The sequence below is a fragment of the Thalia democratica genome, chromosome 4, assembly GCF_965202585.1.
Source record: "Thalia democratica chromosome 4, ktThaDemo2.hap1.1, whole genome shotgun sequence".
Classification (NCBI taxonomy): domain Eukaryota; kingdom Metazoa; phylum Chordata; class Thaliacea; order Salpida; family Salpidae; genus Thalia; species Thalia democratica.
Genome location: NC_139168.1, coordinates 25,924,104 through 25,989,308, shown reverse-complemented (window position 1 = coordinate 25,989,308; position 65,205 = coordinate 25,924,104). Strand labels below are relative to the sequence as shown.

Sequence of the window (65,205 nt, the reverse complement as noted above, 5' to 3'; positions counted from 1 at the left end):
AAATATTTTTCGTATATACGTAGTACAACAAAAACAAAACAATTTCAAATATATTTTTTTATTACTAATTTTTTTTATCAAATTAGCTATTAGCATATTGTACTTTCAGCAGATAAAAAACTAAAAATTATGGTTTGGATGTAAACAAAGAAAATGAGTATTATCAATAATCTCTAATTTTAATCGTTTATATTTCTGCTATGCTTTATAAGAGCGTGATTTTTTAGAAGTTTACCTAATGTTTACTAAGGACTAAAATGTTTCGAAACAAGTACGAGTTAGCTTTCAATTAGTGATGTACCGAACCCGGATCCGGACTTTTTTTCAGATTGAATCCGGCCGGAACCGGATCCAGATCTTTTTTTCATATCAACATCCGGCCGGATCCAGATATCAGACAAAAATGGTAATATCCGGCCGGATCCGGACCCGGACCTTAAAACTAGCTTGAGTTTTTATAAAAAAATAAACTAGCCTGATTTTTCAAAAACTCCCAAAAATTTTAAAACTAGCAGGGTTGCCACTGTTTAAGTCAAAAAAAAAGCTAGCTAGAGTGAGTATAAACTAGCCTGAGTCAGAATAAAGTTTTTAAAAACAGAAAAAAATACTTTAATCTAATAATAAGTAGAACAGCTAGCCATAAGGTTGATAATTTGGTAGTAAAGTTTTTTATTTTACAACATAGGTAAAGAGTTGCATTTCTGAAATGTTTATTTTATAGTTTAAATGTAAACAAGTGTAAATTAGTCACGTGTACAAAAAGAGCCAATCACGGTAGGTGTTTAATTTTAGCTGACGAAAATGACTCTTTTTAATTTACACAGGGTTTGTTATTGAAAAAATACTTTTCTGTATGCTCTTTTTTACTAACTAGATCCAAATCGGTACTGATGCAATCATTGAGCTTTATATACTTTCATAATCGATATCTAAATGTTACTACTTGTATTGCGATTGGGCAGAAAAAATACAATAAGATAGTAAATCAGATTTGCTATATTTGATAATGACATGTTCAATTAAAACAGTAGTACTGTTAACTAAACCTATGCTAACACACTAAAATAAGAAAAAAATTATTTAAATTCATCAGAACATTTTTTAGATACTAGAACTATACTTGGTTTTATTTAAGTTAGATCCATTATAATCAATATTACATTACTCCTAGGTATTTAGGCTACAACTGAACTTATTAAACACTCTTTGTTTAAATACAACTTAATTTTTTTTTGATAAATCTTCCCAACTAGTTAAAAAAAAATTAAGTAAATATAAAACATAATTAGTAATGTTATACTTTTTTTGTGTAGTTTTCAAAATTTTTCAGCATTTTGATCATAAAAGCATACCTGCGTCAACCTTTATTAAGTTTTTTATTTATTCAAACAGTGTCATACCCTGAGAAAATACTCTTGATAAAGTATGATATTATAATAATAAAAAAAGATTTTGTAATTAATTAAAAGCTAAATATTAAGAATAAAAAGTAAACTAAATTTCATTTTGGTGTTATTTTTTCACAAAAACATTCCAAAAGGTACGAGTTAGCCTATAATTTATAAAAACAGACATAATCTTCTTTTTGTTTATTAAATTAACAAAATATAGCTAAATAGCTAACTTTTCCAATTAAAACCAAGGGAGTCTTATTGTAATGTGACGGTGTTTCCCCTAATACTTGCTGAATAAGCAAAAAAAAATCATAATTAGTTTACTTTTAGTAATAAAAAGTTAATTTTTGATAAATTTTTAATAAGTTCGGGTAAGTAGGTTAGGGATAAGGGTATAAATTAATAAAAATTGAAATTTTTTTATTTTTTATTTTACTGATTCAACAAATATTAGAGGAACCACAGTCATATTACAATCGGATTCAAACCAAGAGGTTCTAACATGGCTTCTTCTAATAAAAGTCCTAATATAGCTACAAAATTTAAACAATCTTATCAGGGACAAAAACTCAAATGTAATTATACACCAATATCGCGGAAATTGACAAAATAAATAGAAAAATATAAATACTTATTAAAATTTTCGACAAATCTTATATAAAAGAAATCAACCAATCTAAAAAATATCTATTTTTATTCTTATTTCACTGTTTAAGTGCAAAAATTCTTCACTTAGATTTCTTTAATTTTTTATAATTCGTGTTATTATTTTATTATAGAATAGTACCTTTTTATGATGTTTTTTTTTCATTGTTTCATGTTGATTTAATTATTATTGTCAAATTTGAAATATATGGCAAAACATGGAATTACATGGAAATTTAAATATACATCCACATTTAAAGCTTTAGTAGTTAATTTTGATAATAAACAAGTTATTATTGATTAATATGGCAAGTTTTAGTAACATCTACAGTTTAAGTTCTAATCCCTGATATGATAGTTTAAACTAAAGGTTACAAAATCAAGTAATAAAAAATAATAATAAATAAAAACTTACTGACCAGTGGTAAGTGGTAAGGGTTAGGGGTAACAATGATAGTTAAAAAACTAGACGGTTAATAAAAAAACTAGTAATAAAAAGAAGAAAAACTTTTTTTTAATTTATCAACTTTTCGTGTCTTTTTTGTTAACTTTGAAAAGTTCAGTCAATCAAAAAAAAAAAAAAATGTAGAAATTCCTTCAATCCTGGTCACAAGTTCATTCACTAGCTGGGTTGCCACTTGTTTTTTCCAAATTTTTTCCAGATTATCCAAATTTCTTCCAGGTTTTTAATAATACACATTTTTGGGTCTATTTTATGTTTAAAGTTAACTTAAGCTAAAAAACTGTGTAAAATAATATAAAAACATTGAAAAGAGACTCTAAAGCTATTTAAATGTGTTTTTTAATAAAAAAAAATTTTGATGATGATAAAATTTTTGTCTATATGATAAATTTTTAGAGTCAAGTTGAAATATTACAACTAACATGCTAAAATTGTTAAAAATTCTAGGTTTTTTCAGGATTTTCAGAAATTTTTGTTCAAAATTTTAGGTTTTTCCAGGTTTTTTTAGCCTAAATTGTCGAATTCCAGGTTTTTCAAGGTTTTTCCAGGTTTCCAGGTAAAGTGGAAACCCTGTCACTACACAATTAAATAAATAATCAAAAATATTTAAATGGATGCTAAAAATCATGTTAAAAAAATAATAGATATTTTACAAACTTTTCTTGATCATTTAAACTAGACTTTCCTACTATTAACACTAAAAAATCTTTCTATAAAGTATATTCCATAAATTAATAACATAACCTTTATAGATATGGGTAGAAAAAAATCCTAGCTATTCCTGAGCTATCCTATTCCATACTAGTTTTTAATGAACTGAGCTAAAAAAAGAAATGAACTACCTACAAGGATATTTATTTTTTATATTGTTGTAGGAGAAAAACCAAAATGTTGTTTTGGTCAAATATGGTTCACGAGCAAAGGTGAAAAATTGAAGTGATAAACTAAATATGCGATAACAAAGTAAGAGCGGTTGAGCAAAAAGCTTAATTTAAATGTTTTAACTAAGCACTTAATTTTATTTTAGAATCTAATAAAAATAGTTTAAACATTACAAAATAAATAAAATTACTTAAATTCTTTCTTTTCGAATATATTTCATCAATCTTCTTTATGGAAGTTACTATTGAAACAATAAACTAAAATATATCACAAACAGTATATATTAAATAAATATACTAAGTAATCAGTTAAGTAAATTTTAGTGTAGTCAAAATAAGTAAAATTGAAAATTAAATTAACAAAAAATGGCTTTTAACTAAATAAAACTAAAGTATAATCAAAATTTTTCTTTTACACAAATTAGGTTTGTTTAAATGTACTAGAATGGCTTCTAGCCTTATTAATCCTAAAGTATTTGAATACTGTCTCATAATATTAAATCTTAAAGTATTAAAACTGTTTCCACAACAGATATTGTTTACTTAATGTTCAGCTATAGCTGATTTTTTCATCGCATTTTTGTTTTTTTTTTTAATGTAGATGTCACTAAAACTTACCATATTTGCCAATAACAACTTAATTAAAACTAAAATCAAGTAAACTAACTTTAAAAGTGAATGATTACTTAAATTAGCCATGTTTTTCCATGTTTGCCAAACTTATCAATTATAGTTAAATTAACGTGAAACATAGAAAAAAAAAATTCTAATTAAAACATGCTAAAATACTATTCTAAGATAAAACAATAATAACAATTGTAAAAAACTTAAATATTTTAACTAAATAATTTTGTATTTTAGCAGAAAAATAGAAATGTTTTTTTTTTAAATGGGTTGGATTCTAAAATATAAAATTTTACAAAAATTTTAATAAGGTTTCATATTTTTCTATTAATTTTGTTAATTTATGCGATTTTAGTAAATAATTACTTATGAATTTTTTGTCCCTGATAAGATAGCTTAAATTTACAAGTTATAAAAGGACTTTTATTAGAAGCCACATTAGGACCCCTTGGTTTGGGTCCGGTTGTAATATGACGGTGTTTCCCCTAACATTTGCTAAGTCAGCAAAATTTAAGACTTTTATACCCTATATATAAATGTTTATCAAAAAATTAACTTATAACAACTAATATTAAAATATTTATCATGGAAACATCGTCGTATTACAACAAGACTTCTTTGGTTTTAATTGGAAAAATTAACTATATTTAGTTTAAATAATAAATAAACAAAAACTTGAATTTTATTTTAATTAATTACAGGCTAACTCGTTTTTTTTTTCAGAAGTTTTTGTATAAAAACAAAACAAAAATGAAATTCTATATACCATTTCTTTTTGATATTTAGTTTATGATTAATTGCAAAGTTATTTTTTAGTTATTTTATTATAGTATCATACTTGAATAAGAGTATTTTTTATTTAATGACACTGTTTAGATAAATAAAAAACTGATGTTTACCAGGTACACTTTTATGATAAAAACACAGAAAAGTTGTGAAAATACACAAAAAAGTTATAACATTACTAATTATGTTTTATATTTATTTAATTGTTTTTTTTCAACTCGTTGGGAAGATCTATCAAAATAAAAGTTAAACTGAATTTGAACAAAGAGTTTTTATTAAATTTAGTTGTAGCTAAAAGACCTATAGAGTAATGTAAAGTTGTTTTAGGATAAAAACATCTTTATTAAAACCAAGTATAGTTCTTGTATATTAAAAAAAATGTTTTGATTAATTTAAATGATATATTTTTATCTTAGTGTTTTAGCATAAGCTTAGCTAACAGCACTACTGTTTAAACTGTACATTTAATTGTTAATTATAGGAAATCTGATTTACTATCTTATTATATTTTTCCTGCCCCGTCGCAAAACAAGTAATAAAATTTAGATGTAGATTGTAAACGTAAATAAATCTCAATGATTGCATCAGTATACTTTCTATTTTGACAGACTGAATTTTTTGCTATATTAATTTGAAAAATTTAAACGGTCTGAGAATGTTTTTTAAATTTTGTGTTGAAAATAAGTGAATTTACGATTTTAAGGTATCTTAAAACTTTACTTAAACCCTGACATATTTGCATTTTTTTAAAGATCTCAAACCTTTTTTTTTTCAAAACACAGATTAATATGTGGCCTTGTTATAATAAAAATTATAATATAGTATACCGTATTAATTATTAAATTCAATTGAAATACTTATTTTGTTTTTATGAATAGTATTTTTTTGTAAACTCAGGCTGACTCAGTTTATTTGTGTTGTAAAACCAGCAAAAGCCTTTTATAAATAAACCTTGGAAACAGTTTTAGAAATTAAAAGCTAACTTGTACTTGTTTGAATAATTCTAATCCTTAGAAATACTAGATAATTATTCAAAAAAAAAACACGCTATATTTAAGCATAGCAGAAGCCTAAACAATAAAAGTTTAAGACTATCTTTCCCATTTTCTTTATCTACATCCTAACTATAATGTTGTTGTTTCATCAGAATTTAAACCTTTGAATTTTTTTATTTGCTTAAAGTAAATTATACTGCATAGCTATTTTGATAAAAATTAAAATAATAAAAAGGTACATTTGAAACACTTTTCTTTTTCTGTACTAGGTATAAACGATAAGTATTTAGTTTGTTATCTAGTTACAATTTTTACTCACAGTATTTAATAATTTAACAAAATAGTTTTCAGTTAAAAAGTTACTTTAAAAGTAAACTTCTTCTTATAATACTAAAAAAAGTATTTAGTAGTTTTAGTTTTAATTAACTTCAAAATTAATTTATTTATTTAACTAACTTACCTAAGTCTTCTAATAAAAAACAAACTTATAAACTATGTTAAGCTGACAAACTTAAAAATTTTCTTCATCTGTCTAAAACTATTTCAGTATGTTAAGTTTAACATCAAACAAAATTAACTATAATTAGTTTAAAAAATTAGAATTTACTTTATTAAACAGAATCTTAGTAAAATTCCACATAATAAGCAATCACAAAATACGAAATGACACGCAGAAAAATATTAGAAAGAAGGTACCACCAGTATTAGTTATAGCTAAATAAACATAAAATTAACCGAGAAAAATACGTAACACGTATTATGATTTTGTTTCTTAAGATTTAAAAGTTTAATTATTTTTTCTTTTTCTTTAGTTTGTAATAAATTGTAAAAGCATGTGGTGTACGACTTAATAACCGAACGGTTTTTTGTACACCAAGTCATTAGTAAAAACTTTTTCAGCGCTTTTTTTATCATTCAATATACTACATATATATATACTTAAAGATTTAAAAAAAAATTCTGGTCGATAGTGCTCGACATATTGAATTGGAGCTAAATAGTTATACTATATAAAAAAAGGCATATACGACCGTTTCGTATATGATTTATAACCTCCTATAGTCATCAGTAAAGCTAAAGATTATTAACAGTGTTTAACAGAAATTTACAATTTGAAAAATTTATAATCATTATGACGTAGTAATAATGAAGGTTTTTATTACAGTTTAAAAAATTACGCTGATCTTGTTATTTTAAGAATTTATGCATTTTGGAAAGTTTGGAAAAGGTTGTATTAGAAAAACGTTTTAAACTACTCGTGTTACCGGCTTAATTTAACTTTGATTTAATACTTAAATAGTTTTAATTTATAAAAAAGTATTTTTGGTAACGAATGTATTTATTTTGTTGTTCGCTTTTTTTGCCTTTTTTTGTTTTATCTAGCATTACACTAAACAAAAAAGCTGAAAACTTTTTTAGAAAGCTTTAATGTTTTTAATAAGTTTTTACTTTTAGCGAAAATTAAAATAAAAGGTGAGATATATAAGAATAATAAATATTGATAAACAATTTTCTTTTGTTTTTTAAAAGCACTGATAACTTTCTAGGTTATCAAAAATCTACTTGTTAAATTTTTGAAACATATACAGTTTTAAACACCATAGTATGCAAGGATGTTATGCTCTGCTCCTCTTATTTCTACATGCACGGGTCTTACATATTTTTTATACTTATCTATGTGTTATAAAGTTATATATAGACTACTACAAGGGTGAATAAACTTAATTCAACAATTTTTCTACCCATTAGACTTTATTATTACTTTTATTGTTTTGAAACTTTCAAAAAAATCTTAATTTAAATTGGTACTAGTGAAAACTTTAAACAATTATAGCTTTTCAAGGACGATATTTCTAAAGCAGTTAAAACTAGTTTTTTTCATATATTTTTGTGTTAACTTAATAATTATTAAGTAGTTGAGCATTTAAAAAGATCTAAAACTATTCCGTTCCATCATAACACTTTGCGCTAAAGTGCCGAAATGTCACCCAGTGCTAAATGATGAGCCGTGTTAAGTTAACGCTGTGATTTTCTGACAGCTACCCATTATTTCGTCAAGACTGATAGTATTACTGCATGCTTTGTGTTATTATAGATTACTAGTTTATTAATTAATACAGTTGGGATTTAATAGTTATTACTTCATAATAAAATGCTTTACATGAATTCTAAGCGCAATATATTCATAATTTAGGAATAAGCTACTTGAAGTAAGACCAATATTTGAAAGTTTAGTACTGTAAGTTACTCGTAAGCAAAACACGTAGTTAGTGCTTGGAGACCACATTTCTAAGTACTAAATATACCAATAAAAATAACTAGTGAGATATAAATACATTCTGTCGTTATGAAGTGATATCAAAATAAATTATTAGATAAACCTTAATTTCTTCAACCTTATAATCAAGCCAAGTTTCTTTTTGTTAGTTTTTTTATAAAAGTACATTACTTATTTTAATCATGCTTAAAATTTTGTATAATTCAAGCAATTAACATTTTAAATGATATTTTCTACTAAGGAGTTCTCAGACTTTCTACTTTAGTTTAATTTTTAAACAAAAAAAATCGTTTTTAAACAAAAAATTGAGTTCAACTTTTACTTGTTAGGTTTTTTTTAGAAATTGACTTTTTTATAAAACACGCAAAAATATAGCATTTAGTAACTGGAGTTTAGTTGTTTTTAGTGCTTAAACTTAAAATTTTTTTAAAATAAGATTAAACGAGTTTAATAAACTTTTATTTTTGTTTATATTTTAACATTAAAATTAAAAATAAACACCATTACATACTAACCATAATTTTAAATTAATATTTTTTATTTACAATTGAAATCAAAATTTAAAAAGACGTTAAATAAAGGTGTTTTATGTTCTTTATATTTTCTAAATTACATGAGCTTTTATTAAATACATTAAAATGTATAGATACACTGTTAATTAATATACGAGTTTAATTTAAGTATTAATAAAAAAAACAATAGTATAAACAGTTTACAAATCGTCAATAACAATCTACGGTTGAGTTTTTCCTCCCCAAGCAGACTGTGGGCCGTTGATGGGAAACTTTCTGAACCTCGCGGAAGTCCGGTACTTTTTGATTGCTGGCAAACCGAAGAAGTTCTCCCAGTACTTTTTGCACTTGGGCAGACTGTCGAAGCACCCCGGAAAGAGGGTCTCGTAGTAGTCCATGACGCTCGCGATCCCGAAGTCGACGTAGGACAGTTTGGACGCCGCCCACTCCCTATTAGCTAACACTTGCTCGAGGGGGCGGAACTTGTTGGGGATTTCCCTTTCAAAGCCGTCTTTCAGATTTTCGAAGTCGGGGTTGTAGCAGAGGTGACCCCAGGCGATCCTCAGGTCGATGAGGAACCCCTCGGCTGCTTCGGCCCGCCTCAGGTCCTCATCACCATCCGGGTACAACTTCCCTTCTTGGTACTTGCGAGCTATGAACTTCATTATGGCCAAGCTGTTATTGAAATATTTCTAATTGTTAATGCCTTTTAAACTTACCAAAAAACTATCTGCTTCTAGTATAGTGACTCATAAATTTTGAGTTTTATAACTTAATTTATTCTAGTTTATTTTTGTTAAATACTTTAAAACAACAACTGTAACAATCTACAATTCATGCTTGTTAAAATAAATTGCTTTATTTACTCGAACGTGAAATTTCAATTCAAAGCAAACAAAAGCTTATTACGCTCCAGTGCTCAATTATCGTAACAACATTAGCATTTTTACAACTCTGCTTTTAATTTATACTTAGTTTCACTTTTAACACATTACAAAAATTTGTTTTTAATTTGCTACAAAGATCTACATGCTTAAATTAGTAACTGTGTTTGAGCCCATTTATTGTTTGTATCAGTGGTTTTAAACCTTTTTAAAAGCTTTGCAATCTAAATTATTGAAATGTTATTACTGTATATATTAGAATATTGAATGTAAAAGCTCTAATTAAATAAGACAACACTAGCTTTATGTCTTGAGAGTCTAAATATATAAATAATGTGTTATGAGTAGTTAATGTTCATGCTAACTATTTTAATATTAAATGACACAAAAACGTTGTGCCAAAGGCATGTAGCATTTTATAGGTTCAAGAAAGAATTTACTTTATAACTAAAAACAGCTATAATAATTTACATTCTCCAAGCATTCTCAAAACAGTTTTCCCAATTCCCAAAACTACATTGTTTATTCGAAGGAGTAAATTTCTTTCCAATGTGTATATATCGGCGATTGTCTTTTAAATATGCGTTAGTTACATAATGTTCTACTGGTTTAGCGTTTACGATCTATGAACTTCGAATGATCAACGCATAATCAATTTAAGTATATAAAGTATAAACTACATCGAAGAAAATACACATTGTCCAGTAAAGAACAGTCTAAACTTTGTCAAGCGACCAGAACACTTAGTATCCGTCTAAGAACTAACGCCGCGATAACCCTTATTGTAACGATTATTTCGTCAAGACTGTTAGTATTGTTGCATGCTTGTGTTATCATAGAATTCTTGTTTACTAATTTAAACAGTTTATTTCTTGAGGTTTAATAACTATTACTTTACAATAAACTACTTGAAAAAATTCAAAGTATGTTTAATTCAGAACTTAGGAATAAGTTACTTAAGTAAGACAAAAGTTTAGAACTGTAAGCTACTAGTAAGCTACACGTAGTAAAGCTTAGTACTTTGAGACCACATAATTAAGACCATAAACATAACCAGTATTATAAATACATCTCTGTGGTTATAACGTCAGTGAAAAAAATATTTTATCAAGTTTTCTGTACACAGTAAAGTAGTTCTTACGCACATAAGTGCGCTCTGGTTTGTATATTTATGAACAACACCTTCAATAATGTTTTAAAATCTTAAAATAAAGCAGATGTTTCTTGAGTATGAAAACTAACGAATTCATTAACATCCACTAGCTAGTGTGTCATGTTTTACAAGAAAGTTTTACTCGAATCACTTTTTAACAAACTACCTCTGCGAAATTTTCACATCGCCGTCGGTGTACACGGGCAAGTTCGGAAACTCCACCCCGAGATCGTACTTCTCCTTGAACCACCCCTCCCTGTCGGTGACGTAGTCCATGACGTAATCGACTCCCAGGTACTCCAGCATCAACCGGTGGGTGTCGCCGAGGCCGCGCAGGTCCCAGTATTTGAGCGTCACGGGCATTGTGGTAAAATAAAGCTGGTTGAAAATTTGTAAGATGAATTGTTATGCTGCCATAAAAAGCTGCATTGCAAGTCGAGCTGTTGACAGTTTGACTTTTAAAGTTTAGGTGTAAGTAAATAAAGAAATAACTACTACTTTACATTTAATTACAAACTTTAGTTATATGATATCACACTTTTTGGTTATTATGCTAAATATCAAAAATGCTAAAAAGGTTACTTGTTGAAAAGTTTAAACTGATGATATTAATCAATAATTTCGTTTCTACTGCAGTTTTATGTTTGTTTTCAAATTCAAAAAAGTAATATTAGTATTAAACTATGTCATAGCAAACACACTAGTAATTTTTTTTTTATATGATATAGAAACTACCTGTGATTTAAAGTACTAATATGCGTACTAATAACTTTTACATTTAAAAAACTCATTTATTTCAGTTTTTACTATTTTAAGTAATTATTTAAGTACTTCATTATTTGAAATAAAATTTGCTAAAACAAGTTTAAATAACTGCCACTTAGATATTTTAAAAGTCTCTCTTGTTTAAAAATAAAGCGGCTAAAACCTGAACTAGTTTTTTAAACTTTGTATGCTAAAAAACACAAACAACTATAAAATAATAAACGAGCATTTGTATAACAGCCACGTATTACGTTATGACTTACGAAATTAAAAGGTGTGATTTTTTTTGCTTATTTAGCCGAAAATAGTTAATCATTAACTATTTCCAATAACTATACAATGAAATTCAGCCGTTAATAAAGCAGTTTGATCAAGATTATGACAGAGCAAAATAAGTCAGTATTAAAATTGATAAAACCCAAAAACTCATTGGTTAATTTTTAAATCAGTCTGTATTATAAAACTGGTCAAACATTTCACCTTGACCTTTTTACAAGTAAATATCACGAATTTTAATACAAGTAAATCTTATAATACTTAAAAAAATTGTATTAAACAGATCTCTTAAATCTTATCATAAACTATGTGTCAATTCTTTAAAGTTTTGACAATAGATAACATAATTTTACGTAAAAATAAATTAAATGAGAACAAAACCGAAAGAATGACATTACTTAGCTTAAAACAAATAAGCTTTTAAAGTAAATAGTTGTCTAATAGGGGAGAATTGCAATTTAATTTCTACCAAAAAAGTACAAAAGATGTTTTTATCAAAACATATACAGATTTTAATAAAGACAAAAGTTTTAGGCAATGTACTAGCCTTGTATTTCATAAAAAAAAATCATAACTTTTGTTTGGTTTATGCCAAAACAAACGCTTTTATAAAACATTACAAAACTAAACTCAATTTTAATTTATTTTTAGTTCTACAGAGTTATGTCTTTTTTTCTATTTTATAGAAACAGAATATAGTTGTTTTGTTGTATTACCCGTAAAGCATTAATTTCTGTAAGTTAATATATATTAATGGTTATTTTAAAATTTAACCAACGTTGATTTATTTCTTTTAGAGTTAATAACTTATTAAAATTTATATCTAAATTTAACAACAAACATTTCATTAATTATATACGTATAAGGAAAAAAAACTAAAAATTTAATTCAACTGACTATAAAAATAAAACATTTTTTTTTTATGTGTTTTGGTGATCGTCAGTTATTACTAAACTCTGAAAAGAAAGTTTAATGAATAAAAATATTGTAAAACAAAAATATACTGGTTTAAAATAAAAGTCTATAAATCGTTGGTAAGGTGGGTAAAAAGGAATTAAACATCACTTTAATTAATACAATAATTATTGTATAAGTTGAGAATTTTTAATTGTTTTATTTAGAATTAAATCACGATATTAAAAAGTTCCTGTGACAAACCAAATCAAGTAATTTTAAATTTTCTTTTACCCATGACGCTAACGATTTCTAGCCTTTTATTTTATTTCAACTTAGTTTTGATTTACAATACCTAACATTAGTTTGTTTAAAAAAAAATTTAGGTTTAATTAAAAACTGAAAGTACCTAGAGTGAAACGTTTTTTGTTTTGATAATGCATTGAATACAATCTTTATAGTTGAACATTTATTGCAAATTACTATTTCTAGTGTAGTGATCATAACTTTAAAAAAACTGTTAAGCTTCCACTAAAATTATATTTCAAGTATAGTGGTGTTAATAAGCAAACGTTAAACAAACAGTGTTTTACTAAAAAGCATAAAACATAAAAACAAGTAAAGAAACAGAAATGTTTAATGCATAAGATAAAAAGCTATAATTTTTATAGTATCAATTCAAACGTTTTACGTTTTGACGCTAGTTTTTAACTAAAACAAGATTTTTTTCGAGTAGATTTAGTCACAAAATCACTTTTTTATATCTTAAAAGTTGTGCTGTAGTGATCTTGATATACTTTTTTATTAAAAAAATTCGATATTACTGAACTTTATTTTTATTAACTTTAAATATCTTATGTTTGACAGTAATTTAAAACGTTTATATTAGTTTACTCATTTTATATTAAAGTCAACATCATTGACATTTATTTTAGGGTGTTTAGTTTTACAGCTACTTTTGATTTTCCGGCTGAAATTTTTTTATGTTTTGGAAACATCGTAAAAATATCCTGTGCAAAATTTTAGATGACTTGAAAGAACTTTCACATTGGCAAAAACCAGTTTTCTGAAACCACCCAATGAAAAATGTATAGGATCGAAAAAATAGGAATTTGGAGCTTTACGCTAAAAATTTCTTACATGTGGCCAACTTTCACACAAACACACAGTGAACAATTTAAAACGATCTAGAGAAATTTTTATGGTGGCATTTCTTAATTTTATGTAATTTTTATCACTTTTTGTAAGTTTTCTTGAATTTCCAGTTTTTTTTTTAACAAAAATGCCGTCATAAAAACTTTCTTTTAAATGTTTTTAGTTGTTCAATATGTGTTTTTGGAATAGTTGGCCACATATGAAAATTTCACCGTAAAACTCTAAAGTCGTATTTATTGGATCCTATACATTTTTCATTGGGGTGGTTTTTAGAAAATCGGTTATTGCCAAATAGAAAGTTTCTTCAAATCATCTCAAATTTTGCACAGGGTATTTTTATGATGTTTCCAAAGCAAGAAATTTTTTCAAAAACTCAAAAGTAGCTGTAAAAATAAGCACTGTAATAATGTAATGTTTAAGCTTACTAAAAGACTCAAGCTTAAATTTGTTACTACACATATCGTTTTTATATAGTTGCTTTATGCTTTACTTTAAAAATACAATAAGCATATACAGATTTAACATTAGGACTAAATAAAAAGTCTAGAAATTCAAAACTTTTTTTTTTCTTTTTATTGAAATTTAAAACTGATCCAAGTTTTTGCTTTACAGCTTGAACTTTTGACATATTTCTATAACGATTTTTAAAACTTGTAAATATATCAATAAAAATTTGACTAAACTTCTATAATAATGATTAATTAGATAAAAAATTATATTGAAAAGTAAGAAATAATAATAACAAGGCAGCACGATACAGTTGTAAAATTTCAGAAACATGAAAAAAATGAAAGTAAATATCATTATTTAGCCTATATAAACTTTAAATATAGTTATTGTTTTTAATATTTCAGAAACATCGACATAAAAAAAAAGTATAAAACTAAAGTATATGATTTTAAGTTGAATAACAAAGAAAAATTTATAGCATCGTACTACTCAAATAATTTTAGACGTGGTAGAACAAATTTAATATTTTGATAAAACAATATATTAACTTCTTAAACATTAAAACAAAAATTTTAAACTCGCTTATAAAAACAGTAAAAATAAAGTTAAACATAAGAAAAAACTAATCAGTTCTAGCAAACATACATCAATAGAGTAATTTAAAACAAGTCATTTCCTAGTTAATGCTTTAGTCATTAACAGTAAACTGGTACGACACAATTTATTTGTTGGGAATAAATAAAACTTGTTATAAAAAACTGTCTTTGTCGTCTTTATTTGAATTTTCGTTTTTGTTTTGCACAAATTTTTTGTGCCTTTTTCCGCTGTAAAACATCCAAAACGTAACAAACACATTGGCTGCCGCTAGCCCGACCAAAAGGTAAACCTTGAAAACATCATAAACTGTTTATTGTTTGTATAATATCAAAACCAAAAAAAACAATATTTATAATTTTTAAGTGGACAATCAGTTATTCCCTGATAAAAAGTCTGCAAGAAACAAAACTGTTATTACATCAATACACAAAATTTATTTTTTTTAATCCTAAAAAATATTCCTACACGAACAATAGTTACAATGCTTCATTCTAACTTCACTAATGATCTTATATAAGTAATAAATTTTAATAAAACTTACTATAAAGTTACTTTGATAGAAAATTAAAACGTTTCAACTGACAGTTACAGCAAGGTTTTAAAACAGATAATAAAGACCAAAATATAAGCGTTTTAGATTCGATTAACCGATCAAAAACAAAACTGACCACGTTGAAAGGGTTCGTGATAAATATTTTCCCGGCGATTATCGGGGTGATCATGCTGCCTGCAGTGCTTCCAGTTGCAAATATAAATATGTACGTGCTCGATACGTTGGTTATCTGGCTCGTCCACGATATGCCTTTAAAAAAGTTTGGTTTTTTTATTCTTTTATTACAAACGAGGTAAAGTTACTTAATACTACTTTCGGGATATAAAGCATTAATAGTACACAGTTTTTTCTTTATTAAAAGCGATCTCGTTTCAAGTAAAAGTTTTTAGTATAGCACCTATATTTTAATATATTAACAAAAAAAAGTTGTTTGAATTTATATAAAAGCTCTAAAGGTATTGGACTTAATTTTGGTGGTCATTTCAGTTGACAAAGAATTTTATAATAGTACACATTTTCTATCTGTCTAATTTTCACAACATTTTTTTTCCAGTTTAAACTAAAATTATAAGCACTTAATATTTTCTTATGTATAGAATATAAAAGAACAATTTTTTTGGAAAAAGCACATTTTCTAGTATTAAGACATGTTTTTGTCCTGCATTAATTTTGAAAAATTCACTCATCTATCCAGCATAAACACTGAAAAAGAAACTAAAACAAAACTTGACCGCTAGGTGATGAACTAACCGCTCGAGTAGAACCATGCAACGCAGAAGCCGTGAAATACTGATTCGACCCAATATAATGTGGGCGTCGTCTGACCAAAGAATGTGAACACAACCTGTTTATATATAATTCTTGTTAATAAGTGTGCAAAGTTTGTGTATTGATGCTGGAATACTTCCTGATTTCAGCTGTTTACCAAAAAAAATGTTTAAATACATTTTGAACATATTTTGATCTTAGCAAATCTATTGTTGTAACAAGCACAACACACGTAAACAAAAATCAGTCTAAGTAATTACAACAGATTCACTACTTGGAAAAATGAATAATATTTTAACATACCTGAGCAATAAACAAATTCACTTACCAAACCGGTCGTGGTTCCCACCAGGCTGCAGAGTATCATGGTTCTCGGTTTCAGGTAACTGGACACCAAGATTCCTGATCCCCTCCCGCTCATGAAACCCACCCAGAACACCGTGTTCAGCATAGCCGCGTCTGAAACCTGATCTTTATTATTAAACACACAAAAAAAGTATTTGATTTCTAAAAATGTTGCGAGGAGATTTCCAAAACTTTTTTATTTCAATGGACGCGCTTATTTTATCAGATTAAAAAAAAATTGCTTAAATTAAAAAGTGCTTAAAATTTGATATTTTTTTTTGAAAGTTTAAAAACAAAATCGCTTCCATACGCTGAAGGCTTCAACCGACATCTTACCGTGAAGCCGAGCCCGCTGCAGAGAGCTATCGAGTATATGTAGCTCTGGTACAGCAGTTCCAAGCTGACTATGACGAAATAGAAAAGCAGCACTGGAACGAAAAACCAGATGACGTCACCGATCGGCTCTTCCGCTTTCTTCTTTGACGATGACGTCACGCCAGACTCTTTTTTGGCTTCCGACGAAACTTTGATGTTGTTTTCCACTTTGCAGAGGGCTAGTATAACCATGACGACTCCGGTGAGCAGGGTGAAGGCGCCGGACATGACGTAGGTCCAACCGACGGGGTTGAACTCCGTTGTGACGTCATCGTTTGAGTGCGATGACGTGTTTGTGGTGATTTTCACTTCCTGGTGGTGGCAGCTGTCGTCTGATTGCGTGTCGGCCTTTTGCAGAAACGGGCCGGCTGTGATGACAAACGATCAAACATGTTGCATGTAATTGCAAGGTTTTAAGTCTATAATTCAATTGATAAATTCTAATTATGGTAATGATAAATCAATTACCATGCTGAATATGTTAAGTTATAAATGTTTAAAAATTGAATATTGATGTTTTGCAACTAAAATAAAATGTTTTACAATAAACTAAGAGTAACGCAATTTTATTTACATAATAGTAAATACATGCAAGCTAAACTTAGTATGCTAAAGTTTAACAAAGGCAAAATTTTAATTTAATCAGAATTTAAAGCTAGTAATATCATAAAGCAAAGTAAAGCATTTAAATACAAACAATGTAATACATTTAAGTAAACAACAAAATAGAATAAAATTTTGGCAACAAGATTTCATTAACTAGTTTGTGTTTTGAAAAATAACATTTACTTTTGATAATATAATATATTAAGTTGGTTTTTAACTTAGAAATAGCTAACTTATTCTAACCCAAAATGTTTCGAAAACTTTTAACATTCAAAAAAACATTTGAGTACATTCTTATACAAATCAGAGTTTACAAGGTATAAATTTTGAGAGAACACTAGTTTCAATTTAAATTTCAAAGAAAAATGTTTATGTTTTTGATTTTTCTTATCATAAAAAATGTGCAATTAAGTATTCTTTTTACAATCGAAGGCTAGAACTTGTTCTAATACAACTTTATAGACTGTTTTATAAGTAAATAACAAGAAACTTTTATAGTACTTTAAGCTTAACTTAACTATTGTACTTACATAGAAATAGTTTAAATTTAAGATTAAAAAAATCATTAATATCAAAACAAAAACTATGTTTGTTAAAACAAACCTATTACGGGAGCAAGCACTGCACCTATGCCATAAGCGAAATGGAAAGACTGGAGGTAAGGTCTCGACTGCTTCTCCCCCCACAAATTCAAGTACATTGATTGCGAACCTAATGATTAATGCAATAGGGAATTTTTATTAAACAATAGTATTTGTTTAAGAAAAATGCCTAATTTTTATTGAATAACAATTGTTAAAGCTTGTTTGTTCACTTTTCGCTACTTGCATGCAATCTTATATATGAAACACGATAGAAAAAAAGGAATTATTTAGTTTTCTTTAAAATTAAACAAAGTTAAAAGTAGATCATGGAGCATATAAAACATAGGATAACACACAAAAAAACGTGGGCATCTTCATTAAAAATACTGAAAAAGATTAAAAAACATGAAAAAGTATATGAACGAATTGAAACCTGCATCGAGGTAGCCGAAGAGAAGTCCGGTGACGGTGGACGTAACGACCAGCCCCAACAAGGAGCCGATCCACGGAGTGATCAGCATCAGCACACCGCTCACAACGATACCGGCACCTTGATTGTTTTTTAATATTTACATTAACAAAACAGTTTGTGTGAGAAATATATTGATAAAAGTTAAAAATGTACCAATAGTGAAGAGCGGCTTGTATTCTCTGTAGTACCTTATCAGGAAGCCGCAGAAAATTGAGCCAATCAGGTTGCCCGCAGCCCTCCCGCTCAGCACGTACGAAACCGCGTCCACTGAGGAGTTGACGTTGGTGGCCAGGTACAAGAGGGTCGGACCGGACAGTGAACAGAACAGCCCCTGGATGTTTTTGTAACAATAAACTGTTTGTTGTGTTAAGAACACTAAAATATAAATTTAATAGTTTATATAATAGTTTATTGAACGATAAAAAAAGCGCTCAAAAAGTTTGGTCTAAGGACTTGGTGTACAAAGGAACCTTTTGGTTATCGAGTCGCTTATAAAGTTTCTTACGAAGTATTACACATATTTTTTTTATCATTCAAATATTTATATCTTTACTAATAAAACAACCAGTTAAACAAATTGAAAAATGAAAGAAAATAAATAAATATAAAAAACTGTTCTCTAAAAAATTAACTATTTTATAAGTGATTTCATTTGGCTGCTTTGCTTATCCATGAACCAAACAGTCAATTAAGTTATTTTGTAAAAATTAATTTACTACTTGATTTTATCATTTGTGAATAATTTAAAAATTGTGCATTGTTACATAGTTGTGTTAAAAGAAATCCCTAAAATAATTTTGTAAAACTTAAACTGTTTGGTGTTTGCTTAATTTTTCTGTTTGGTTTATGAAGAGTTAAAATATGTGCATTATTATAATTTTGTAAAATGCAAGTAGTTTTTTTTTTGTTTTCTGTAAATAATTCCATCTTTTAAGTTATTTATTTTTTCATTGCTGTTAAAACATTAATGTTTTGATTTTAGCATTTATCAAAGAATTTCTTTGTAATGTTCCGAAAAATGTCAAGAGCACTAAATCATTAACAAAAATTGTTAAACACATTTGGACAAAGAACTTGTTCAGTGGAAGTTATGCTAACGAATGCTATTAAAATTTTTAGTTGAAATAAACTAATACAATTGAAACTGGTTAAGTCTAGATTAATTTTTAGAAGTAATAAAGTTTATGCACCTAAAATAAGTTTTAATTTTTGTAACTTAAAACTTTTAAAATATTATTAAAAATTTAAAATAACGTTTAACTTATGAAGCTAGATACATAAGTCAAATAGAGGTTGGTAACTCACATAACCGATTCTGGTCAAGGAAACAGCAAAAACAACAGCCAAACTCCAAAACTTCTTACTATGCATAACCGCAAGAAAAAATCAATACTTTCAGCATAAGAAATAGTAATAACTTTCTAGTAATACATTCATTTGAACCTGTTAAAAAATACTTTTTTGTTAGTTTTTGATTTTTTTAGATGTTTATACAAAACTGTGGTTAATATACACTTAGTATGTTTTGTAATTAATGTATGACTCCCAGAAAACGTTTTAATTACTATTTAGGCTGTTAAGATAAAAACAATGTACATTTAAAATTCGTAAACAATTTTTGTATTTTTGCTGCTTTAAATGTTTTACCTATAAAATAAAGTAAAAATATTTAGAAATGTGTAATTGTAACTCACAATACTTTCATTTAAGTATTTTTCTACATATAAAAATTATTCTGACTAAAACTAGTATACATGTACTAACTAAAACTTTCTCTCTAAGTTATAAAAAAAGTTAAGTTAGACTGCCTATTTGATTAACATTTTTTATATGTAAACCTATAGCTGGTTTGAAGTTACGACGTTCAACTACTACAGTTTTTAATATAACCATATTTTGTCAAAGGTAACTAGTAATAAAACAGTTTTATACTCAGAGTTTATCAGTTAAGCAAGCAACGACCACAACAACAAACTCAAATGAATTTTATTAAATAATAACGTTTTTCTAATACATATATACATACATATATACATGAAGTCTTTTTACTAATTAACTACCTAAAACTTAAATATTACGTAAACTTATGATAACTACTAAACAGTAGTTCCTATTAAAAAATTTTAACATTAAAATATCGTAGTTGGTAGTCTTCAATAAAATATTAATTCTAAAAAAAAGAATTAAGTGGAAAATATACAAAACAATTTTTAAAAACAATTGTTACATTTTTACCAATCGTATAAAAAGTTGTTTTTAAAACAGAAAAATATCAATAACTAATCTTTGAAAATTTTTATCAATTGAAATTTTCTTAACTTTCTTATAAACCAAGTAACAATAATAATTAAATAATATTTTATTAAGTGAGTAATAAAACTAATAGTTCTATCACTCACTTATTACAATGTTTGTTACTTAGGTTATTTCCGTTCATAAAAAAAAAAAAATTATTATAAATTTTAAAGATATAACTATTGACAGCTTGATTTTTATTGCCTTAGAATTTTGAAAAAGCCTAAATTATTCATAAATTCGGTGAAAAATAGTAAGCTTTCGAAGTAGAATTTATAGATTGTATTTAAGATCGTAGAAGTAATGTTTGAAATAATAAAATTAAAGAAAAAAATAATAAAATCTGGTTTACCTCAAGTATTATTTTTTTGTCTAGCATTTTAAATTAGCATAATATTTTAAGGCTTGTTTTTAAGCGTGAAATGGGTTTATTTATACAAAAACTGAGATTTGTTGTGCTTTGAAATTTCTGTTTTTTTAGATCTAATTTTTTTTTAAATAACCAATACTCTAAAAAAGTATTGAAGTCTAACAGTTAAATAATAGAACAACATTATACTATTAAGCACAAACAATTAAAGCACAACATTTATTTACCTTGATTTGAAAACTAATTTAAAAGCTAAATGCTTACAAAGCACTGCAAATAAAAATCTGCAAACAAAATAAACTTAAATTATTTCGATTTACTTATTCTTCAACTCATTTATTTTATAAAGCTTCACTAATACCCTTAACATCAAATCTAATTAGAAAACTTTATGTTCACAAATAACTGCAAATAAGGGTCTGCAAGCTATCGCAACTTTTTTTAAATACTTAATTTGTTTTACAATTCACTTGTCTCTTAAAGCTTCACAAAAAAAAAAACTACTGCAAAAAACACCAACAAAACTAATTCTGCATTATTCAAAAAGGTTAAAACAACAGTTCATTATCCTCATGAGCTTACAACAATCGGCAAGTAGTGACGTAATAATGCTGGCATTCGAGATCTATCAATCGCATTTTTATCTCTCAACTGCTCGACAACGCGTGAAAGTAAGATTTGCTAATTCTTAAAGCAAATTTTCTTGCTTTCAGCTTTCTTACAACTTCCGCTTATGAGAAAAAAACTTTTTTACTTGCTCATAACATGCTTCCAAATGTGAACATTATTTACTTTTCGTTTTAAAATTTCAGAAAAAAAAAACTAATTTTTAATTATTTACAAAAACAGTATATCACTTTCATTTATTTTAAAAATCCTATAGTATTTATCCCAAATAATTTCATTGATTTTAATTCCAGCCAAAAACCCAATCTGAACACTTTTTAGACATTGAAATGTAAATCTAAATCGTGTATAACACAGCATGAGTTGGTTTTAGGCAATAAGGAACATAAAAGACTTGTTTTTAAACTATTAAGTTTTTTCATAAAAAACATCGAATAAATAAAGTACCACAGTAGAATATACTCATTATTTTGATTTGCTTGTAAAACATTGACTTTATTTAACATGAATCAGTAATTTTTGTAAGTATTGATAGTTTTCAAAAACAATCTTGAAGTCAAAGTTGATTATGTATGATTTTTTTTACTACCATGATATACTAACAACAAAAAAATATTTTGTGTTATTGTATAAAATATATTTAAAAAAAAAACTCTCTCTGAGTTGATTCTAGTGATTTAATGTAGTTTTTTTTCTCTTTTACAATAAAAAACTCGTTTAAATTGTCAAACAAGTTTTTTTAGTGGAAAATATATACAAATACTTCTTTAAAAACTCCTTGCTTTTAAACTTTTGTCTACAATTTTTTATACAGAGTTTGCAATACTTTTAATGAATTATAAATTATGAAGAATACATTTAATTAGTACTGTAATGTAACCAACAGAATTTGTAGATTAGTTAAGTAGTTTTAGTAATGTCAGTAATTAGTAAAGCAACTTTTGTATCTTAAACCGATTAAATGGCTTCATAAATTTATTTAGTTTGATAGCTAAATTTCGGTAATATAATTTTAGTACATTTTTAGCAAAGAATTAGCTTTTTTCTCAACGGTAAAACTTAATTATTTTAAATACATCAAAAAATTACAACTCCGAATAAAATAAAAACAAATAAATAAATATACCCTACTATATATCCTAAATAAGTAAATAAATAAATATACATCGATTCATATAAAATTGCACATACTACTTCTTTGTTTGCTGTAAATTTTCATGAAGATATTTGTGAACAAAACTATTTTAATTAGTAAAATTATAGTAACTAAAATAGAAATTAGAACACAATTAGCTAAAAAACAACAGGCTGAAATAATAAATAAAGTACATATAAAACTTTTTCGAATAATTAACCTTTCAGTAGATAGTTTCTAAACGTCGAATGTGCTATTTAATCAACAAAAGATTTTATTCGAAAACAAAATGAAAACTTATATCATGACGTAGTTTAAACGTTTTAATTTATGTATCATTGTAGAAGCATTGCAAAATAACTAAATAGGTTTAGAACGGAAATACTACATAGGGTAATAGTTGTAATTTTAAAATCATTTTGTTTAAAATAATAAAAGTAAACTTCACTATAATTAATAAATTTAAGTAAAAAATATTTAATTTGAAAGTTATTTAATACAATAGCTTCTAATTGTCAATGTTCATCAATGCATATAAACTTAACATAAAAGCTATTTAATTAAATGAAATAGAGAAAAATCAGAATTTACTAAACAATTTTACAAAACAAACCAACAAAAAATTATGTATAAATGCCAAAAACTTCTGTGTCAACTTTTATAAACTGATTGTCTAGTACAAAAGTGTACAAAACTGGTGTTAAGTAAAGTAAAAGTTTCACGTTTTCATAAACCTTAAAAGTACTTGCAGAAAACAACAAAAGCATTACAAATAACTTGAACTTCTTGAAGTTTCCTTCTTCATTCTTTGACAAGCCAAACTTTGTACTTAACTGAAATTCTTTTTTAATTTTATTTTGTACATTACTTTAAAGTTTCTTTGTTCCTACTGCAAGGGTAGCTTATGTAGTCTTTGAACAAAACATTTTAAGCTGTTTTAATGTTTTTAATTAAATAGTTTTCAATCTTTTAATATTAACTCTTTTTGCAAAACTTTAAACTGTTTCAATATTTTGCAAAATGAATTAACATGAAAAAAGTTTAATACACAACATTGTTTACTGTTTACCAGTGAAGAAAAAATAGCAAATTTAATCACAAGTTTAAACCCAAGTGAACTGTTTGCTCTTAATTTTGATAATTACATTTACTCTTATAAAATTAAATTCAAAAAACATTTAAAATGTTACTGTAGTTTTTAATTTTCAAACAACAAAATTTCATTTTAATATACAAGTGAAAAATATTTTAATTTGTTATTTTTCGAATTTTTACTTACAGAAAAGTGATGACAAAAGTTTAAAAAAATTCTTTCTTGTTAAATAGATGGTTTTTAAAACACATTTACGTTTAATACAGAGTTATTATTATTATTATTTTTACTTCAAAATTTACTTTAAGTATATATACAGATCTTTTAAAACTGTTTAACGACAAAAAAGCTTTATTTTGTATATTTTTTAAGCTATTTACTAAAACAGCAGATAATGAATATTTAGACAATCATAAAAAATACTGAAATTTCTATTTTAATATATTTTTTTTAAAGTTTAACTGTACATACTAACAAAATGTGCATAACGCATATTTTATTATCTGTAGTGTTTTAATTTATAAATTTTATTTGAAAATAATTTTTAATGTAGCTAAACTTTTTCTACTTATTTTGTAGTTGCATAACTTTATGAAGATTATTTTATCATAATCAAAAGCTATTACGAAATCCTTAATTAAAACATTGATTAACGAAAAAGAGTTTTTAATTTTCATGATGTTGAAACCAATGGGAGTTGGTGACCCAAAATCCAAAAGTTCATTTACTTTACTATTGGGTTTGGACATAATTACTAATTTAGTCTAGACTTAGTATTACTAGATATAAATAACCAGGCACAACAATTGAGTGGGTTTCTCTATTAAACGAACTTCAATGAGTACAAAACCAATTTTAAAAATCACAAGAACTGTTAAATATGTAATTTGTGTACTAAAATACTGTATAATAACTACTATAAAAAACTCAATAATATTTTAAGAAATACTTAATATTAAATGCAAAACCAAGTGTTGAAAAATACAAGAACTATAAAGTATGTCACTTATGTGAAAAATGCTTAATATTATAAACTGTAGAAAATGCGTTAAGTAAATCACTTGTTGATAATCAAAGGAGCTATAAAATGTACAGTAAGAGAATTAAAAAACTTTCTTTAAATAACAATCTTTAAATCTAACAAATACAATTATAAATATATATACTAAAGCTTTATTAAACAAATCTATACCAATATTCAAATGTCTTTCTTGTAAACAGTCATTGCAGCTCCTGGCGGTTCAACACACTCAGTCTGGACTATCAGCTTGTGACTAAAACAATAATCGAAAATTTCGTCAGTCAGTTTCATAAAAGAGAAATGCGCTCTCATTCTCTTTTATTCTTTTTACGTCATAAAAAAAAGTGCGCTCTCATTTTCTTTCTTACTTTTTGTTACATCTGACTTTTCCCGCGTAAGAATTTTAAGTGCTTTTAATTAATAACTGCAATAACTCTTAATTTTCTCTTAAAAACAAAACGGTTTTCAAGTGAAACTTGGAATATCGTTACAATGTTACGAAAAATTTTCGTTTTGTTTATAAATGTTCAAAGTATATTAAGTGTATTAATAAATAGTTTGTATGTATAATTATTTATATACTTATAGATTTTAGTGTCTTAATAAGAGTTCTCAACTTAATTAAACGAGAAAAATGATAATATTTTATTTCAAAGAATTCGGGTATAAAACAATGCTTCACTCTACTAAAGACCAAGAGAGGTTTAATCATTAGTGTTTAATTTTTTTGATATTATTTGAATAATGCGTTGTATTCTTTTTGTAAACTTATAAACAATGTAAACTTAAAATTTTTAACTTTTTGAAGTAAGAATATTTATGATAAAATGTTGAATTCTTCGTGCTTAGATTTATTAAGTCATATAAATAAGCAACTATCTGACAACAAATTATAAAATTGTGAAAAGTTTTAATAAAAAAATACTTGAATAGTAGGTGCAGGATAAAAAAAACTATAAATTTTTCAAAATTTTAACAAAACAAAAGACTGAAAGTTTTGGGTAAGATTTAAATTTTACATGTGAGCACGTCCCTTTACAAGTTTCAAAATCATTTTTAAAACGAAACCTTGTTTGAATTTTTCTGCAAAACTCAGGCTAGACATTTTTTGAATCTCATGCTAGTTTTAATGATTTTGTATTTTAGATATAAAGTCATTTTGTTTTAGACTATGATATACGTCAATTTGCAAGCTTTATTAATTGCTTTGCATAAAATTTTACTACTTAACACAAATTTATAGTCTTATAAATTTCATTTTAAATTACTTAGGAGCAGCAACTTTGATGAAAAAAAATTAAACATCTTACATAGAAGAAGGCATTAAGTTAAATCAAACTGTAGTTAAAATTCTAAAAAATCTATTCTGATAGTTTTAAACATTAATGTTACGAGTGTAAATAGTTTTAAGTTGATTTAGTAAATAGTACTATTATTTTTAATTCCTATTCTTAATACCATTCTTTCATTTTTGTAACAAAGGATGTACAACTAAAGATTAAGATATTAAGAGCTGACAGACACTATTAATGGTAATTTCTTTAATACCAAATGAATGTTTTGCCTTGGTAGTTTTAAATGTTTGAACCAATAAATACTATTTGCGGTATTAATGTGGGATGTTAGTTGAATCATTCAACTTGAATGTGTGTTTTTTTTTCGGTTAAAATGTTTAAAGTTTCAGTAAAAGTCAGGCTAACACAGACTTGTTTGTAGTTAAAAATAGTTGTTAGAAAAACTCCGGTTAGTATGGATTTAGTCTTCATGAGCTGTTATAAAAACATTTTAAAACTTTAATTAACTATTTTTATTAAATTATGTTGAAAAACTTTTAATTAGTCAGAGAACCTATTACTTTTTTGCTATTTCTAACGTAATATTATAGCATAGTATTTTAGTTTTTGGGTTGTTTTGTACATTTTCAATTAGTATGTTTAAAATATTCTATATTAACTTTAAACTACAAGTTAAGAGAACACTTTTAGCAAGTAGTTATTCAATAAAACATGTTTAATTGGACCAACTTTACGCCAACCGCAAATAGTTTTTTTAAATTAAATTTTTACAATTAAGTTAAGCACACATTTTCTATTAAACAATAATAAAAAAATCTAGTACCATACAGGTTAAAATAAACTTTGCTTGTTTAATTAGATTGGATTAGCTAATTTTTTTATAGGTTTTTCTTAAAAGCTAATCTAAACTTCCCATTTACCGAAATAGCATCTTATTAGGAAAAAAACTTAATTTGTTTTTTTAGTAGAAGGTTTGTGGTTTGTTTTCTTAGTACAAAAGCGCATAAGTAACCTAACAAGTAAACGCAGCTGGCTTCTGTAGACGTTATTTCAGTTTGCATTAGAAGTACTTTTTTCTTTTTATTTCTTTGTTGTCTTGACTTGTGCTACGGTTTTTGAAAGTGTGCATGGCAGTGAACTCGGAAAAACTGTTTAGTATTGCACAACTTTTTACTGTAGAAATTTTATATCAAGTGGTGTCTGCTTCATTGAAATTATTTTAGTACTATATAACACAGTATACAGTGTATACTATACACCTTAAAACGGTTCTTAGAGTAAAGAGTGATATAAATTTTAGATTATCGTATTTGCAAAATTCATAAGTATTTTTTTATATCATTATTTTACTACCTACGACCTACTCTATATATTTAAAATAAATTGTAAGTTGTATAAGTATATGATATCAAATATATTTTTTTTGTAAAATCTTAAACGTTTCATGCTTTTAATAGAAATTGATTAAAAAAATGTTTAAAGTTCTACTAGAACAGTCTCTTATTTTAATTGTATTCTATTATGAAAGAAAATCTAAACATAAGCATACTAGTTATAGCTGTGAGAGACAAAAATAACTGTAAATGATTATGATAAATATCTATTTTGAAATAGATTCTAAGTATTTACTATTTAAGTTAATATTTTAAAATAAAATTTAGTAATATATAATATTATAGATATTTAGATGCAGAGTTTTCAGAAAGTTATCAAGTTGGTACAAATTTTGAACACGAATGCTTTATAAGCATTATTTTTTTAACTTAAAATGGCATACCGAGTAAATTTTGTATTTTTTTGGATTGACAAATAGCATGCCTATTTAGGGTTATTTATTATGAGCAGTTAAATCCTTTAATTCTAGAAGTACTTTTTGTACTTATGTAGGTAAACTAAGTCAGATAATTTGCTAAACACTTTCATGATTTTGAATAAATTATTTTTAGTCTACAGTTTATAAGTAATTTAATTATATTAATATACTTCTTTTTTATGTAAAAATTATTTTTATAAATACTGTTTTAGTGTTTTTACCTTTTGACACAACCTTTAATTTTGTAGTATTAATTTTATAAAGCAGTCTTTTTTATCTTTTAAGTAATTTTTATTTCATTTTATATATTTTTATAAGTTACATTCTTTAATTTTATAATGCACTTAATTTTTTAAACAAAACTTTTAAAAACAACTATATTAGTTTTCAAAAATTGGTTAAACTAAGATTTTTCTATGCTTCCTTATAAATATTGATATTTTTTAATTTTTATTAGACTAATTATAACAGTTGATCGACACATTAGTTTAACGTATATTTGTTAAAGTTAGAATTTAACCTAGGTTTATGCTTTCGAAAGAATTTTTACAAACTTAAATTATGTTCTTTAAATTAAATAGGGTAACAAAAGCTAGCTTCAAAGTTTAATTAAATCTGCTTTTAAATTTTAAATTCGTTGAGCTTTTTTTCAATTATTTCAAATTTAATAGTATTAAAGGTATAATATTGTAACTTGTTTTAAATTAAACAATTTAAAGTTCTCGACTTGAATGTCTTTAAGGAGATTTTTATTCAATATTTATTTTAACAGCTTATAACTAATAAAAAAAAAATTTCACTTTTATACTTGCATATAGGAGATCCTCAGTTGTTGTAAATAGGTCTTATTCAAATCGAATATTCTTATATTGTATTAAAGGTATAGCTAAAATTAGGTTTTGAAACATTGTTTTCACTATCTATAAATAACTTTAAATATGAGCATTTGGTTTTCGGGTTCAATAGAGTATATAACAGCTTATTTTTCCCAGTTGCCTAAGAAATTTTTGCTTTTCGATTATCACTTAAATTATAATAAACAATGTACCAAATAGGAATACTAAAGTTATTTCTTTCGTACTTATTTAAAACTGAAACCTTCTAGTAAACAAACAAAAACGTGCAGTATATTTTGAAAACTTGACTATAGTTTTGAATGTTAAACAAATAGTCATGTTAGTATACATACCATCCTTGCATGTCAATTCAGGTATATAATGTTAGAGTAACACAATTGAATTTATTAAGGAAAATAGAAGTTTACTAACTAATTTAGCATTTCATCAGTTATATAGGTAAAGCTAATTAATGTTCACCACTTCTGCTTAAGTGTGCCTTTCGAAGATTTAGTTTTACCTTTACAAGAAAAAAAAAGTGTCCTGAAAATCATTGTGACACTGATTTTTCTGTAAAGTCAGCTAAGCTTGTCCTATGCACATTAAATTTTACTTTCAAGGCTATATAATTATTTTGTATGTTAAGAAAAGATCAAGGGTTTATTATTGTTTTCTAAATATACAAATAGTTTTGGTTGGCAAAAAAGTGACCTAATAAGAAAATAAACTAGAGCTATTAAAACTAACTACATAAAAATATTTTAGAATTACAAGTATATGTGTTTTGTTTACTGTTGGGTCATCAAAAGAAATGAAAAAAGTATGTTCCTATAAAAATTGAGAAAGTTTAAAGAAGTTAAAAGTCTAAAATAGGGATCTTTTTTTTATTAGGATCTGGCTGGATCCTGCAGGTCACCTGGTTCAAGTTGTGCATTAAAAAATATGAAATCATTGGTAAAATTTGTTGCAACAACACAACAAATTTATTTGTGATTCTGAAAGTTTATAAATAAAATCTAAGTCAAATCCATAAGGATTTTAATATTTCACTTTAGTTGAATAATTTAAATAACTGTGTATCTTAATGATAGTATAAGCTACAAGTTGCTTTGTTAAATTGTTTTTAACAAATTAAAAATTTTTCAGAGTTGACTTATTTATAATAGCATTACAGTACCTTTTCAGTAGTTTTTAATTACTGAAAATATTTTTAAACCTTAAATTAGATTTTCTAATAAACATGGACAAGAAAAGTTTTACTTATGAAAACCTAGAACTAAATAATTAACTAAAAGAAAGTTGTATTAGTAATAGTGGTGTGGTCACCCTGATTGTTTAAAAGCTAGAACTTTTTAATTGAAGAAAAATAAATCAGAAAGAAAAGAAAAAATTGGGTGATTTTTAGTATTATTAAAAAATAAATTTACAAGTGAATGGTATACATTTTAGTTTTGTGTAAATTTCTGAAGAAGATTGCTTAACTGGGTTGCCACAAGGTCAGGAAAAGTCAGGAAATCAGAAAAAAACTAGAAAAAAGATGACAAAAGTTAGGAAAAGTTAGAAAATTTAACAAAATTAAAAAAAGGTCAGATTTTGTCAGATTAAATTTACAAAATTCCTTATTTTCCAAAGCCTTCAAATGGTAAAAATTTGATAAAAAATCCTATTAAGTCAGAATAAAACTGCAAAATTCTCCCTGTAATTTACAAAATTATTTAAATTCCAATGCCTTCATCTGGTATAAATTAATAGAATATCCTTACTAAAACTAAAAAATTTTTCTCTTAACATATTGAATGACTACCCTATGCAAACAAGAATTTTTTATAAGGTTTTTAGTATTGATGATCTTTAGCAAGGACACTTCCATAGTGCAACTGTGATATATACACAAAAGTTTATCTAAAATATTTTTTTTAGAATCAAAGTGGTTTTTGTTTTAGTAAATAATTGAGGCACCAAAATTGGAGGTAGAAAAAAAAGAATGCAAAAAGAAACTAAACCCACAAATTATGGCTGTATTATGAGAAAAGATTCTCTTTGACAATTGTAGGGGCAGCAGATGAAGGAAACCATATCTTTATTAGATGAAAAGGTTGAAGTGCTAATAAAGAAATAGAGAAAATAAATTTTACTACATAAAACAAAAAAAAAACAGTGTTTGATTAAGTTCTTTATTATTTTAAGGTTTTAACTGTCATAGTTTGTTATTGTTTTAAGGTCTTAGTTGTAAAAGTTCCTTATATGTTGTTTGTTTATTTAGATACGTTTATGTTAGGAAATGCAAAAAAAAAGTGTCTTTTTTCAGACAAGCTGTGTTTATAAGGTAATAAGACAAGTATTTTGCTGATAGAGCTGTTTATTGCAAATTTATCAATCATACACAGATGGTTCTAGTGATGTAACAGAAGTTTGATGATTGAATTCAGAAAAAAAAAACTGTTGTTTTAACCTGCATTAAAATTAAATTGAAAGCTTTATATAGTTTCATATGTTACATTATGTATTTTAGAATAAGTTTAAATTAAGAGTTTGATTCAGAACGGTCAGTAAAATTAGTAAAAAGTCAGGAAAAATTCAGGAAATTTTTTTCAGCTTGACCTGTGGCAACTCTGGCTTAAATAATACAAAAAATAAAATTTAGATGAAATAGTATATTGTGCCATTTTGGTTTTTTTCTTTCATAAAGAATTTATTGAACTTACAAATTTTTATGATTATATCAGGGTGGCCATTTTACCAAGGAACTTAAAAAAACCTGGAACTTGAAGAGCTAATATCTTGAGTCTTAAACATATTTATATATAAAATATTTCAATTTATGTAATAATAAAAACAAATTTTATTTACAAAACAAAACTGTTTGTCTAAAACATAATAAAGTACAAATACAGTATCTTTTCAATAATTTTATCCTGTTATTTAAAAAATACTTCAAATTTAATTTACCAACAAAAAACAGGTTTACCAAAAAACCTGTAATCCTGGAAAAACCTAGGATTTGAAAACTTTAGCAAATAAAACCTGGAATTTTGAAAATTTTAAATAAAATCTGGAAAAACCTGAAATTTTAAACAACTTTTTCTTATAAATAATAATATTTAGAATTGTGACAAAAATTCTATTATACAGATAAAAATAATTGTTGTCATTAATTTTTTTTCATTAGTAAACGCAATTAAAGTAGCTTTACAGTGTATTTTTATTGTTGTTATACTATTTAAGACATATTTTTTTACCTTACACTTGATTTTACACTAAAAAAGACCCAATAACTAGTACTTTTAAAAACATGGAAAACATTTCTCAAAAACATTTGGAAACCGCAAAAAAAGGCCAAAAAACTTGAAATTTTTAAAAACCTGGAAGAATTAAGATAAAAACAGTGGCTACCCTGGTAATATATCTCAATAGTTACTTTTATTAAGAGTCAAAAAGTATCTGATAGCTAGGAAAACTAAAATAAACTTGTAAAAATCAAGTCATACCCTCTCCATTGCCTAAATTGATTATGTAAAATAAATGCTCTTTTTCAGATTATCAAGCTTTGAAAATGTTTTTTCTCATTTCAATAAGATCTGGCCCAGAATTTAGAAAAAATGTTTGGTAGATTACTAGTCTCAAAAAACAATAAGATCAAATATATTTAAAAATTAGCTTTATGCTTAATTACCTTTTAAGATGATTTTTTAAATTTAGTTATACTAGTTACTTGGTGTGATACTTCTTAATTATTTACAGACTGATTATTAAAACTATTCTTAACTATATTAGTTTAAACAATGGATCCTGTTTTGCTGTATTTGTAAAATAGAAAATAAATAAATAAAATATTATTTTTAAAGTTTTATCTTTCATTAACTTTTATTTTTGGTTTATAAATTTGAAAAAAATTATTTGAATTACTCCTAAAAAATAAAAAACTGTTGTTTTCTTTTTAAGTTTACTGATCTCTGATATGTTTTTTGAAGCTATCTGTATTTAAATGATCATAACACTAAATATATTTTTTATAAACAGTTAAACAAACTTGTTTATTTGTATATTTTGTTTGTTTTAGAAAAGTTACTAAAATAACAAAGCAATGCCTTCTCATAAAAAGAAACAAAAACTTAAAATAAAAAAAGAAAATCAAGAAAATCTCAAGTTTGGTTAGTGTAAATAAAATACATAAACAATATTGTATGTAATTTTTACATTAATAACAATTTACATTCTATTCATTAGTTCTCTATGTCAACTTGATTAAAAAAAAATCAAACTATCAAGTTCTATTTGTTACTAATTTAAAGTTTTATTAAAGAAAAAATAGTATTTATCTTATTTGTTGTTAAAAAAATGGTGTCAAAATTTACTTAAGCAAATTAAATAATTGTGGAATGAATTAAAAAGCAAAACAATTAACTTTTATAGCCTTTATTATTTTCTTTGATTTCTTAAACATTTTACAAGTCAATTCAAGAAGTATAAATAGAAATAAGAATAATGTATTATTTTCATTTTTTATACAAAAACCTGTCTTCTCTGAAATATATAAGTAAAAATTACAAGTATGATTTTATACAGAGGTCTGCATGCATTTTGTGGTAATAGCAAATTTTCGATAATAAAATTGTGTGTAAGTAGCAATTGTGGTTTTTGTCATTTTTATTTGTAAGAGACCTTTGATTATCTATGTTGATTTACAGATCTCCTAAGACCTTTTTTAACTGTTCAATTTAAACTCTATGATATTTAGTTTAAGTTTTAATGTTTTCCTTATTGTTTTTTATTGTATTTTTTAGGCCACATTCCAGTTATAATATTTTCATGTCTTCGGCCGCACATTTACATTAAGTAGGGCCACCGTTTGCTGATATCTGATATAATAGAATACACCATGTTTACCATTCTTTGAGTAAAAAATAAGTGTCCTGAGTTACCAAAAATTATCTTAAGTCATCCTGAGTTTTAATTCTTAAATAAAGCTTTCTTTACTTTTTCAAAGGCCATAGGGGGGGGGGGGGGGTAAACCATGTTTTTTACAAGTTGATCTTGTTTCATAGAGTTTTTTCTAAGCTTCAAGATGCTTTTTATTGTTTTAAAAAATTCAAATTATTTTTTGAGATATGACCAGTCAAAGTCGGGCCGCATAATAGGTTCCCTATGGGAAGAGAAAACTAAAACAGCGAAAAAAGACTATTTCATTTAAAATCTATCTCCTCCTACATTTTTCAAGCAATCTTCTTCAAACTTTCACAGTCTAATCTTTATATAATAATAAAAAAATGTTATTTTGGAATTTAAAAAATATTTTGTAAAAGTATGTTTTTTTTGAAAAAAAAATCACTTTTTTTTTTAATTTTTGTGATAAAACTTTTATTTTTCTAAATTATTAAAATTCTAAAATAATGTTTCTTCCTTTTATTATAAGGAACGTTTCCTGAAAGTTTGAAGAAGATTGCTTGAAAAATGAAGGAGGAGATAGATTTTTAGTGAATTTTAAAATTTCCGAGAAAATTGACCTCAAAAAATTTGCGGTCCATACGTTTATATTGGAAAATTTTTACAAAAAATTAAATATCTCAAAAGTTAAATGATATTTTTGAATTCCATAAAAACTGGCTTATAGTTTGTACTTTAAGCTTTTATATAAAAGCCAAAGTTAATTTTAGTAAAAAAAAATGTTGGACCCCCCCTATGGCCTTAATAATAATAAAGTTATTCAACAAGTTGTTTATGAAATAACAAAATATTGCAATAAATCAACTAAATTTCCTTCAAAGTCTATATAAAACAAACTGTCTTGAGATTTTTAAAAATCTTGAAAATATCCTGAGTTTTTATAAAACAACAAAACTATCCTGAGTCAGCTTGAGTTAAAATAAACCAAAATGTGCTAGTTATCCTGAATGTGTAACAACCCTGATACATAATAGTTGATTTTATCTTTTAACAATAACAAACATTTTAGATGTAACTTTAATATATTACACAACTAAAAGTTAAATGAGATAAGTTATTTTTAATAAATAATAAATTACAGATACAAAGAAGGTATGCGTGAAGCCATCTAAATTTGGAAATGATTTTGGACTGGGTAAAAGGTTAGAGGTATCAAAAGCTGGTAAATGCAAAAACGGCAAAAAAGCTAGAAAAAGAGAAAGAAAAAGATTAGCCAAGTTAGTTTTGATTCGTTTTTGAAGTTTAAAATTTATTCTTTAGTTATCTCTTCTTTTATCTGTGAACTTGAGCAATTATATAGAATAGACAAAAACTTTGAATTAATAACAATTACTTTTCATTTGATAACTAAAACACTCTAGTGTTAATTAAATTATAAGTTTGTATGTCAATTTGCTTGATTATAAAAAAGTGTTCTGTATTACAAGTGTTACATTGTTCAAAAGTATAAGTTTCAAAAATATGAACTCTAGCTCAACTATAGCGTTAGCAAGTAAATTTTAAATGATTGTTTGGAATTTTGTACAGGTTATCCATACTAGCATTAAATTTTGTATAACAGTAATAATGTAATGAACATAATACTTAACAGACAAAATTGTTATGTTTAAAAAACCTTATGGAGTTGTTAACAAAAACAGGTGATAGATAATACTTTTTTTTGCAACATAACCACTTGATAACCTTTGTTAGCTAAACAAGTTTAGAAATTATGCTGGTTGAAAAACATCAAAGTAACAAAAAAAGATTTGAGTTAATATTGATCTCTATATACACAAGCAACAATGGAGTTTTATTAAAGTCAAACAATGAGTGCATTCATTTAGGAGCATGGAAGAAAACCTGCTAGCTTTTGGCAACTTCAGCCTCACAACCGAGCCTTGCACGACAGACAAGGACGGTGACACAACTATGAAGGACAACTCAAATTTCACAGTGACTAGATAGTTAGTATATCGTTTATTATTATAATATAACAGTGCAACAAAAAGTCATAATATTATTTTTACTTTTTGCGTCTTTTGTGCTATATCTTATACAATCATAATTTGAAACTAAATTGTTAGCAATTTAGATGTTTTTAAGTTGTAAAATGTAAACAGTGATCCTTACAAGAGAGATATAAAGAAGTACAATAAAAGAAGGAGAAGAATGGAAAGATTTGCAACAAGTGCTTATGAAGCCCAATGGTACCAAATAAATGTGAGTTATTATACAACATTTATAGAAATTAATATGTACATTATGTATTGCTTTGAAATGTTTTCAACAAAAAATCCACTATACTTTGTGCCTTTTGCATGTTTTTTCATCTTAAATAAAAGAAAATTAAAAGCCATTTTTGAGATAAAATCAATTTACTTTATTTAAATATAATTGTAATTAAAAAAACCGTATCTGTTTTTTTTATAAAGTTTATGTTTCATACTCTTGTACTAACTTTATATTACTTAGTATAAACTTCGTCATTTTTATAAACATTTAATTAATAATAAGTTGAACTTTTTACTTAGTAAGTAAGTACGTTTTTATTAAGTTACTTAAGTTTAAAATGCTGATTCACAAATAATATACTCATTGCCATTCTCTTTGTTTTTATATGAATTTGTAACTTCTCATCAAAAATTTAATTTTAATGTAAGTAATAACTATTTTGTTACTTTGTGTAAGTTTAAATATTTCTCAAAGGTCAAAGATGGAGGATGCGATGGTTTGGATGTCATAAAAAATATTCAGACCGCAATCTGTGAAGAAATTCAATACAGCCAAGTTTGTATTTTTTATTTACCAATATTCTATAAAGATTTTAAATTTTTAAGAAGTTTTTTTTTCATTTTTTTCTTCAAGTTTTAGGTTTTTAAAATAAAAAAGTATATTCCAAATCGTTTTTAAATATATAAGTATAATCATTTAAAACAAATATTTAAAGTTTGTAAAAAGAAATCGATTTTTATCATTTTCTTGTAAAAATGCATTATCTTTTAATTGATATGAACTTATTTTTTAAATCAAACTATTTAATAACATTTTCCTAGTTCGCAATATTGGGAAATGATGTGCAGTTTTATGTCCAAGGAAAGGACAAGGCCAATTCAATTTGCAAATGCAACAAATCAATTTCCAACAAGGCTGGAACCAAAGTTTGTTCATTTTGTTTTTACTTCGACATTTATTTTGATACATTTCGTGAACAGAAACTTCCATTTCAAGTACAAGTATTTTTTTACACACCTAATAAATGCGTTTTATGTCTTGATAAAAACGAAGTAGTTTTTGAATCAAATTAGAAAAGTTTCGTATAGAAGGTGAAAAGTTAAAGTTCAAATCGTGTTTGGCAAAAAATTATCTTCTCCCATTGTTTTTTACCGTTATTATTATTTCATTCTAGAAAAATTAGCTCATTTTAATTTAAAAAAAGAATTGAGCACTTTTTTATTATTGCTTATTTTAAAAATTTTATCCTTTTGAGTATTTCAATTTTTTAGGACTTTTTTTCAAACTATATAGTGTCTAGCTTAAAACACTTAGTAGAACATGTATCATGAGTAAGTTCTTAAATTTCAAGAAAGTAAACAATAAGTTTAATTGTCATTTCAATATTGTGTTACAAAACCTTTTACAGAACGAATTTAATCTCAAAGGTAAAATATATGTTTTAAAATTGTAAAAAACTCGCTTCTTTTTGATAACTAAATGCTTAATTAAGTAAACTTAAACTTCTCTATACATATGATATATACAAACCCCAACAGCAAATTATAGTTTCAAGATTTGATCATTACCGAAGCAGCAAAGCCATTTTAACTTTTATAAAGTAATTTTTGTGATAACTATACCAGTGAAAAATATTTTTAAGCAAATAAACTTGTTTGTTGTTGTTTAAACTCACATAAACAACAAATTTACCAGTAAAGTTTTAAACTATCAAAATGTTTTATAACTAACTATATATTTACACAGATGAAAATTCAGAAGGTTGGTGCTGATGCCGTACCTTACACCAACGAGCAGCTTACCATCGTTCAGGTACAATTTTATTTTATTAGTTATAAATATTACGTTTATTATGGACCTGCAAATCATATGTAAACCTTACTTGAAATATCTTACGAATTTAATTACTTTTTTTTTTTTATAAACAATTTGTGAGTTAAAAAAAAATAATTTGAAATATTTCCTTTGATTAATATTTATTCAAATGCTTAATATTTTTCATAAAAACTTAAAATATCATTAAACATCAAAAAAACATAAATATCAAAATTCTAATATAATTAAATATCTAAAAACAATAGATGTTTAAATAAGCTTTTGACTTAACAGTAAATTGAGCAACAGTTTTTAGTCAATACAAATAATTATATTGGTAAAAATTTTACAAATTTACAGCAAGTGTTGAAATCGCGTTGCATCGAAGGCAAATTGTGTTTGAGCAACTTGCATATGGATCCGGTACTGAGGCAACACAGTGTATTTTTCAAATTGAAAGAAAACCACGGCCTCATAGTCTACATTCTTTCCACTTTTCTTGATGGAAGCACTGTGAGTTTTTTTTTTTTACAAAAAAAACTTAATAAGGATAGAAACATGTTTTCGTACAAATTTCGCACTTTTGCTGTTTCTTTATATTATACTTATATTCTTTAAATACTTATTTTCTTTGTAATAAAAATTAACAACTGTAAAAATTATTTTACTTTTATAAAGTTAATATATTTTTTTTTGATAAACTATATGAATTAAGAATTGAATTTTTCTATACATTTTCACTTTTCCTTAATGTAAATTTCAAAAATAAACTGACAATAAAAAACGTTTTGTTTATTAGAAACTATAATGCAGATCAAGCAATTGGACCTGTCCAACAACAAGTTGAAAATGAAGTCGTCACAAATAACGTACTACGTTGATTTCCTTCCCAACATCACAACCTTGAACTTGCAGTCTAACATGGTATGTTGTTTACCCAAAAAATCTACAGAAAAAAAAACTCTGTACATATTTCCGTTTTAATGAAAAATAATTTGGTGTTTTTTTGTTTAACTTTAGTTTTAAAAATATTATTTTGGTGTGTTTTTGCTTTCTTTGTTATATTTTTGATAATTTCTAAAAAACTAGTCGAAAAATATTAGGTGTTTTGTCAGGTTGGCCACTTAAACTGGAAAAACCTGGAATTAAAAAAAAAAAAAACTGGAAAAACCTGGAATTTTGAACAAAAATCTATAGAAAAACCTTAAATTTTAAAGAATTTTTACATTTTAAGTTGTAAATTTTCGATTTGACACGAAAAATTTATCATATGAATGGAAACTTTTTGTTATCATCAACATTTTTTTATTTTATTTAAACACAGTTTTACAACACAGTAACTTAAACTTAACTTTGAACTAAAAATAGACCAAAAAACGTGTACTTTCAAAAACCTGGAAGAAATTCATGAAAAACCAGTTACCACCCTGTTTTGTAATGTAAAAGAAAAATCTTAATCAAACTTTTTTTTTAACTGTCTTTGTAAATTTGATTTTAACTTTGCTGGATAGTATTGAATGGGAGGCTACTTTGACTGCTTTAAGAGAAAATTATTTAAGTAAAATTATCCAAAAAATTCTTTAGTTTTGTCGAAAAATAATTTGTAGTTTTATTCGTTAGTAATTAATTGTAGAAATATAGTGGAGATGATTAAACTCGTTGACCATTATAAATAATATAACAATAGAAAATTATAAATTTTTGTCTTGTTCTAGTTGAAACCTTGGCGTGACAAAAAATACTTTAAGTTGCTTGTAAACATATATTTTAATTATCAATATATTTAAAAGGTGGAAAAAACAGACGATTTGCTAACAGCAAGTGAATGGAAACATTTATCGGAATTAGATCTGACTGATAACCCAGTACTTATTAAAAATCACAGTAAAAAAGTGGTTTACACAGAGTTAGTTATTTAAACTTGACATGTAATTTGATGGCAATTTTTGAGTAATATTTGTTTTGTTTATTTTTTTCTGAAAACACTATATTTAAGTTTTTAAGTTTTAGCAAAATTCATAGATTACTTTTCATAATGTATTATATAGGTTTTTGAAGTTTATAAATAAGGTATAACTTTTTGGTTTTTACTTATAATTGTATGTAAAAGAAATATGTATTTCATTGTTTGATTTGTATTTTTATTCCAACAATACTTTTTTTACAAGTTTTGTAACTGTAATTACTTACTGATTGACTTATAAATATATTATTTTAAAATATTATGTGTGTTGTATAAAAAAAGCATTAGTTGTTAAATTTTATGGTTCTGTAACAAACATAATTTATTGTAAGACCACTAAATAATCAGCGTACTATTTTATTATAATCCATTTGTTTTTTAATTTTTATTAAGGCCATAGAGGGGGGTCCAACACTTTTTTTACAAAAATTAACTTTGGCTTTTATAAGAAAGCTTTAAATACAAACTACAAGCCGGTATTTATAGAATTCAAAAGTATCATTTTACTTTTGAGACATTGTACTTTTTGTAAAAAGTTTCCGATACAAACGTATGGACTGTAAATTTTTTGGGGTCAATTTTCTCTGAAATTTTAAAAATCACTAAAAATCTATCTCCTCCTTCATTTTTCAAGCCATCTTCTTCAAATTTTCAGGAAATGTTTCTTTTATTGAAATAAAAAAAAAAGTTACTTATGATATTTAATACTTTAAAAAATAAAAAAGTTATAAAAAAAAAAAATCAAAGTCTTCTTTTTCAAAAAAAAAAATTAACTTAAAATTTTAAAATTCCAAAGTAACGTTTTTCTGTTATTGCATAAAGATTAGACTGTGAAAATTGGAAGAAGATTGCTTGAAAAATGTTGGAGAAGATAGATTTTAAATAAAATAGTTTTTTTTTTTGCAGTTTTAGTTTTTCCTTCCCATAGGGATTATGCGGCCCGATTTTGACTGGTCATATCTCAAAAAATAATTCGAATTTTTAAAACTATAAAAAGCAAAATGAAGAAAAGAAAAAACTCAATAAAATGAGATCAACCCAAAAAAACATGGCAAACCCCCTATGGCCTTAATTGTATAGCAATACTAGTTTGCAATTTTTTTTTGCTTAAATTTTTTTAAATTTGGTGCTTCAAAACCAACTGTATGAGAACTTCTTATAGTTTTTTTTAATAATTTTTCTTTAAAAAATGAAGTTTTACACAACTTTTTTAAACATAAGTTTGTATTTAATAATAACTTTTCTTTGTAAATTTATATTTTAGTGTTTTTGAACAATTTTTTTTTGATAAATATTAATGTTTATTCCAGAGATCTCAGAACGATGTTTCCAAAACTCCAAAAACTTGTTAGTTTTTTTTCATAAAACATTTTAATTCAAACTTAAATTGATTTTTTCTATTCCAGTATTTGAAAGTAATAATACAACTAATGCATACTTTTTACTACTTAATTATATTTTGTTTAAAACTACAAGTCTATAAGAATCTTAAATTGTATTGCATTTTGACAAAATTTAGTCGAAATATATAACATATTATTTTGATTTTTAGGACAACTGTGAGCTCAAGAGCCAAGGCTGGGAGTATTTGGAGAACATCAACAAATTCTCGCTGCCCGAAGAAAAAGGAAACAACTTCGATGCGGTGCCCGTGGAAGCAAGAAGTATTTTCTTTGATTTCGTCACCAAGTTTGTTTTTGATGTTACTTTAAGTAAACTTTTTCAGATAAATACACTCTTGATGTGTTATTTATAAGTTAACTGAAACTTGTAGTTGTATAATTCAAAATATTGCTGTTTTTTTTTTGTTTTTTTAATTATTTACACAATAGTATCTAGTTTTTTAGTAACTAGTTTCATCTACGTTGTTAAAATATTTTCCTACATTAAAAATTAAGTAAGCAAATACAAAAAAGCAAGATATTTCTAATTAAATTAAAAAACTGTTATAATAATAAGCACTAAAAGTTATTTTAAAATAGAATAATGTTTATATTTTAAATTTCATAGTATAGGTTAAAAGCTTATGGAGTTGATAGAAGTTAACTTTTGTTTTTGAAATGTTAATTCAATCATACTAAAATGTCTTCATGTGTTTTGTCAAATTCTTTATATTAACTCCACTTTTTTAACACAACTTATTAAACAGCATTCTTAAAGCAATTTTTTTTTTTAATGCAAAGATAGTAGTATCCTTGACTTATTAGTTAAAAGCTACCACAAACTTTTATTTTTCATACAAAATATTTCCAACAAAACAAAATTATTTAAAATATCACCAATTTCTAAAAATTCAAAGATTAAACGCTTTACTTCATTTTGAAAAGGTCGACAAAAGTTCGACCCTCGAAAAAAAGCGTTTTTCAATCTGAAAATTAATTTAAAATCGCAGGTACTTCATGAGTATGGACGGCAACAGAGGTGAACTGAGGCAACACTTCCACGAAGAAAGCTCGCTCACCGTGCAAACACCCAGGAGTTTGAACGAACACATTTTCGCGCCCTTTTACAAAGCGTGCACCCAGCTGAAAAACAGAAGCAGATCAAGTTGGTGGTTTATTTTATGTAAATAAAAGCTTTTTATAAGTAATATTTAGTGTAAACTGATGTTAAAATTAGATTCGCACAAATTGGGATAAATAGTTTATTCAGGTTTTTCGAATCTTGTAGGTAGTATTTTTAAATGAATAATTTTTGAATCGGTGTTGAACGCACAAAATAAGTGAGATAGTTTTTAATATTTTCACAAAATTTTTCACACTCCGTACAGTTTAGATGTATGTGAAAATACCAAACTGAAGAAAGATGAACTTTAAATTTCCTAAAGTTTGTATATTTAGGGTGGCTGTTTAGCTTTAAATAGATTGGAATTTGAAAATTTAGGCAAAAAAACCCTAGAAAATTTTTGAATTTGATGTTTTTGAAATTACCTGGAATTATTAAGAAAATTCAGCAAAAATCCTGGTATTTTGATCAGTTTTTACATTTAAAATAGCGAAATCAGTTTATACAAAATATCCATTACATATAAATATTATTATATGACACATTTAAAGTAGCGTTACTGTACATTCAAATTAATTTCATATAATATTTAAAACAGTATGTTTAACATTCAATTTAGATTTATTTTCAAAACTGACAAGAAGACTTGAACTTTCAAAAACCCGAATAAAATCAAAAAGCCTGGACAAAATTTACAAAAAAAAAACAGTGGCCACCCTGCTTATGTATCTATCTCAATAAAAATGTTGCTGTATACAATTAAAAATTAATTGTTATGAGCAATGATTTGCTTTTTCATATACAACATTTATTAGAAAACGCTTGCAAACCAAAATATATTGATATTATATCTTTATTTTTTAACATTAAAAAAAATGTTTTCCGCACAGAAACAAATTCGGTGCAAATCGTCAATGGGGTGGACAGAATAATGAAGGTTCTCGGGAATTTCCCCAAAACGAAACATTTTCAGCAGAATTTCGTTTGTGACGTCACTATGTGTCATGCAGACTTCGTGTCCTTTGCCATACACGGAATATTCGAAGAAAGTTTGCAATTTTTTTAATATTTATTACATTTTTTGTTTCCTTTGCGATATATGGAATATTCGAATAAAGTTTGCAGTTTTTATTTATTTATTACATTTTTTTGTTTCCTTTGCGATATACAGAATATTCAAATAAAGTTTGCAGTTTTTATTTTATTTATATTTTTTTCGTGTCCTTTAGCAATATACGAAGAAAGTTTGTAATTTATATTTTATTATCATTATAGATTGTTCTTTAATTACAGTTTTTTTAAATGTTAACTTTTAACCTTAGAAATATATTTAAACGTTTTTGAGCAAACTTCAAGTTTTACTTATTTGATGAAAATAATGATTATATTCATTATTAAAACTTAGTGCAATTTTTTTAAGTTTAAGAACATTAAAAAAACATAAGAAGTTTTAATGAATCTATCGAGTGTACATCATCAAAAGCTTTTTATCTAGGATATAATTTATTCTTATTGTTTTAGCCACAATTTTTGACTATTTTTATTATTTTAGCCGAAGTTAAGAGAATGAAGTCTTTCAGTTGCTTGTTTTTCTGCGTCATAGAAAACACGTGAGTAATTATTAAATTTTTATATTTTGTTTAACACTTTGTTGATACAAAGTTGATGATATTTCATTGTAGTCCAGTTTATTTTATGACAATTTAAATACAAATTATTGGCGTGTTTATACTATACAAAAGCATAATGTATACTATACAAAAGTTTAGATTCAAGCATTTTCTTTCAAAGTTATTTTTATTTTGTTTTAAAGTTTTTATTTAATTGATTGTTAATAATAATTGTTTTTATCTAATTTATGTATTTATTTACAGAAAAATGACGATAACAAACTGCATGCTGCACATAAAAGCTCCCTCACACGATGAATTGAAAAAGTTAAACAAAACACCTGAGCCAGCCGCTGTTGCAAATGTTAGTATGAATATTGATGTATTTATAAACATTTTGTATTTTATTGAAATAGCTCGTGTACAAAAAGTTTTATGACGACTAACTTTGTTTGGCACAGTAATCATAAATGCTGTGAATACTTTACCTAGACTTAATGTTTTTTAGATTAATTTAAGAACAACCATGTTGGTATTTATAGTTATTTATTTTAACTGATATATTAAGAAAAAAAAAAAACAAACCAAGTGTTTTTACGTATTGTGTAAAAAATTCGGATCAAAAAAAGTTTCTAGTTTTATAGATCCAGTAGATCACTAGTACTATTGTATAAGTATTGATTCAGCTTTATGTATATTGTATTACAGTAGACTACCGCTTAAGTACGCAAATTGAACCCGACCAAAAAGTGCGTACTTAGCACGGGTAGTGCGTAATTTTTGACGACATAGTATTATATGAAATTTAGTTATTTGTTTTCTTTCTTACAACTAGCCACCAAATAATTAAACCAAATAAACAAGTCTTTTTGTTTTAAATAACATTAATTACATAACTCTAATCTGCAAATTTTTTTTGAGATTATAAAATGGTTTATTTCTTCTATAAAATGTTTCTACATATAATTAATACATACATGTAACATAGAAAGTCAATGTCAGTCAGTAATATAAAAAAGAATATTAAGCCATATTTTCCATATTTTGTTATATTAGAAGGAAAGTTGTTGTTGTTTCTTTTTATATGTTTATTTTGACTTTATAAAATTTGTAACTAGTTTTTGTGGTTAACTTATTTTATATTATATCACATTAAAATGAAAATTAATTGTACCACCAAAGCCAACATATGTCTCCCGTGATAGTATGAGGGAGCTTCTTAGGATTTTCAATGCTGAAATGAGAATGGATTCTCGCAAAAAATTTGTGAAAGCAATTATTCAGGTTATTTGTTTATTTAAACTTGATATAAAAACAAAAAAAATTATAAAACATTTAGAATTTTTTTTGTCTTTCTGGATAAGTGCGTACTTAAGGCGGGGTGCGTACCAAAAAAAGTGCGTACTTAAGCGGTAGTCTACTGTAGTTGTTGTATTTATTTGTTTACAAATACTATTCATTTAAAAAAATTTAAACTAGTGATCTACCGTATCCATAAAACTAGAAACTTATTTTGATCCGAATTTTTTACACAATACGTAAAAACACTTGGATTGTTTTTTTTCTTAATATATCAGTTAAAATAAATAACGATAAATACCAACATGATTGTTCTTAAATTAAACTAAAAAACATTAAGTCTAGGTAAAGTATTCACAGCATTTATGATTACTATGCAAAACAAAGTTAGTTGTCAAGTATGTCTAAGACCTTTTTTTCAAGCACACCTTGAATACCACTGCTCTAGAATTTTCTAATGAACATCATAACTTGAATGAGATAAAACAAGTAAGTTCAGGTTTAAATCCTTAACATTAAAATCAGGTAGGATCTAGCTCTGAGTACTTTTATAAAATTAGGATCCACCTAGATATTAATTATAAATTAGGTTCGGGATACTGGATTAAAAATAATCACTAATTCAAATCACAGTTATTAAAAAAAGAAATTTTTAAAGCTTTACAAATTTGCAGAGAGTTATATTAAAGATGCCAATATTTTATGTATAATTCGTTTTACAGGTTAATTTAATTTTACATCAACAGACAAAAATGAATTTGAAATATTTTTCTTGGTTGGTTTTATCAGCCCAAGTAAACGAAACAACTGTTAAGTGTTTTGTTTTCAATATGTATGTATGTGCACACTTGTGTTGCTCTACATTTTTAATTAAAATTTAAGCTTTATAAACCAAATTCTATTAAAAAAATATATTTACACAGACGCAACAAACAAAAGAGGAAGTGATGCGGGAATTGTGCGGCAAGTTGTCATCGAGAACCAACATGAACGCGCAATACTCGCTCGAGTGCCTGAAGAAGAACAACTGGAACATCGAGCGAGCCCTGTTAGATTTTGAAAACGTTAAAGTTGGTTGCTCGAAATTTTGTTTGTTTGGAAATAAATGTTTCAACTATTGTTATTATTTTTAAAAGTTAAAGATGGTTTTATGAAGTTTTATTAATTATTTTACAGTACCACTAACAAGAGATCTTTGAAAATTTATTATATTTAGTTGATAATCGATTAAGTTTTAGTAGAACTGTTAGAATTAAATATTATAGCTTGCTTATTAAAAGTATATATTTTAACTAATTATTTCGCGGCGTGTCTTTTTGACTGTAATATAAACTAAATACAAATTAGTAGATAATTTTTTCTTAAACTTTATTAGATCCTCCAAAAGATTAAGCTCTAATGTATAGGTCAATTAGCAGTTTTGTTATTAGTAGTTTTTGACTTTAAATTATACCAAAAAGATTCTGATACTCACAGTTGTTAAAACAGTAGCTCATTAGTTTTATTTAATAATTATCTTAATTGCTTTATAAGTTCTATATTCTTATAATTTGTACAAGTATACTAAAAATGTTTTTTATAATTTTGCTTTGGCTACATTTTTTTGAACAGAAAAATAGAAGTTTATTAATATATACTTTTTTTAATTTATAAGTCCTTATAAGTTGTTCGACTATAAAAGTTTTAGTTTAGCTCTTGGCTTATTTATATTAATATTTTATTAGTATTTTAAAATTTATTTTTTATTATTTTCAGGCAACCTTACCTCCAGATGCATTCAACAGTTAAACATGGAATTCTAAATTTTAAAAACTAGGTTAATTTATTTATTAGATCTCATATTCAGTTGCTTGTCTCTTACAAAATTTTGTGTTTTTGCTTTTTTTATTAAGTGAAAATGTTTTTAGTTAATATTTAAATGAAATTATTTTTACTTGCAAAACATTTTATACAAACACTTTAAGTTTTTCGTCAAGTTTAAAATATATTTGGTTTTTGTTAGTGTAAAGGATTTTTAGTAGGTAAAAATGTTTAAGGTTATACATAAAAGCTTTTAATGTTATTTATTTAGTTCTTTTAAAAAGGTTTGTATTTTTTTTAGTATTTGTAAAAAAAAAATGGTAGAACTAAATGTTCATAACTATTCCATTACAAGTTGTGTGTCTTTGAGCCGTAAAATACTTGTTTTTATAAAACTTACAGATAAATCGCTTTTTGTAAGAATAAAACAACTTGTTTCTGTTTTTCGTAAATTTTATCTCTATTATATTAATTTTATTTAAAAAAGATTTAGACATTCTATATTTATCAAAACTTTAACTTACTAAATAATTATCGTTTGAATAAAGCAAGTTTATTTTTTTGTTAAAATTTTATAATTATAATATCGATATAGTTAGCAAGTAAATCGTGAAAACAAAGTGTATTAAGTATTTTTGAATATTTTTACTTGTTTATGTTAAGAAAATAAAAAAATAAAAGTGATAATATCAAACATGTATAAAAAAGTTCAAAAAGGTGAATCTAATGCTCACAAAAATGAAAATTTTGGAATTTCGCTTAGTAATTTTTTATTTTTTTTGATGTTGGGAAATCACATGAACAGAAAGCACAAAAAAAATTAGCTTTCTAGCTTTAAGTTTGCTGGAGCAAATTACTTTTGAAAATTTAGCTATCTACCGGTAAAAATTATTAAGGAGAAAAAGACTATTTCACTAATAATCTATTTTCTTCTACTATTTTTTGAGATAGTTTTTTTATGTTTTATTTTTTACTCTTTTTAAAGTTTTGCTATTATAAACTATTAACTCCACAAAAATTAAATTTAATATTTCTTGAAGAAGAAAAAAATATAAATACATAAAAAAAATTTTTTTTCATTATTTTTGCATAAATTTTTTTATCTCCAGTAAACTTAAAGCTAGGAAGCTATTTTTTCTCTTCATGTGATTTCTCGTCAAAAAATTTTACTAAGCGAAATTGAAATATCGGGGCAACATATTCACCCTAATGTTCAATAAATTTTTCTTAACTGTTTTAAAGTTAAGTATTTTTACTTTTTTTTTTTCTGTCATTGTAGAACAGTAAAACATTCAGATTATATTCAAAATTAAAGTTTAGAAAAACAAAACCAGTAAAATGAATATTATTCTTTCAAGTCTTATAAAATTCTCTAAACCAGCTATTAAGTGCACTATGGTAGTCTTATCATTCGCTGTTTCTAAAAATTGGTAACAATATTTTTATGTTTTTTGTTAAATTAGCTACTGGATGATAATTGGCATGTTTACTAAAAAGTTGTAACAAGTGCATTTTTATTTTTCAGAGTTAATAAATGTATGATACTCTCAAACTTGTTTTTAAAAGTTAGCACTGTAAGTCAACACTAGCAAGTACAATGCTGTAATTTATGCATTCAGCAATAAAATAGTAGAATCAATTAGCAGCTATAATATACTTTTTTGCAACAAGAAGCTATAAGAATTTTGAAGCGTGTAGTTTAAAAGTATAACCAATATTTTCAAGAAAAAAATTCAGTTCATTAAAATTGTAATTTTTTTATTTAGAATTTCCATAGTATTTAGAATATTTTTGAAAGAGTAAATAATTTTGACGTATAAAAACTTTGTAAAAGTATTTGTTTAAAGGACCTTTTTAAGAAAGTCTTTCTAGTGTTTCAAGTTTATTATTGTGTTGTATCTAACAAAATAAAAAGTTTTAATTTTATGAAAATATATTCATAATAAAAACAAAGAACTGAAAACAGTTTTACTCGCACAAGACTGTTTGAAATTAAAGAGGTAATGGTCGGTTGTACTTTAACTTTTGGTACAGAAAGTCAACAATACTTCAGTTAGTTACCAACAGCGATACCACTACATCATTGTGACCTGTAAAACTTACAAGAAAAATAGTTCTGTACAGTTGAGTGTAAGTGTTTAGGCATTAAAATAACATCGCTTTTTAAATAAAAACTATTAAAATTTTTGTCGTAAAAAGATCTGCAACAAATAAAAACATAAGAAAAAAAGTTAATTTATGTAGAATATTTTAGCTACTTGTTTCATAGGTTAATTGCAATTTGGACTGTTTTATTTTTATAAATGTTCGTAAAAGTATTCAACGATAATTTTTTCATAACAAAAATATATAAATATTTTATTAGCTGCGAGAAACATGCCATTTTTCTTAAAATAGTACACAACAATTTTCGTTTATTAATAGAGAAAAAAATCATGTACACATAAACTTAAGTAGTAATTATATTGCAAGTTAATTGAGTAACAATATTTAAAATAACGGTAGTATAGTAATAAAAGAATCTAAAAAAGTTATTATAATGTAATAAAAGTAAAAAACCAAAAATTAAAAGCATATCTAAAAGTAGTAATAAAATATATAAAAATATCTAAGAAAAATTTGAACTAAAGATAACAAAAGCAATAAATATTCATAGTAAACATAAAATAACAAAGCAGGCCAACTTTCACCTTATAAAATAAAATAAACACATTTAAAAATTCTAGTTAAAAGTTCAAGTAAATTTTTCATTACAAGCTAGCCCCTTAAAAAAATCTGTATCAAATAATTTTAATTATAACTACAACAGTAGTGCTTATTTTTGTTAAAACTTTCTAAACAGTGTATACTATCTTATGTTTAGTTTTTCATGTTTATGGACGATATTCAATCACCATACGAAATGCGTATGTATTTTTTACTCTGTATGTAAGGTAATTGCTGGCAATTGGCTTGTTTAAAAATGTTTTTTTTTTTTAATTTATTTAAGATAAAACCTTTGTTGTATAAGACACATTTAGAATTTTTACTTTATTACATTAACTTACAATGTTAGACATACACTTAGTTGTAAACTCAAAAAAAAAAAAACGACTAAAGGCTAAATATGACAAATTCAATAATTTTTATAATTTTGCTTGTTAGTTTTATTTTTTTTCTATGCTCAGTTTTTAAGAAAATAAGTATAACAACTAAAGTTTTTCACCTGAAACAGTCGTTTTTATGATTAAAGAAAAAAGCCCATACTTTCACTAATAATTAGGCTGTTACTGATAACATTTAGTTAGTCTAAAAAAAATTAAATACCTCAATTCAAACTATGTGCTACATTGCAAAAACTTAAAAAAAAAGTTGTTATACTTTTACAAAAAAGTTTTATCTTCTTATTTTAAAAGATAGTAGTTATGCTTTTTAATGATAAAATTTTATTAGTTAAAATTGATCGAGTGCTCTTAACCAGACATGTTATAAAGCATTGTTTTTTAAGGTTATAAAATCCCCGGTAGTAGGAAAATGATACAGTCAATGAAACAACATGTAATAACATTATGTTACAAACAAAATATAACTATTCTTAAAATAAACTAAATGATTAATTTTAAGAATAATTTATTAATAAGAAGTATGAATCCATATAATGTTGGTTTATGTTTTTTTAATTTTATTAAAGGTAAAATTATTAAAAATATTTTTTTTTGGTTATAAAATGTTATTAATCTATGGCTAGCAATTTTTTTGATTAAGAAAGACATGTTTTTTGTGTTTTTGTTATCTTGAGTTGTTATTTATTTATAAATATGAGTAAATTGACAAACATGAGGGTTTATAGCTTAATAATATTTTTATGTGTAAACTAATCTTTAAATGCTTGTTTATGTCACCCTACTTTTATTTTGATTTAAGAAATGTAGATATACATACAAATTTAAAAAAATTTAATTAAAAATTACTAAAAAAATTAAAAATGATATTTTTTTTCAGATTTCTAGAAATTTAAATATTTTATTTAATGAACTTATTTTAAAGTATTATTTTATCATTTTAAGATTTCATTTACAAACTTGAAGTTACCATTTGACTATTCTAACTTTACTTAAATTTTTTTAATCATTATGTAATAAAGTGAGTAGATATTTTTTTTCTATAATAGTTAGTTTTTTTCACACTTATCTTAGATTGTGTTAATATAAATTTTAGTGCTTTATCTAAATCTGTTACAATCATTCTGTAAATACAGGGTTGCCACTTTACCTGGAATACTGAAAAAACCTGGAATTTGACAATTTAGGCAAAAAAACCTGAAGTTTTAACAAATTTCACATGTTCAGTAATAAAATTTCAATTTTTATCAAAAAATATATCATGTAAATAAAAAATTTTTTGTCATCATCTAAATTTTTTTTATTAAAAACATATTTAGAGTAGCTTTACAGTATCTTATCAATGTTTTTATACTATTTAACACAGTTTCCTACCTTAAACTTAACTTTAAACTAAAAATAGACCCAAAAATGAGTACTTTATTGTATTGTATGTGTTTTTAAAAACCCGGAGAAAATTTGGAAAACCTTGAAATAATTTTGAAAAAAAGAGTGGAAACCCTGTAAATATAAATAATTTTTAATATGATACTTTTATTTAAATTATATTTCTCAGTCTATTTAACAAAAAATTTTGTTAAATTTAATAAATTGAAACAATTTTGGCTACTTAAAAATTGTTGTCAAACTCGAATAACTTATTCAGGTTGGCCACAAAACCTAGAATCCAGGAAAAACCTGGAATCTGAAAATTCAGGCATATAAAAACGTGGAGTTTTTAAATGAAGTTTTGTGTAGAGACAAAACATCTTTCAAATAGATTTTTTTTTGTACCAAATTTTTCTTAAGGATAAAAGTATAAAGCACTAAAAGTTTTTAAAAACATTGTCATTTAAGTAGTTTAAATCTATCAAAAAACACCTTTTTTAAGTTGTAATTAACTTACAACAAAAAAGGTTCAAAAATATATGTACTTTGAATAATCTAAAACAATTTTAATACCTGGAGAAATTTTCCAAAATATGTGGCCACCCTGATTATGCTTGTCTCGAAAACTTTTAAATCTTATGGTAGTTACAGGGTTGCCACTTTACCTGGAAACCTGGAAAAACCTTGAAAAACCTGGAATTCGACAATTTAGGCAAAAAAACCTGGAAAAACCCGGAATTTTTAATAATTTTAACATTTTCAGTACTAAAATTTCAATTTGACAAAGAAAATCTATCATATAAATAAAATTTTTTTGTCATCATCAAAAGATACATTTAATATAACTTTACAGCATCTTTTAAATGTTGTTGTACTATTTAACACAGTGTCTTTTATAGAAATTAGTTTTAAACTAAAAATAGACCTAAAAATGTTTACTTTTAAAACCCTGGAAGAAATTTGGAAAACCTGGAAAAAATTTTGGAAAAACGATTGGCAACCCTGTAGTTATTATAGCTGTTAATTTAAGTTGTGTTATTTTTACGTCCTTTGGATATAATTTAGGTGTTTTATTGTAATCTATAATTAAATTATATTAGTTTTATGTTTAACTTCTACAACTTTTTATCAAAATTTTAATATAGTTTAAAAATACACCAAAAAAACTGTTTTTAAAAAAACCTGGAGTTTGACAATTTGGGCAAAAAAAACCTGGAAAAACCTGGAGTTTGAGAAAATTTGAAAAAAACTGGAAAAACTTGGAATTATTAACTAAAATTACTTTAAAACTTTACATTTTAAACAAATTGTACATGAAAATTAAAAACTTTTATTTGACACAATAAATCTACCATTTAAATACTTTTTTTTTTGTCATCATCAAACATATTTATATTAAAAAACAAACTTGAAGTAGCTTTACATTTTAATGCTTTTATGCTGTTTAACACAGTTTTTACCTTAAACTTAAGTTTAGACTAAAATTAGATTCATAAACAAGTACTTAAAAAAAACCTGGAATAAATTTTAAAAACCTGGAGAAAACTGCCAAAAGTCTGTGGCAACCCTGTGTTGACCATGTGTCTTTTTGTAATGAATACTAACAGTTTTTTTTTTTTAATATAGTAATTAGTTTTTAAGTTACTTATTAAAATATATCATAAAGACCTGCTTCTCTGTAGGTAACAACAGTAGAAGTCTTTCTAGAAGATCCACAACTATTAGAGGGTTTACTACCTATAGATGTTTCAATACCCAAAAAACAAAAAAATAAGAAGTATCTGAAATCGTGGAAATCGGTTTTTGGGTTCAAAGGTATGTTTACCAATGCTTAAGTTTAGTAATTTTAATGTATAATACAAAGTTAAATGTTTATTTCTTACAAGTCAGAAACTAAATATTTTCGATATTTTTCTACAATTATGCAATACCTAGCCTTTGTTTTTTTAACATTTTACTAGAAAGAAATTCTAAAGCTATTTTTAAAGCATATTTAAGCTATTTACTTTTTGCTTTAATAATTAATTATTTTTTACTTTATATTTTATTTTGATGTTTAGTAAATAATTATTTTTTATGAAAATTCCTATTTACTTTATACTTAACAAATATTTATTCTTTTGTACTTTTAAATATTTTTATCTAACAACTAAAGTTGACTTAACTGTTTTTCATACCTAATTCAGTTTGGTTATTCAAAAACTTAGTAAAACATCTCTCAGTTCATTATCAGTAAAACATCAGTTAAACATTGTTAAACACATATTTGAACACTTTATTGGTTTTTTATATATATTTCAATTATGCAAAAAAAATACGTAGTTGTAAATTTATATAAAAGCTTGCTTTAATTACAACAATAGCACTGATGATTTTAATCATTGAAAAAAATACCATAAGGAGTAATTTACTTTTATTTAGTATTTGGTCTCGTATTTTGCATTATTAGATAACCTACCGGTTGTTTATTATGTACTATTTTCTTTTTAGAAACAAATTACATATCATAAATTAACTGTTTTTTTTATGTTTTTTAAGAGTATATTCTTGTTTTTGAAAGAGAAAATAACACTAAACATGAAAAGCGAAAGACAAACCATATGCATTCATTAACAAAATAATTTTTAGCAAAATTTTAAACCAACCAAATATTATAACTAAGTTAAATTTATGACACAAACAGGAGTAGTAAAAAACTTTTTCTGACGATTTAAAATAATTTTCTAATATTTTGAAACATCTTTCTAAAATAAACTTTTCTAAACTTTCTAAAATTTTAAAAATTAACAAGCACAGCATATTTTTCAAATTCAGCTGAACGTAAAATAAACTGTACTACTACTTTGTCATAAATATTATAAATAAAATCAAAATTTAAATTTATGTTTACATTTGTAATAAACTTTAGCTTACTTAGGAGTACATAAAGTTTTTTATTTCATGTACAAAACAGCTGTCTGATCTATTGTTTTTATATAATTAGAAAAATATTCTTGTATATATGTATATACATACATATATAGAACTAAAATGCACAAAATAAACTTTTGCTTGGGACAGCTGTTTCTAAGATAAACAATGATTTGCATGCTGAACGTATTGGTAATTTGCTTAACCATGGCTGTATGCAATTTACTATGCTTATTATGCACAAAGTTTTAAAAAGTTTAGTTTTAAATAACTATTCACTTAATATAAATTAACATCAACAACTTTTTATTATACATATTTTATATCAGTCAAAGTTAGTATAAAAGTTTTTTTTATATTGTAATAAATTAGATCTATACAAAAATATTAATGTAAAGCAAGACAGCACTTTTACTTTTTTTGTTAATAAGTATTTTTGTAAAAGGTCAACGAAGTTAACATTATTCTTCAAAGAGGTAAAGTAGAACATTTTCATTTGAGATATGCAATTAACAGACTTAAAGAGATCTCAAAAAAATCATTTACATACCAAACTCAAGTAAGTGAAGTTTGGATGATTTTAAAGACTTAAATTGTATTTTAGCTATTATTTAATCTGTATAAACTCAACTTGATTATAAAAACACTTTAGCACAAATTTATTTTTTAATTGATTTATGAACGCAAATATGATATTCATTGTATCAAACATAATTAACATGTTTTGTATGAGCTAGTTGTATTAAAATTAGAAAATAATGTTTTTCATGTATTTAATTAATATTAATGAAATTTGTTGTTTATATGTTGAATTGATTTTTAGATAATGTTATAAATTAAGTTTAAAATAATAATTTTAATTAATTATTTCATAGCTACTCTTTTGAATGAACCTAAATATCGTACTGAAGTCAAAGAGGAGTATAAAAGTGTAGCGTTTTCTAACAAAGCAAAGGTTAAGCTTCTTAAAAGTTCTTGTGTATATTCAACTTAATTTGTTAATATCTAAACATAACAGTTTATTTGTTGTTTGTAAAGAGGATGTATAACATTCCATATTATCAATATCTTATTTTATATCTACTTCTATACTAATACACGATAAGAAAATATGAACATGCAATTTATTACAATAAAAGTAAAGTTTTCAATAATTTATGTTATATTTTAGTCTTCATTAATTAATTGCTATACATTCTTCAAATTGTTATAAAGTTTTATAAAATTTAATTTAATCGTAAGTTTAATTGATTAAAAATTTTATTTTTAGGTTAAGTGACAATTGATTAAAGGACTAAATATTAAAAAACAATTTTTATGTTAATTAAAACTGTTTTTTATTAGAATTAGAAATAAACTAGATTAATGATACTTAAAATTTTTGGTTAACTTATCTACTTATACATTTCAATGTTTTTGAAAACATTCTTTTAAATGTAGTGTAAAATGTATAATATTGCTTTTAATAACAAACACTGGTTTGGTTTTAAATTTATTATTTGTATCTTTTTAAAACTTTAACCATAGCTTGTTTTTTACAGGTCAAATACATTTTTATAACATTTGTTCAAACCTTTATCAGTGAAGTAGATAGCAGAATGTCAAAAAGTTTGGATTTTATAGCTCAATATGATGTTGTAAACCATGTTAGTTGTTTATTAATATTTTATTACTCGAGATGTTGTTAGTATTTAATAAATAAGACAAATTGAAACAAAAATAAAAGTTTTAATTTTTTTAGGCGTTAAAAAATAGGACACCAGATATTGAACGTTTTATACAACATGAAAAAATTAAACAGTTATTTGATATTAATGATAGAGAAACGATTATACAACAATATAGAAGTCTGCCTCAAAATTATCAAACAAATTTTGGTTAGCTAATAGAAGACACTGTTAATATTACCTACTTACTTACGTTTTAAAGGTTTTAATCATTTCCTAAAAATGTTAGATTTTTGTATAATACATTTTAAAACGACATATTTTTTTTTAATTAAAATAGTAACATGCTTATACTAGAATACTTTTTTATATACATTTTATGAAAGATAAATACTTAGTTTTTTTATAAACTTTTATATTTACAGAAAAAGCTACAGATGTGAAACTTTGGATAAGTAATCCTAACCAATAGGCACACCTCTCTAAGTTAATGCTGAAAATGTGCACAATCCGTTTTAGCAATGCTCAAATTGAACGTGATTTTTTAGTGATGAATTACACAAAAATAAGCGACAGTATAACATGAGTAATGCCTTGCTAAACGCCTTAATGGTAATAAGGTATGCAAATTATAAAATATTTAGTTTTATGTTATAAAATGTTTTACCATAATAATAATAATATAGTAAGTTTTGTCAACTTAGAATATACAATTTTACCACATCTGTTACGAAATACTAATTTTGGAAGACTTTTAGATCCTCATAGTTACATATTTAATTTTTGTTATAAATTTATAAACAATATTTTAACAACAATGAATCTATTAGAAGATTTTAGTTGTAAATGGTGAAAAAAAACAAATGGAAATGAAATATATTGAGTTTTTATTTAGTTATCCTAAACTAAACGGTGTAAGTTATAAATAGTTCGAAAAGGTATACCTTTAGTTTTATTTAATTATGTAATGAAACTAACATTTCATTTTAGTATTTTAAAGCTTGTGAATAAATATGGAATTTTTTGTAACAATAAAATTTTTTCCAAAACATTTTTCATTATTTTCAAAACATGCTTTTCCAAAACAATTTTTATAAATCTTAAAACAATTTTCTAAGACAATAAACAATATTGTTTACTTAAAGGAGTTACATTTGTTTCAGTGCTTATAAAACGGAATTTTACTTGCATTCTTCCAGTGCAGTAGTAGTAGCAGTTTCGGCAGAGCATTCGGCAAGTGTGCTTTAAGTTAAGATGCATTTTAAGCACGTTAGATTTAAGAACTAATATTTTTTTGTGTGTTTAACTTTAGTTCTCGTATAGAGTGATGTAATTGTATCTTTGTGTTGTTTAGTTTATGTAAATAAAATATAAGTGTTGTTTTGATTGTTGTACTAATCTACTTTAATAATCCATATTACCCCCCTTTAACATCCCTGTATCGAGACAATTAAACAAAATATTTTCATATACTTTTTTATAAATGTTTCAATTTTTTTAAGTTGAATCATTAATTTTAAATTAAGAATAAAAATCAAAGTTTCTACATTTGTTTCAAAAATAAAATATAAAAGTTTTTTGTTTTTGTTAGATCTATTATAGTATTTTGATAATCTTTTTGTTCAAATCTTATTCCTTAATATAATACTATTTCAATATACAGATTTTAATACAAAGATGGATCAGTATAAGGTTTTTTAAAATCTTCAGCTTTTTATTTGTTATTATAGAAGTAAAAACTATATTTAAAAAAAGTAGTTGTTATGTACAAAATATCTTAAGATACTTAAATTCTTTAATTAAGTATTAAGCAAGATGATTATAAATAATAACTTATCTTAGATCAACCTGCTAACGCATGGATGTATGCTGTAAATCGTTTCCACTATCCGAAACCCTAATAGATGAAGTTTGAAAATCTAGTTTATATAAGAACAAAAGCCACCATGTTAGGAAATTGTTGACGGAGGAAGAATATAAACAATTTAAACCTTCTAGTAAGACAATGTTTGCAGCTAACAAATTAATATAAATTATTTTTAGGCAAAATCAAACAACTTTAACATATAAAAAATTTCAACAATTTTTTTATATTACTTAAGTTAAACTATAGATTCTTCAAAAGAAATTGCTGTTTTAAGAATGTAAGTTATTAATAGCTATAAAATAGCTTTGTTCAAAGCTCGTTCTGTTGTTTTAGTTTTCTTAGTATTGTTAAAATCTTTTTTTTATTAAGTGTAATACTTAATAATAGAATCTGATTTCAAACCGTAGTAAACTAATACAGTTTTTGTACTTACAATAACTAATGTAATAATTGTTAAACATTAGAACTTTCCACTATTTATATGTAGTAAAAAACATAAAAAACTTTTGTTCTTTTATATTTTAAACTTAGAACTTTTGAAAATATTTTTGTCATAAACGTTTTACAACTTTTTCTTAACTCTGTGTTTTCTTTTAAATGTTCATTTAATCTGTCTTAAGTTTTTTTAGCAAACTAACTTTGGCTCAAGGTCGAATATATTTTTATTATAAATTTTAAGCAGTAAAACTTTTTGTTTTTTATCAAAAAAGAAATCAAATTAAACGTATTAGTTTTTCATTACGTTTTTTTAAAAGATATATGCAAATTTAATTTTATTTGTTGAAATGTCTCAGTTTCCAGCTTTTTCATAAAAGCAATTTAAATCATAGCATTCTAAAATGTTCTTATGTTGTACAATTGTTCTTTTATTAATAAGCACTTTCGATTTAACTCAAGTTAGTTATCTTTGAATCATAAAAGGATGTAGAGTAAATTAGTTAGTTATAACATAACTTTTTACTCAATTAAAAATTTAATTTGAATTTATATTTTTAATTTTTCACATTTTTCCATTTTATCACAAACTTTGAGGGTTTAATAGGTTAATGTCAAAATAAAGTGCTACAAATTTATATGTTTTATTTATATTAGATAAATATATAATTATTGTTAGGAACAACTACGAAATAATTACATACAATACTTTTGAATAATTCAAAATCGAAATAATAAAAAAATACTAGTTTATAAGTAATAGCTTTAAAACTGATTTTATCTCTTAAGCTTGATTTTTCTATTAAAAAATTCTATCTTAATTGAGAAATTTTTCTTAAAATGTTTTTATTTATAGCTTTTTTTTTACATTATTGCTACAATTTATATAAAAACTATACTACTAACTAATTCGAGTAACAAATTTAGTATGCCAGTCGCGGATCATCATGTAATAACCTTTAGTAGAATTTGCTTGTATGAGTTTTTAAAGCAAATTTTTAATTGTGTTAAGTTGAGTGCATAGTTGCCAGAATTTTTCTGCTATTTTTGCCCTCATTCAACTTCTATAGAAAAATTGACATATATAAATTTTATCCGTTAAGTATCGCCCAAGAGCTAAGTTTGGCTTTCTTTGAATTTCAGTAAATGAATTAGTCTACAAATAAAACACTATACTATAGTGCTATTCTTATTAACTTTCAGTTTACTGAAATTAACTTCTTTACACTAAAATACTAAAAGAATAATTCTTGCAAACTAAAAGTACAAATTCCGGTATTTAAAAGTTGCTTACAGTTTTTTGCTCATACTTAAAATTATTTTCAAATGCAGAAGTCTATAAGTTAGGTTCGAGTTTTTTGAGTTCGCACAGTCGGTTAAATTTGCAAATATTGAGTTTGCACTGCTGTTTAATTTTGGATTTAGAATTAAAAAAAATTGCTTAGTATATAACTTTTTCAATTTTAAGTTAAGTGAATTTAAGATTAATATGTGCTTCAAAATATTATTATTAATGAGTTTTTTTTTTCTAATTTATTTAAATAAATGTATAAAAACATAATAAAATTAAAGAAAAACAAAACAAAAAATTTTTAAATGTACTAAATGTTCTAATCAAAGAAATCATTTCTTGATTAAGAACTTTAATTATATATTTCTGTAAATTCAGTCTCAAAATAGCAGTAATAAACACTTTTTTTTGAGAAAAGCAAATTATAACATTGTTTTTATATTTTTATTTAAAAACGATTCTTTTAAAAATATGTAAATGAAATGGTACTTAAGGTTTAGACAATGATTTTTTATAATTTACAGTAACTTCAAAATATGTAACCTTTTTGTAATAAATTTTGGTTTAAATTTTAACGATAATAGTGGATAAAAGCTTTTTTTTCTTATTATTAGTAGAGTATTTTAAAAATACATTAATTTATTATCGAACTGTAATATTTATATAGTTTTAGACTTTTATTTTGAATAGAAAGTGAAATTTAGCAAGTGTACTTAATGAAAAGGTTATTTATCAGTTTTATAATAAATTTTATTAACAAAAAAATATTTATTTATTTAGTTTGTATATATTCCTACAGTGAACAGAATTTTTGGATAAACTTAAAAAAAAAGATAGCTTTTCTAATAATTGGACGTATACAAATTCAGTACATTTACCTTTAGGATACAGAAAACTTTTAGATGTAAAAAATTCATTAGCTTAAAGTAGCTAGTATAATTTTTGTAGCTAATTTAAGTATTTTTTCCTATCCTTGAAATATATTAAGTAACTTGTTGAAAAAATTTGCAATAAACTAGCTAAAAAAATATATTAAAAACTAAAGCTCTATCATAGTTAACATATAAAAAAACAAATAATAAAAACAAATCAAAGTAATTGCAGAAATATTAATTGCAGAAATTGTAATAGTTCACTGTCTAAAATCCTGCAAAACTATTTACATAACTAAAAATCACATCTTATAAACAGTAAAACTTATTTTACAATATAAAACACCTAGAAGAATTTATTTTAAATTTTAAGCTGGTCTTTTAATCTTTTTTGTTCATCATAATAATGAAAAACAAATGGATTAAAGCTATTAGAATTAAATTGCTTCTATTGGTACTCCTTAAAACTAAACCATAAAAATAATAGGTAATACTATTTAAGCTTCATAACTAAATGTTTTATGTCATTATTTTAGGTATTTATTTGAAAAATTAATAAGAAAAAGGTCAAAAAACATCAAATAATCTACTGTGAAATTAAAAAGACTAATCAACTAGATTTAAAAAAATTTCTACACTACTTTTTCTAAAAGGTAGTTTTCACATAAAAAGTAGACCTTACATTTGTAGTTTCAAAATTTCATTTCTATAAAAGCTTTTATGATAAAAAAATTATGAATAACTTTAAATTTAGTATGAAGAAAATTAATAAAAAGATACAGCTTAAAAAGCATTTTAAGATCAAAACTACTAAATATCAAAATATTCTATTAAAAACAAAACTTCCAAGGTACGAGGTAAAAATTTAACTTAGTTTTAAACATTCAATTATTTTAAACATCTGAACGAAAATAGAGGTTTAATAAAAATACAATATGAATTTAAAAATATTCTAAAATGTTACATAAACTTGGTTTATACAACTGATTTGTTTAAGCATTTCTAAAAAACTAGTAAATCAGAAATCAACAAGACAAATAAGTTTTAACAAAACCAACAATTCATAAGTTGAAACACTGAATAAAAAACTGTTTACTATTTCTAAAATTTTAAAAAAAGTTTGTATACTAAGTTAGTAAAATTTTACATTTAATGTAAAAAATAGTTTAAATAGACTAAAACTAAATAAACTCTTAACTAATAAAAAATAAGTAGAAAAAACATCAGTAATAACATTGTAGATTGTAAAGTTGGCTTAAAACATAAAGAAACTCCAAAGCAATTAAAACAAATTGCTTTAAACAGTAACTGTTTTTTATTTTTAAGCCACTTAATTAATTTTTCTGTCTAAAAAATAACACCAAAATGTAAAAAAAACCATACAAGGAGGAATTTTTTATTGAAACTTTCAATCTTTTAACATACATCACTTTAAAAAGTTAACTGCTACAGTACATAATTTTTAAAATGTTTGATCTTTTAATAAACATGACTATAAATAATAACCAAAAATTTATTTTTTTGTTCAAAACTAAATAAATTTAAAAGATCTAATAATATATAATTTACTTAATTATGTTTATATAATTACTTAAGTTGTTTTGAAACTATTAGTTCTATATCTTCAAAAAACACAAGAACAACATTTTGTGAACAATTAGAACGCAACTAAATTTAATTAAGTGCAAAATTTGTTACATAAAACTGTTGGTAATAAAATAATAAATATGTACTGAACTAATTAAAAATTAAAAAGGTTTAAAAAAAATATTTTTTTAAAGTTTACCTGAAAAAATATTTAGAACAAATTACTTCAAGTTACCCTAGGAGTGAAGTTTGTTATTTTTAAAGTATTATAATTAAAATTGCTAACAATTAGGAAATGAAATACTTAGTATATAACAAAAATTCATATATTTATAGTTACAAAACATATATAAAACCAATTTTATTTTTTTTCTTTTAGTTCAAACAATTATCTAAGTCATTTTATAGTCTATCATTGTAAATTTAACATTTGTTAAATATTTTTAAAATTAAATGTGCTCTTAACTTTAAACAGCTATATTTAAAATTGGTTAAATAATTTAAATAAACAACATATAATTTATTTAAAAATTACAAAGTAAGATCAAGCTATACATTTTTTCAAAATTCTTTAGCATCTATTAAACTTTAATTCAACCGATACAGTATTCATGAAGTAATATTAAAGTTAACTAAAAATAAAAATTACAGTTCTTTTGATCAGAAAGTTGTATTACATGCCACAAAACAACAGCAAATTATAACAGAAAATAAAGCATTTTGAGTATTTTCAATCTCTAATGTTTACTTAAACTTGGATTAGCATTCTAATAAAAATAAAAAATTTTATACAAAAGTTTTAAAATTTGTTTATTTTTTTTTGCATTTTAGTAAATTTATATCTAAGTTTAATTGATATATTTTATGTTTTTCTTAATTGCAAAAAAAAAACAATAAAACAAATTCAAGGTTTTTTGCTTATTATTTGTTAAGAACATATAAAAGGTTGTGTAAATTAGTTAAAACTTTTAAAATATTACTACAAAAGCTTTGTTTTACATATGTTTGTATTTGAAACTTTTTACAGAAATTAGAATTTCAAAAACTTGTTTATCACTCAAAAATAAATTTTTAAACATTTGAAAATCCATTGTAGTTAAATATAATATTATTATACATTTTAAAACGAAGAGTTAGAAAAACAATATAAGTATTATGAAGTGGAAATATTGGAATCATACTTTTATTAAGTTGAAAAAAAAAATTTGAAAGGTAAAAGCTTTTTTTTAACTAACTTAAAGACCAAAGTATCTTTTTAATTAAGGAAGATGGTCTAAAAATAATAAATAGATAAATTACAAACACTGATGAGTTATTTAGAATAAATGAAATATTAAAAAAAAAACTAACTTAAAGAGATGAGTGCTCCTGAAACAACTATCAAATTGGAACAGTCTCTCGAAATCTTAACCAACTTTTTGCGATTGGCTTTAATAAAATGTGCTTCAAGTGATATGAATTCCTGTTAAGTCAAAAAGGTTTTTTTTAAATAGGTTGAACTAGAATAAACACATTAATACTAAACAAAAAATATCATTAAAAATAGAAAGCTATAAAATTTATTCAAGTATAAAACATTAAAAATTAATCAATTTGTACAAATATTTTAATAAAAAAGTTAAATAAAAAATAAAAAACAACTTTGATACAAATACAAAATACACTTCATCAAACTTAATAGATTACTAGAAATAATTGGATGTTTACTGATAATACTTTTAATGTTTATAAAATGTTCGAATAGAATTTAGTTAGATTTAAATTGCTTTCATATGCAAAACATGTACGTGTAGTATATTATTCTTCAATATTAAACATTTTTATTAAATGAAAACTGTGGACTTTAACATACTTTGGAAGAAACAATCTCTCAGTAAAAAAAATTATAAAAGTATTTTTTTATAAATATCTCAATAGTGGCCAGTGAATAAAATTAAATTATGTAAGCTTAAATGTAGCAAATTTTTACTTTTTAAATAGAAAAAATAAGTTGAAAAAACCTAAAATTTATGTCAAAATTAAGGCCAACATCAACTGCTAAAAAATACCTTAGAAACTTTTATATAAAAACTTTTTTTAGGTTTTTTGTTTTCTTTGGTTTAGTGTTAAAAAATGTCAGAGTTCTTTGAAAAGTTGAAAAAAGTGTATATTTTCTCAATTTAAAACTTATAATCTTTTGAAAATTTCATTGATGTATTTATGGTAATTACAAAGTATTTCTAAAAGAAAATAAGTATTTCAACTGCTTGGTGCTAAAATATCTTCATTTTTTATGTTTTAGCAAATATGATAAAAATTCTATATACAATTTTACAAAATAAATTATCATTAGGAAATTAACTAATTTTAGGTTTATACAAGCAACATCCTGATGCCTATTTGCACTTTTTTCTTAAAAAATATCAAATAAAAATAATTAAGTTAAAAATTTTAAGTTTTTAAATAACTTATTGTGTTTACCAATACTATTTCAACAAAGTTTAAGAAAAATGCTAAAAAAGTTTCTCTAAATTAGTCTTACAGAAATTTTTCTCTAACATTCTGCAAAAAAAAATTGTCAAAACTATGAAGAATTCGGAGTAGTTTTCAAATTGTATAGTCAAAAAATAGTTGGATTTAAACTTACATAACTTCTTAAATACTTTAAGCAGAAAAACAACAAAACCAATTTTAAAACAAAGAAATCAAACTATGTTTAACACTTTGTACAATTTTTTTTTCAGCAAAATTATTTTATTATAACCAATGGCCGCTTTAATCCGTTTTCAGCTTACTGTGTTCAGGTAAAGTTTATACAAAATGATAATATTTTAGAAAACAAGCATGCATAGTCTAGTCCATTTATGAAAAAAATAATGAATAAAACCTGTTACTGAAGTTTTAATCATGAATATCTATAAAAACTACATGCTAATAGTAGATCAGTAGGAAAATTAACTTAGTTATTTTTAAAATCAAGCAGTACTAACAAAATTGTAATAAAAGTATTAAGGGCATAGGGGAGTTAAACACTTTTT

The 65,205-nt window shown here is 24.6% G+C and overlaps 3 protein-coding genes and 1 long non-coding RNA gene across 4 annotated transcripts; 2 read left to right on the top strand and 2 right to left on the bottom strand.

The window, feature by feature from the left end:
• Window positions 1–8,583: 8,583 nt before the first annotated feature.
• On the bottom strand, window positions 8,584–10,987 carry LOC145834995 (glutathione S-transferase Mu 1-like). Its single transcript, XM_082942525.1, has 2 exons — window positions 10,782–10,987; window positions 8,584–9,253 (listed from the first exon to the last, which is right to left on the bottom strand). Exons 1-2 carry the CDS (start codon window positions 10,976–10,978, stop codon window positions 8,800–8,802), a joined length of 651 nt encoding a protein of 216 aa, XP_082798651.1. The 5' UTR covers window positions 10,979–10,987; the 3' UTR covers window positions 8,584–8,799.
• Window positions 10,988–14,308: 3,321 nt separating this feature from the next.
• On the bottom strand, window positions 14,309–25,244 carry LOC145834243 (sodium-dependent glucose transporter 1A-like). The gene is made up of 10 exons (XM_082941620.1): window positions 25,168–25,244; window positions 19,761–19,898; window positions 18,609–18,786; window positions 18,417–18,533; window positions 18,003–18,110; window positions 16,755–17,161; window positions 16,402–16,539; window positions 16,056–16,149; window positions 15,421–15,554; window positions 14,309–15,041 (listed from the first exon to the last, which is right to left on the bottom strand). Exons 2-10 carry the CDS (start codon window positions 19,824–19,826, stop codon window positions 14,904–14,906), a joined length of 1,380 nt encoding a protein of 459 aa, XP_082797746.1. The 5' UTR covers window positions 19,827–19,898; window positions 25,168–25,244; the 3' UTR covers window positions 14,309–14,903.
• A 7,754-nt stretch (window positions 25,245–32,998) lies between these two features.
• On the top strand, window positions 32,999–47,325 carry LOC145834675 (nuclear RNA export factor 1-like). The gene is made up of 18 exons (XM_082942169.1): window positions 32,999–33,091; window positions 34,966–35,101; window positions 35,711–35,830; window positions 35,987–36,086; window positions 36,573–36,653; window positions 36,920–37,024; window positions 37,845–37,910; window positions 38,274–38,426; window positions 38,727–38,837; window positions 39,704–39,819; window positions 41,187–41,223; window positions 41,429–41,565; window positions 42,269–42,423; window positions 43,272–43,430; window positions 43,934–43,991; window positions 44,256–44,355; window positions 46,214–46,360; window positions 47,046–47,325. The coding sequence occupies exons 1-18, from the start codon at window positions 33,025–33,027 to the stop codon at window positions 47,076–47,078; spliced, it is 1,881 nt and encodes a 626-aa protein (XP_082798295.1). The 5' UTR covers window positions 32,999–33,024; the 3' UTR covers window positions 47,079–47,325.
• A 6,015-nt stretch (window positions 47,326–53,340) lies between these two features.
• LOC145835203 (uncharacterized) lies at window positions 53,341–55,425 on the top strand. The gene is made up of 3 exons (XR_014369841.1): window positions 53,341–53,374; window positions 54,915–55,028; window positions 55,345–55,425. It is a non-coding gene; the product is annotated as an uncharacterized LOC145835203 (long non-coding RNA).
• The last annotated feature ends 9,780 nt before the right edge of the window (window positions 55,426–65,205 follow it).

Coding starts and splice junctions, on each gene's coding strand:
- LOC145834995 (XM_082942525.1), bottom strand. CDS start 10,978: ATGCCCGTGACGCTCAAATACTGGGACCTGCGCGGCCTCGGCGACACC. Junction 9,254..10,781: donor GATGTGAAAATTTCGCAGAG/GTAGTTTGTTAA, acceptor TTTCAATAACAG/CTTGGCCATAATGAAGTTCA.
- LOC145834243 (XM_082941620.1), bottom strand. CDS start 19,826: ATGCATAGTAAGAAGTTTTGGAGTTTGGCTGTTGTTTTTGCTGTTTCC. Junction 18,111..18,416: donor CTTCGGCTACCTCGATGCAG/GTTTCAATTCGT, acceptor ATTAATCATTAG/GTTCGCAATCAATGTACTTG. Junction 15,555..16,055: donor TGCATGGTTCTACTCGAGCG/GTTAGTTCATCA, acceptor ACTTTTTTAAAG/GCATATCGTGGACGAGCCAG.
- LOC145834675 (XM_082942169.1), top strand. CDS start 33,025: ATGCCTTCTCATAAAAAGAAACAAAAACTTAAAATAAAAAAAGAAAAT. Junction 35,102..35,710: donor GAAAGAAAAAGATTAGCCAA/GTTAGTTTTGAT, acceptor GCATTCATTTAG/GAGCATGGAAGAAAACCTGC. Junction 41,566..42,268: donor TTCTTTGATTTCGTCACCAA/GTTTGTTTTTGA, acceptor TTAAAATCGCAG/GTACTTCATGAGTATGGACG.